A 72,089-nucleotide genomic window follows, 5' to 3' on the forward strand; every position below is an offset into this window, starting at 1 on the left:
TCTCTATCTATCTCTCTTTTTTCCCTCCAATCCTCTCTCTCTTTGCCCTCCAAGCCTCTCTCTCTCTCTCTCTATGTCACTATATCCCTCCCTCTCACCTTCTCTCTCCTTCTCTCCCCCCATTCTCTCCATCACTCTTTTTTTGTATCTTTATCTCACCCTAAACATACACCCTCTCTCTCTCAATCTCTCCCTTGCAACTCCCTCTCTCTCCACTTCTCAATCTCTATGTCTCTCTTCTTCCTTCCCTCTCTCCTCCTCTCTTTCAAGTACTCTCTCTCCCTTTCTCTCCTACCTTCCTCACTCTTCCCCATCTCTCTCTCTCTCTCTCTCTCTCTCTCTCTCTCTCTGCCTCTACCCTCCAATCCTCTCACTATCTCCCCCCTCCCTATTTGTGTCTCCCTCTCCCTCTCTTACCCTTCTCTACCTCTCACATTCATATCCCTCTCTCTCTCTTCATTCCTCCTCTCCCCTATCCTTAAGCTTATCTCCATTTCTCCCTTGTCACTCCCCCTATCTCTCCACCTCTCTCTATATATTTGTTCTTCCCTACCATATATATCTAGAGTTAATATATATCATGATATATTGTAATATAACAAATTTAATTTTCTATTAATTCAAAGTTATTAAATTTAATAATATTAATATTATAATATATTAATATGAATATTATATTTATTAATAATAATAATAATAATATTTTAATATTAATATTAGGGTTAATAATATCTTTTTGCATGGTATTAATAATAATTTGGCCTATAGGCTTCACCTAATTAAAATTTCTTTTTTGAGTGTTAGTAAGTATAAAGAGGTTTTATTTATTTACCATAACTTCTAGTTTATTTATATTTTTATTTATTTATCATATCTCTTTTATTCACCATGGTATTTGGCCCATAGGCTTGAGATATAATTAGATGTTGATTCTAATCCTATTTGATATATTTTTATTTATTTATCATACCTCTTTATACCTCTTTTATATTTATTTATTTACCATATCTCTTTTATAAGTATGGTATTTGGCCCATGGTATTATTAATTATTTGCTCATGGTATTTGGCCCATAGGCTTCACCTAAATAAAACATATTTTTTTATTTTTTTATAAATGTAAAAAGGTTTATGGAATAAATATAAGAGGTTTTATTTATTTACCATACCTTCAGTTTCTTTACATTTTTTTTATTTACCATATCTTGGAGTAAATATAAAAAAATGTTTTATTTATTTACCATAGCTCTAGTTTATCTGCACTTTTATTTATTTATCATACATCTTCTTTTAGTGTTCATAAACCGCCTTTTATTTTAAATTTATATTGTGTTTATAATAATAATTAGTTTGATTTTTAAATAGGGCCTACATTAGATTAAAAAAGTTAAATGTTAAGCATTATGTTTACATTTAAGTTTACATGTTTATGTTTTTATTTGAAATCTACCCCATACTGGGTTTTTTTCATTATTTACATGTTTATGTTTTTATGTGAGATCTACCCCCATATTGGATTTTTTACATTTACATTTACGTTTACATGTTTGCATTTTTATGTGAGATATACCCCCATACTGGGCTATAGAGGGCCTCTCGCGTAATAATCATGTGAGTTTAACAATATTTTGTTTTTAGAATATTAATTCATAGGCTTTATTAATCTCTTATGTTTGTAATATTAATCCTTGTGCTTCTTGATCCCTTAGGTTTTTAATATTTATCCCTTGGGTTCACTAATTCCTTAGCTTTATAATATTAAATGGTTAGGTTTATTAGTTCCTTGGGTTTATAATATTAATAATCCCTTTGGTTTATAAATCCCTTGAGTTTAAAATATTAATTCTTAGGGTTTATTAATCGCTATGGTTTTTAGATTAGTTTGTTGGGTTTATTGATTCTTATGGTTTATTAATCACTTGGATTTATTAATCCTTTATGTTTATAATATTATTTTTTTGGGTTTACTATTTCCCTTGGGTTTATTATTTCCCCGGGTTTATAATATTAAATGCTTAGGTTATTTGTTCTTTAAGTTTATAATATTTATAATTCCTTGGGTTTATCATTTAATCCCTTGGGGTTATTAATCCCTAATATAAAAGTTTAAATAATAGTCCTAAGGTTTAATATTAATTTCTTAGGTTTACAATGTTTATCCCTTGACTTTATTGACATGTTGGGTTTATAATATTAACAATCCCTAGGGTTTATTTATCTGTTGGGTTCATAATATTCATAGTCATGTGGGTTTATCTATCCTTTGGGTTTAAAATATTAATTCCTAGGCTTTATTTTCCTTTCTATTTTTAATATTAATCCCTTACAATTTTTGATCCCTCGGGTTTCTAATAATTTTCCTTTGGGTTTATTAATTCCTTGGGTTTATAATATTGAATTCTTGGGTTTTTTCATTCTTCAAGTTTATAGTATTAATATTTCCTTTGGTTTATCATTTAATCCCTTGCTTTTATTAACCCCCTCACCTTAAAATATTAATTCCCAAGGTTTATTAATCATTTGAGTTTTTAATATTAGTTCATTAGGTTTATTGATTCCCTCGATATATTGATTCCTTGCATTGATTAATTATTTGTTTTTATGATGTTAATGCCTTGGGTTTGTAATATTAATAATGCCTTGGGTTTATTGATCTCTTATATTTATAATATTAATAATCCCTTGGTTTTATAAAACCCCAATATTAAAGGTTAAATATTTGTCTAATTACTTATAATTATGTCAATATCACAATAGATTAATCTAGTATGGAAATCAAACATTGTCAACCATGTTTATTTTAGGGTTTATAATAGTCATGTTAGGGTTTATATACCTTGGATTTCTAATTTTTATCCCTTAGGCTTATTATTTCCTTGTGTTTATATAATCAATCCCTTGGGTTTATTGATCTAAGGGTTCATATTCCTAGGGTTTGATATTATTCAGCAATGGTCAACAATAAACAATCATGGTCAACCATAGTCCAACATCGTGTTGTGACAAGGATTGTCTCAATATGAAAATCAACAATGCTCAACCATGTTTATTTCAGTATTTTTAATATTTATCTATGGGATTTTATACCTTGGGTTTATAATATTACTCCCTTAGGTTTCATACTATTCTATTAGGTTCAAAATCCCTTGGGGTTTTAGTATTAATCCCTTTGTTTTATTATTCCTTTGGTTTTATAACATCAATCCCTTGGGTTTGTTATTCCCTTAGGTTTATAATATCAATCATGGTCAACCATTGTTAATCATAGCCAACCATGATCAACCATGGTTGAATGTCACATTGTGACAAGGATTGTCTCACCATGAAAATAAATCATGTTTATTTTAGTGTTTGTAATATTTATATTATGGTTTACCAATGTTGGGTTTATAATATTAGTCCCTCAGATTTATTATTTTTCCCTTTGGTTCATAATCCCTTGCAATTTTAGTGTTAATCCCTTGGGTTTGTGTTCCCCTTAGGTTCATAATATTAATCCCTTGGGTGTATTATTAATTTGGGTTTATAATATCAATCATGGTCAACCATGGTCAACCATAACCAAGCATGGTCAAACGTGGTCAATCATGGTCGGATCTCGCATTATGACAAATTTTGTCTCCATAAAAAAATCATGGACAATCATGGTCAACGATGGTCAGCCATGATTGATGATGGTCAAACATGTTTTATAGAATCAAACATGGTCAACCATGGTCAATCATGATAAAACATCTTTGAACATTGCATTATGACAAAAAATTTCTCGATATGAAAATCAACCATGATCAATCATGGTCTAATGTCGCATTGTGACAAAGATTGTCTGGATATGAAAATTCACCATGGTCAACTCTGGTCCAACATGGCATTGTGATAAGGATTGTATCAATATGAAAATCAACCATGGTCCAACATTGCATTGCAACAAAGATTTTCTGGATATGAAAATTAACCATGGTCAACCATGGTCCAACATGGCAATGTGATAAGGATTGTCTCAATATGAAAATCAACCATGGTCAATCATGCTTATTTTCACTACTACAACAAGGGCACTTTTAAGACATTTTTTTAAGACAAAAGAGATCTTTTGTCTTAGGAAATCATTTTTTATTTTAGTTATTTTACATTAAAATTTAATATCAATTGATTTGTCTTAAATATAAACTTAAAGACAAAAATAGGTTGAGACAAAAATATTTTAAGACAAAACTTTATATTTAAGACAAAAATAGCTTAAGACAAAAATGTTTTAAGACAAAAGTAGTTTGAGACAAAAATATTTTAAGACAAAACTTTATGTTTAAGACAAAAATAATTTAAGATGAAAATGTTTTGAGACAAAACTTTATATTTAAGACAAAAGTAGTTTGAGACAAAAATTTGAAGACAAAACTTTATATTTAAGACAAAAATAATTTAAGACAAAATTATTTTAAGACAAAAACAATTTAAGACAAAATTATTTTAAGATAAAACTTTATATTTAAGACAAAAGCATTTTGAGACAAAAATATTTTAAGACAAAACTTTATATTTAATACAATGACCACTTTAGATGAAGCCTATTTTTAATACAATTAACAATTAAGACACAAACATATCAATTTAAGATGATATTATCTAATTACAACTGAAAAATTGACTGTGATAATGTTCCCTAAGTCAGCCAGCTTGTAGACAACTGTTGTCTTGCGCCTATACCAAGGTTGTTATTTTACTTACCATTCATGTTATCTTATATAAAGAAAACGATTTGTTGGGCTCTTTATTTTGTGGGGGTAGTCGACTAAGAAGAACATGACAAGATTTACTGAGAAGATTTCTTGGACATCAATTCCTCTTCTGTCCCTTTCATATATGTTGATACGATTAGAGACAACTTGTCTATTATTGCATTCGGCACTACTACATGGAGGGGGGACTTTAAGACAATATTTTAAGAGAAAATAAATATTTTGTCTTCAAAATTTCAATATGAGGCGATAGTAAAACAAGGTAAAGGTAAAGGATTAGGGGTATGTCTACTAGCATTCACTGAGTGGTTGGTTTACCATGGTTGTGAAGTGATATTCAACAAAGGAAAAGCATTCCTGAGACACATAGCCATGGGGCAGGTGAAGCAGATCAGGGTTCATGTGAAGAACCTGTATAAGCTAGATGTGGAAGAATGTGCTACATTAAGCACTAAGGTGGAGAAAGTGAAGGTCGCGATGTCGATGAACTTTGGCACAAAATACTTGGTCATTTGTATCATGGTAGTTCGAATATTATAGAACAAATAACCACTCGCCTCTCTAAAGGAGCACTTAAGCAATAGGATATATGCAAACGATGTACATTACAAAAGTACATAAAATACACATTACATGATCAGGACAAAAAAGCACATGCAGTCCTAGAAAGGATCCACTATGATGTTTATGGACCTTTCTCGACAACCTACACTGTCAGACACAAATATTTTGTCACTTTTATTGATGACTTCTCACGGAAGTGTAGGATCTTCTTCATGTGGAATAAATATGGGACATTCTCTGAGTTCGTAGAATTCAAGGCACTAGTTGAAAACGAAGCTAGCAAGAAGGTGAAGGCTCTGTTGTAGAGGCTACAACACCCTCCAAAATTTTGGCCTGCACTTAAATTTCAGATCCTACTATGGATATTGTGATCAATCGTTCCTTAGTCACTTATTGGTAAGTTGATGATCTCAAGCTCCCCTTTTTGATCTTAAGAGTCGTTCATGCTTTTATCTTTACATAGAATGTGTCAACTTTGGGCATGGGGGTAATCGCTTGTCATGCAAAGGGAGGTTTGTTTTGGTTTGAGGGGAAATATTTATGAGAATGGGTTTTCCTCACCACATAGACATGTTTAACACTCATTTCACAAACTCTTACACAAGTGTCGCCTTTATCCTCCCAAATTTTATAATCGAAGCTGCACTTGTCGTAAGCTGCCACAAAGGTTGTTGCATTAAGTGAAGTATGTGTTATATGTTCTAGATGGTCTATGTTGTATAGATAAGTTTTCAAGTGTGTGAGCATAGTGAAGTTTTATCACTATTCACATAAGTTCAACTAATCCCACACTTAGCTAAATTTCAGAGTTTCCTTAGCAACATAGCCTCATCAAAATTTCCTGAACTACACACTTCACATATGTAACCGTCAAGCTTTTCCATTTCTTATTCGAACCATCAAATGCATAGAAATCCCAACCTCCCTTACCATTCAAAAAAGCACAGTGGTTTCCTCGAGTGTCCTTTCCTCAACCGGAACCCACTGTCTCCAAAAAACTATGTAGTTTTGTCCCTTAACTACCCAGTCTGCCTTGCATCCTGAAATTTCATAGATGTATCCTCCTAGGGCCTCATCCCATAGTAGTGCCTAACATCCTAAAACTGTGTAAATGTGTCCTCGCAAGGCCTCATCCCACAACGGTCACTGCCCGTTGAAACTACACAATTATGTCTCTCACGGACCACGAAGAAAGATGACATGATAGATGACTCTCAAGGAGCTAAGGAGAAAAATAAGTAGACCAAGAAACTCAAGGTATGATAGAATATTAGGACTGCATGAAGAGTCCATCTGAGGCATAACCCTTTGGAGGCTAGGTATGGAAAACAAAGCACATCTTTTGAAATACACCTCGTAATATTGCTTAAAAGTTTTCTTATCATTGTCGTATCATTCCATCTTCAATGGCATTCATCGTTGCAAGAATTGAAAGTCATTCCATGTGTTTGCTCTACGTGTCTTGTTCCCTTTCACTTTTTTATTACATAGCTTAGAAGATGAAGAGTATTACCACTTGTTTATTTAAGCTACTGAGGTTGTGACCAACATGATCTTATGACTAACCAGGCACGATGCAAGGCATCCTAAGTGGGATGAAAGATGTTTGATGATATGTATGTAGTCAGTACACTCCTCTGCATTACTCCTTTGCATTATTCCTTACTTTTTATCTTGCATGTACCCTCACCGCTTGTCAGATTTGGCTACCTGCTGCCAATAGTCTCTTAGCTCCTTCCTGACAAAGCAGGTGAAGGAATTTCCTTCAACCTGATTTATTCAAGGCTCTTCATAGAAATTATAGAGCTAAGAGAAGGAGATGTGGAATCTCACTATAAAAGTCTTGAAAATATTTTGCATGTTCGAAAATATCCAAATAATTGATCTACCACTCAACAACATTGTCAATCTTGGAAGACTCAAGAAAGATCACATCTCTAGCTATTACAAACTTCTTATTCACTTCATCATAGAGATGGTATGCTTTGGAGGTATGAGTACCGAAATAAGATACATTTGTGACTCCTTGCACTGATTTTTTTTATCTGTTCCTTAGGTATGAAGGCATAATATGAGGAACCAAAAACCCTGAGATGCCTCACTGAAGTAATGTGGCCATACCACATTTCACAGGGAGTCTTATTTCTAATAGCAAGAGTTGGACACCTATTATTTATATACACAACACATAGAACCACATCAGCCCAAAACCTTATGAACTTAACATGTGAACTATGTCAAGTTCGTAGTGAAAGTAATACATTGAAATGAACTATGTGTTGAAAAATGCAGCAAGAAATACTCAATTTGATTTTTCCTTGATTAAATTGAAAAAATTCAAATTTCCACATCAACAGACAACTTGCATGACGTTAACTTGTGTGACATGGCTTGTGTCACCTAGTTTACTCAATAAATTTGAGTTGGAGGAGTTAGAGTTCAGTTCTACATATGAGATTTCTAACTTGTAGCAGTGAAGGTCAATTATCTTAGGTTGTTGTCAGTTAAACTAGTTCTAACTTTTGGAGGAACTAGTGGAAGGTCATTTAAGCAGTGGGACTTCAGTCAAACTTGGTGATCATCTAGTTAACTGATCAATTAACCAAAAATAGTTGGGGCATGAAGAGAAGTCAAGTTCGCTAAGATTGGTGGAGATTCGTAGGTAGTTTTAATTTCTTGTAGCTCACGCAGTTGCAAGAACTTGCTATAACCATAGTGGAGGAGGTAGCTTGACTAGGAGCTTATTGTGAAATTAGAGAGCGAATGATTGTTGGTAGCATTAATAGCCTACCAACAATTTGTTTTGCACCACACTTCAATGTTTTGGGCATGGTTTTTGAGGGTGGATAATTTTTTTTTTATGCTTTTTGGTCATGCACATCATGAGTAAGTATCTTTGGAGGTCTGTAATACTTCCTTGCATGCACATCCTCACTAAATATCTTTTGGGATGTTTGTACTAAGTCCTTGTAAATTTCTGTTTGCCAAGGCTTAACTACTTATGATCTTAGGTGCTCACAACAATTCGACAGTTTATGGCACTTTCCAAATCACCATTCCTGAAAGGATCGAACAAAACGACATCAGAGGAAGATGAGAAGGGAAAACCCTTATTGGAACTAGCCTAGAACTAGTGGAATTGGTTGGTCCCAATGGTTTTAGAGTTGTACTAGTCTAGTTTGGTAGTTCAGATTGGCTAAGGTTGGTCTTGTATTGAACTGACCTTAAAACACCAAATTCACTAGTTGTCTAATAAATTGACCAATTATGAAGAATGTAGTGCAACATAGCTAATGACCACCAAATAATAATTTTATAATAAAAATACTGAAAAGGAAAAAAAATTATTAACTTGAGGGCCCTACAAAACCTAACCCTAGTAATTAATGGTGATATTTAATTTTTAAAGTTAAAATAAAAGTTGACATTCTCCTTATCTTTCATTTTTAAAAAGGAAAGGTAAGGATAATGTCAGATTTTACTTAGATTTTTAATATTAACATTAATTTTTTCGAGTTGTTTCAGAGTGACCTTCCAACTTCATTCAATTCTGAGAAAGTCAAATTTTAGATCCCATTCAAAACTTAGTGGTTATTGTTTGAACCACTTCATTATAATGAGTCCTAGACTTTGACTTCCAATTTTTCAGGTGCAGTTATTGCATAATCATATTCCTCTTGAGACTTTGCAGCAGAAGTTGATCTTTAATCCATTGCAAGAACTTGGCCTAGCTTAGGGAACCATCAGCTACCCATCCCATGTTGCTCTTCAACATTGAAATTTTCTTTTTCAGTAGACATTCATTTTATCCATTAGATCATTTCTTCCACTATGACAGTCCAACAACACCCCTTCCAGCATATGCTTGAAAATCCATCTCATATTTATTGCTACCTTATAAGCACTCTTAAATCTTGTGTCTCCAATATAAAAGAGGAAGAACCAGAAAGGACCTTCTTGGCCCTCTTCACAACCCACAATATATTTAGCTTCTCTCTTGATCTTACACTCTAGTCTTCTCGCAGCTTCAGAATGGTGGATCTTAAACATAGTCTCATGATCTCCATTCAGGGAAGCATAATTCACCTTTTCTTTGAATCAAATTAATCCCCTAGAATTCCCTTTACCTTTACATGTAGGCATATATTTTCCTTCTGGATGACTATTAAGCTTCCCATCTCTATCTTTCCTCCCTCTCCTACCCTCATGAACCTGATAAGCTGAATTTAACCAATCTCAATGTATCTAAGATAAACAATCCATCCAACTGGGTAGATTGATTTGAGACCCTTTTAGAAACTAAATCCATCCCTCCACAATGATATATCCCTCCCCAACAACATAATAATGTTGTGTTCGAGATCTATCAATCCCATGATCACTATAAATTTCTGAGCCCTTCACTTACATATTTGCTAGCATCATCATTCAGATCACTTATACTTTGTTATGTTTTTTCTTGTGTTATGATTTCCTTTAATGGAAATATCTCCCTAGTAGGCACAAGTAACTAAATTCAAGTTCTTTTGAACTCTTGCATTAACATACTTAATTTTCATTTTGACCTATTCGATTTCAAATTCTTGTGTGGTTGGTTTACTGGTTGACTACTAGCATTCACCAAGTGGTTATTAATGATCATAGTTAGTCTAGAGTGAACGATGGACTTTGCCTTGAAAACAAAGCCCCAAGAATAAGCAATTATCATGGAACATTTCAGAGCCCATACTAGTGGAAGGCCAATTGTGCAGTGGGACTTTAGTCAAACTCAGTGATCATCAACTTAATTGATCAATCAACCCAAAATATCTAATGCATGGAGAATTCGAGTTACCCAAATATGGTGGAGATTCCAAGGCAATGTAACAACAATTGTAGACTAGCCTTGAGTGTACAGGTGTTGCATATAGTCACATGATCAACCTTGGGAATTTCACAATCCATTTTGTAAAAATTCATAAATAATAGTGGCCTAATTTCTCAAGGAATTGCACAAGGAAATATGGGCTCAAATAGAGGTAGAAATTTACTAAGTTTGGGTTATAGCTTCTCAGTGAGACGAGAGACAGGTTATTCACTTGCAGGTTGTGCTCAATTAAGCAAATAAATTGCAATACATTTCTATTCATCATATTAATGCAAGCAGAGATTGGGATTTTTAGCATATTTCTTTCCTCGGGAAAAATTATGTGTGCATGTGTGTTATTTCTTATTGCATGTATGAAATTTTTGTTCTAAATTGTGAATTAACTTTGAGAGAGCAATAGATTAGGTTTGTGTCTTGTGATTTTGATTAAAACTTCATAAGTAGTTGGAACTCTACACCATAATTTCTACAAGGATGGTGGAGGCAAATTACAAAATATTTGTTAGTAGACAATATCCCTACTTAAAAGTATCTATGACAACTTTTGCGAGAAGAAGACGTTGAGGATAAAATATTGGATTGTGGAAGAATTAGTCACAAAATTCACAAGGGCGGTAATTTTGGTTGTAGGTGTGGAGGTAGATGGATTAAATGTAATTGTGTAGGTAGACAAGTCACAGCTACTCCTTTGATATTTGTCGATGATGTGTTACTATTTGGTAGATTGACCTCTTTTGATCAGTATTTGCACTCCTTATGAATAATAATAAATCTCATATGATTTCTTCTTACCGATATGATGCATTGGTACTGGATATTTATCATATTTTTGGTGTTATCTCCATTGCATTGGATGAAAATTTTGAAAATCTTAGATTTATGCTCCAACCTAATTGTTATGGAATTAAGGATTGGAGTTGACTTATAGAGAAAATCCACTATAAACTTCTATCATGGGCACAAAGGTGGCTCTCCCTAGGAGGTAAGTTGACTCTAGTTCGAGCATTCCTTCAGAGAATTTCTGTATATTGGCTTCATATTTTCGCTCTGCTTAAGAATATTAGTAAATGTATATTTTTGGTTTCATCTTGGCATGAGACAATGTGTCGTAAAGGACAAAGTGGGCCTGGTTGTTGTTTAATATGTATGGAGGCGATGGATAGCCTGACTCATATATTTCTTTGATTCTCCTCAGAAAAATAATTTTGGAATGGTGTATTTATTATGTTGCATTTACAGGAAGATTATAACTACTCTTTTGTGGTTTATTGTATTCGAGAGTGGATTATTGAATATAAAACATTTGGACCACTTCCAATATACATTGGGGTTTCGACCCAAGGAATGCATTATTGTCCTGAGCTCCTCTGTTGTGATACATCCACCTCCATCCTTGTCAAAAAAGCTAAAAGCCTCCCTGAACTTAGACATAACCTCCATCCCATATTCCTTTAGTAGATAAAACCCTTCTCTCATTTTTTGACCATGCCAATCTACCCTCCATCCCATATTCTCTCATGAGCCTTGCGTAAACCACCATTTCGTTCAAGGATGGGGAATTTGATGTGTACTATAACCATATTTGTTATATACTTTCCCCCTTTCCTTGCTTATGGTTTCTTGCTTATTCATTCATTGCCAAACACTATACCACTAGTTCTAGGAATCTTGTGGATACTATCACCACAATAAATGTATATTTTATTTTATAGGAGACAAGAATTGTATATTTACCTTTGGGACACTGCAAAAATATTTTGATGCACCTTTGTGACCTTTATGACTTTATGACCTTAATTCCCATTCGATGTTCATCCACGTGGACGCACTTTACGATGTTCTATGACAACCTAATTTCCTTGTCAACTTCCTCTCATCTTCCTTGTCATGTTTTCAGGACTTGTGTATCCAACAAGAGATTTGGGAGATGAATTCCATCAAGGTAGAAAATCAAGGGGGTTTCAAGTCATTTATTTAGGGTTCCCACTAGCATAGTCCCACCATATGATCCACCCAATCCCTAAATTGGGGTCTACTGCTATTTCAATTAATTATTAGATGATCATGGCGGGCCATAACTCCAAGTTAAATATTATGACTCTTCATATGATATTATTGGAGCTACTTGAGGAGACATCTTTTTGGATAAAGGGTTAAGGGAGGATTTTGACTTCAATATCGAACCATCAACCATATCCTCAACATATCTAACCAACAATCAAGAAGACAACTGAGGTAAAGCATGGGCATCCTCTCTCACCCACGTTGTTCAAGATATATATCAATCTATGAATGCCTCTACACTCCACCAACTGTGCATCAATGAAATTTTGGGTTTCCCCACTGTCCTCCAAGATGGATACATGTTGTCCCTGCATTGTGCCTTTGATTGTAGAGTGGCTAATAATCATAGTTTATTGTGGATGATTGTCATTGTACATAACATCCATGGTCCAATTCATTTGTTTGGTGCCCAATGTTGGTGAATCATTGGATTGCATCATGGTATCATATATTGCCTTTTTTAAAGAAAAAATATATTGAAAATAAATTAAGTTATGTCTCATGCAAATGTTCAATATTGTTGTGTTGTGAGTGCTTTGCATATTATATGTATCATATATCTATAATCACTTATTTCAAGCCTACTTTAAGAAATAAAGGAAGAGGTGCAAGCCCTTGCCATAAGGATTCCCACCAACTACTCTTCTCGTAGAAAATTTTCAAACATTAGCCCATAAATCAAACACATATCCTTGTTTCTCTAGTTTGGAAACCCTTGGATGTTTCTGACAATGAACTCCTCCCAACAACTAATTTAACCATCTATTGAATGCCTTTGATTGGTATGTGTAAATTGTTCTGATTGATTCCTGGAGAGGTGTGAAATCTAATTTTCATCACTACTCTATAATTGTACCAAAAATTAGCAGTGAAGACATGACAAGTAACTAGATGTATTCAACAAAATTTTAATGCTTATCATTGTGTCTTTGAATAATATTTATAGTGCTAGCTAAATTGGGTAGTGTTAACTTACTTTTACGATTCACATAGATATCATCATAACTCATTGGTTTTGATACTTGATTATTTGAAAATAAATACTCATTGGTTTTGATACTTGATTATTTGAAAATAAATGCTAGTTAAATTAGGTAGTATTGACTTAGTTTTCCAATATATATACATAAGAACATTACTCATTGGTTTGATACCTTAATTACTTTGTTTTTGCCAATTTGTATTCATAAGTATATATAGGAACATAGAGGGTTTCAAGGAACAAAGAGAGTTTCTGCAAGGAATAAAGGAACGAAAAAGATTGAGAAATGTTTGCAAATTCACGAAGATGGTGACATTGCCACACCAATGTCACTTTGTTTCTATTGTGCTAAGATATGGCTAGAGAATCGCCTCGATTTGTTCCAGAGGGGTTCTCCAGACGGCACGAGAAATTGGGCTTTTGGGAGTAATTGATGGAACGGAATCCAAAGGTGGGCTTGGAGGAAGTACTCCATTATATGACTGATTCCTACCACGACTTTCCATTACGAAACCACTAGAAAATGGTGTTGCATCTTCATCAACCAAACCTTCCTCCACACTGCAATGAACCAACACCTTTGCTTCTACAACCAAACATTCCTCCTCGTTTTCCCCATTGCAATGGAGGGTTTGTCGAGAAAATGGAGAGACAAACACCAATGTTTGAGAGCCACGATACTAGGGCTTCTGTGATGGGAATTAAGGGCATGATGCCCAACAGTAGCAGAACACATACTCATTTATTCGTGGGTGGTGGGAGAAAGATATTAAGACCCTCATTCTTAGGAAAAGTGGGAGACATGGGCGCCAACTAAGTGGGAAACAGTAGGAAATAGCGGGCTAGGCCATCTTAAAATGGAAACATGATGGCTTAAAATGGAAACAAGACAGCTGAAACCACTGAAACGTTTTTGTTGTAGAGGCCGAAAATCTTTTTGGTGCCAAAGGAACTCGAAGCTGAGCTAGAAGTTTCAAGGAAGACAGCAAAAGGTTTATTTTCCACAAGTATTTTCCTTTCAATTTGATTTATTTTCCTTGCAAAGATGTTGGGATTGGTATTATTTTCCTTGCATATCTATATTCATTGGTATAGTTGTAGGAATTGGGATTATTTTCATGGTATAGATGTAGGCATGGGGATTATTTTCATGGTATATCTGGGTTTGTGAGTATAATTTAACGTGTTTTCCAACTAGGGAAAGTACTTTTGAATTATACTAGTGCATGAACATGGAACCCCAACCTAATTTGAATTAATTTGTATCTAGCAGAGTCTATATATTGCATTCATGTTCATCAATAACATATTATTATATTTTATTGGAAATTTGAATTGTCTCTCTCGTTCATTAGTTAATTTCTTAGTGGTTTTATTCTCTCTTGTTTCTTGTTTTGCAAGTAACTATCTAATATTTTTTCACACTTATATCTTTCTATTATAGTTTTATCTTGGCTAAGAAACTCATCTTGGTACCATTTCCTATAGTCTGCATTCTTTTGATTTGAATCTATTCTCCTTCAAGGAAGTTTTGTTCAACAATGCTTATTTTTATTTTTCTTATGTAATTCACTCTTGGAACCATTTCCAAGAAGCTCATATGAATTGACAATCCCAACCTTAGATGAATCAAATGATGATTTGTTACTAGATGTATCTATCCTTTTAGCATGGTGTATTTTTATGGAGGTGATTTTCCTCATTTTTTTTGTAGATAATATGTGTTTTTTAACCTCTCAACGAATCTTTATCTTTGAAATTAATCATTGGTATCATTAGGTCTTTGTTGCAATTGCTTCTAAATTTTAGATAGATTTTCTAGCAACAATGCATTCAATTCTAACTATCTTTCTCTCTCTTGGATTATCCTTTCATTATCTATCATGTAGCTTTAGAGTATTTCTTTTAGGATCCGCACTATTTCTGCAAGATTTAGGAGTGTTAATACTTTAGTATCCTCATCATTTCTGCAAGATTTAGGGGTTTTTCTACATTCATCCTCTCTTGATATTCCTCACATTTGACATGGGTGGTTTCTTCAAGAGGACATCATATCATATTTGGTTTTTCTTGTGATGTTGGTTCCACTTTTTTCACTCAATTATATTTTCTTTTTAGTGTTGTAATGCAAAAAATTCAATAATTAGTTGTAAATTAGCATCACAATTTAAATTAATAATGGAGTATAACCTTTTATATGCAATTATGTCTTATAACATGATAGTGTTGCACCCTAACCCAACATACAACATTGTAACAATCCTAGTTCCTTTGGGTGTGTTTTGAGAAATGAGGTCATCCTTTTATGAAAATGCACTCCCCATTGGCTCATTGCTATATAATTCAACTTCTGTGCAATAAATGGCCACATTGTGTCACTTGATATCTACCATTCTAGGAGATGCACTGGGATGATGTTTTTCTTGGATATGTGATCATGTGTTTGGCACTAGAATCTAATTCTTTAGCATGAAATAGGTCCATATCACACACAACTTGCTTTTACCAGCAAGATAAAATCACATATAATATGGAAATTTTCTTTATCAACAATATAGGGAATGGTCCTTGTAAGTCTAATTGAAAATTTTGTAATTTATTGCTTAAAGTCAGTATCCTATCTACAAGTTTGGTTCTTCTTGAATCCCCTTTACTGGGAACATTCATATCATCCAAAATAGTATAACCCTCAGCTACTTCTCCAGATTCTACAGGATTTTATGTGAGGAGAATACTTTCAAAATGATCTGTCCCATCCAAAACCGTAGCATCCTTCTCCATGACACACACATGGTCTCCAAGTGGGACATGTAGTGACAAATATCCAGTCTCTGACGTCACATCAATTTCTATAAGCTCAATATTTTTCACTAGGGTATCATATTCTAGTCCCTCGGCATGTTCAAGCCTCTTCAATGGATTATCTAAGGAAAGTTGTTGATTGCACACATCCTTGTCTTCTAGAAGATATTCATTCATACTTAAACAAGGGGATATATTGTAACTTTTTCTAAGTTCCTGAACTTTTGGATGGAATACTGTAGTCCAGGCCAAATCAGGTGCTTAAACAAGGAGATATATTATATCCCTCCATAACCTCAGGGATCCTCAACGGAGTATCAAATTGGGAAGGTTCCTTCTTTCTCACCACAATCTATATATTTTCTCCAACTTTGAAATTTTGGGTCTCTCCAGCTTCCTGGCCATTCTTTCCCTCAATTTTTGCAGGGTCAATGAATCACTCATGTTTTTCGTTGTTGTCCATATCAAGCAATTGTTCTCTAATTGGACTTGCATCAGTTATGCCATCAACAATAAAAATGATTTCTTGGCATGCTCCATATTCAACTTCATTCTTTTCCATAGCTATATTATATCCCTTTGTAACCTCAAGGGTCTTCAAAGGATTATCCAATTAGTAAAGTTCCTACTTTCATGTAGCTTTTGTAACAATCTCTGAGATATTTTCTGTAAGAGAATCAACTATACCTTAACAAAATAATGCATCATTACTCTCCATAATATTGGGCATATCTAATGGATCACTAATGTCCAATCCAAACAATGAATTCAAGAAAGGAGATATATCAAGGCCTTTTGTAAGCATATGCATCTTCAATGGAGTATCCATGTTAGAAGGTTCCTGGTTGCTGGCCACTGTGTCTACTTTCACAAGTTTTATACTTTGTCCAACTTTGAATTCTTGTGTCTCTCTAGCTCCGTTCTGTATAGATTTTTCTTCCTGCTCATGCTCTTTTCCCTCAATTTTTTTAGGGGCAATGAATCCCTCATGTTTTCCATGGTTGTCCATATCAAACAATTTTTCTTTAATTTGACTTGCATCAGTTATGCCATCAACAATACTAATGCTTTCCTTATATGCTTCATCCTCAACTTCATTTTTCTCCATAGCTACATTGTAAGATCCATGTTCCACTTGATCACCATCTATTAAGGGAATGTGAACATTCTTGGTGATCTACTCAACTACATCTTCCTCCTTTTGAGGAGTTTAACCATACAAGTCATTAAGGTTATAAAACTCATTTCCATTGTCTGAAAAATTTCCTTGATGCACTTCATCCTCTAAAGCTTGAATGTTCTCATATGTTACTTGAAGTTCATTGGACATATCTACCTATTCAGGATTTTTCACTTTCATCCAAACTACATCAGGAGAGCCATCATTTTGCTTGTGAAAGATGGTTTCTTCAACATCCTAAGTTTCAGCCATTGAATCAAGTTCATAATACTCCTCTCTTTGATATATAGAGTCATGATATCCTTCTTTAGTTTTGGGATCACTCAATTTATCTTCTTGAGCTTCACCATTAGCTAGTGAGATGTGACTTTTCTAAACATCTTTTAGAACTAAAAGCTCCTCTTCACTGCATTCCCCAGGCTCTTGACCTTCACTATATGATTCCAGCTGTGACATATTTTCTAGAGACAAAGCCTTTGGCAGGAGTTCGAATTGGTGAGAACCATTCAAATTGTCTGCATCAAATTGAAGCTTATCTTTTAATTCTGGAGTGTTGCCACAATCCATTGCTTCACCTTCGTAAGCTTCATTCTCATAAACCTGTTGGTTTTCATCTTCCTCATTTTTAGGACCATTGAAATCATCAAGTCTAAACACACTTTGCTTTTGTTTGAAAAATAAGACTTGATTTCATGAGCTTCATCCTTCCCAGCATCTTGAGCTTCCTCATTGTAGTTCTTAGGAGATATAGTTTCTTGAGCATTCTGAGTTTCACTCTTGGAAAACTGTTCAATTTGCTCTTGTTTTTCAACTACAGAGACCTAATACCCTTCAGAGGTTTTTGAATCATTCAATTCATCCTCTAAACCTTCATCATTAACAAGTGATATGGGATTTTCCTGAAGATACTCTTTACTGCATTCTTCATCAGCTTGAGCTTCACAAAATCATACATACCTTGATGAGGGAACACATTGTTATAGTCTACAAAATCGATTGAAATGTTTCTTCTGTTTCAAGAATAGAATCAATTATACCTGAACAAGGGAACATGTCATTATTATCTGGAAGCTTCGCTCATTTAATTTGTTCTAGAATTATTACAACAGATCATTAGTGGTTGGGTTGTGTTTCATGGAGTAAAAGCACTTATAAATGTGGAGAAAACACATCATTACTATAAAATACAAAGGAAACCCATATTTTTTCTTGAATAATAATACCTAAACAACGGAACAAATTAGTATTGTCTTAAGAATTGATTTTATTTTGAACAATCTCCTTAGCCATGACTGGTTTTTCAAGAACAGATTCATCCATAGCTGAACAAGGAACACATCATTATTGTCAGTAAGGTTGGGCTTGTTTAATGAAGTATTGAAATCATTATAGCAAAGGTAAAACACCATTAATATTAAATTTTAATACTAGGGGAACTAGAACAGAGTCAAGGCATTCCTGAACTAGCGAACACATAAATACTACCTTCAAAACTATTTGAAGAATCAACAATTTCCTAAGCCGTGTCTGGTTCTGTTTCTTTCTAATTACATGAACAACTAAATTTCTGCTTTGAAGTATCACTCTCTATTTGTGTGTAGACATGAATCCAACCAACCTTGTAATGACATGACTCACCTACATGCTAGGAAACACTAGGCATTGGCTCATACATACTACAAACACTGTCCACTTTCAAACCATACAATTCATCAAGGCCATAAAACTTCTTGCCATTGTCTGACTCTGAATAATGAAATTTTTCTTCATGAACTTCATCCTCAATAGCTGAGTTTTGAGGTTGCAGACCAACATATCAAACTCGAATATTCTCATAAGCTTCTTGAGGTTCATCATATGATGAATGAATCAGTTGATGATCTCCAAATTTCAAAGAAACTACATTAGACAACATTGGACAACCATCATTTTGGCTACTGTTATAATTCTTATGTGATTTTCGTTCTTCATCATCATGAGTTTCACTTTTGTAAACCTGTTAAATATGCTCTTTTTTTTCAACTACATGATCTTGATATCTTTGAATTGCATCTGAATTCTTAAACCCATACTCGTGAGTTTCATTATTAACAAGTGATATGGGATTTTCCTTAACAGAAGTAGTTGAAATGTACCGTATGGTGGATTCTTCACCATCCCTAACTTCATTGGATGATGCCTCCTTTCTAAATAACAATTCTTTCGTGTCAATGAAAAACTGTTTCCTTTCTAATTAAGACAGGAAAAGGAATTTTCTTTATGTATCCCATGGAGAGTAAACTTTTATATGCAATTGTGTCCTATAACATGATAAATTTGCACCCTAACCCAACATACAACATTGTAACCATCCCCGTTCCTTTGGGTGTGTTTTGAGAAATGAGGTCATCCTTTTATGAAAATGCATGCCCCATTGGCTCATTATTATATATTTCAACTTCTGTTCAATAAATGGCCACATTATGTCACTTGATATCTATCATTCTAGGAGATGCACTGGGATGATATTTTGCCTGGATATGTGATCATGTGTTTCACACTATACTCTAATTCATTAGCATGAAATAGGTTCTAGAGGGGTGTTATGGAAATATGATTGATTCTCCTCTGAACATCTCAAATCTCCACAAATCTGCACATAGGTATAATAGCAAGCCATGATATTTGTAGCTTGGGTCTTTGAGAAGTATGAGGCATGAAATTGGCATTATTTGGTTTAATCCCACACCAACATTTACTCATGAATTGATGAAACTAGATCTCATGGGCATTCACTACATTGGAATTCATTTGAATTCACTTATTCCATCTGTGGTTAACTATATTGGAGGGTTAAACATAATTCTGGGTTTTTATACCCTCTCTGCCACCAGTACTCTACATTATTTTATGTCTTTTCATTTTCCAAGCATATTTCAAGGTTCTTTATTGCATATTGGTGCTCTTCTAAGGTAGCACACCTTTATGTATATGGAGACATAAAGGTAGTGGGTTTCCATGTGGTCTTAAATGGAGATTACCCATACTCTAACAATTAATCAATGCTCAAGCACAGATTTAGTGACTGGGTTGTGTTTCATGGAGTAAAAACACTTATAAATGTGGAGAAAACACATCATTACTATAAATATAGAGGAAACCGATATTTTTTCTTGAAGAATAATAGCTAAACAAGGGAACAAACCGGTACTGTCTTAAGAATTGATCTTATTTTGAACAGTCTCCTCAGCCATGACTGCTTTTTCAAGAACAGATTCATCCATAGCTGAACAAGGAACACATCATTACTGTCCGTAACGTCGGGCTTGTTTAATGGAGTATTGAAATCATTATAGCAAAAGGAAAACATCATTAATATTAATACTAGGGGAACTAGAACAGACTCAAGGCATTCTTGAACTAGCGGACACATCAATAATGCCTTCAAAACTATTTAAAGAATCAACAATTTCCTGAGCCGTGTCTAGTTAATTTTCTTTATAATTACATGAAAAACTTAGTTTCTGCTTTGAAGTATCACTCTCGATTTGTGTGTAGACATGAATCCAATCAACCTTATAATGAGATTACTCACCTGCATGCGAGGAAACACTAGGCATTGGCTCATACATACTAGAGACACTACCCACTTTCGAACCATACAATTCATCAAGGCCATAAAACTGTTTGTCATTGTGTGGACTCTGAATAATGAAATTTGTCTTCATGAACTTCATCCTCAATAGTTGAGTTATGAGGTTGCAGACCAACATCTGAAACTCAAATATTCTCATAAGCTTCTTGATTTTCACTGTATGATGAATGAAGCAGTTGATGATCTCCAAACTTCAAAGAAACTGCATTAGACAACATGGGACAACCATCATTTTAGCTACTGTTATAATTATTATGTGATTTCCATTCTTCATCATCGTGATTTTCACTTTTGTAAACCTGTTCAATTTGCTCTTCTTTTTCAACTACATGATCTTAATATCTTTCAATTGCATCTGAATTCTTAAACCCATACTCGTGAGTTTCATTATTAACAAGTGAGATGGGATTTTCTTGAATAGAAGTAGCTGAAATGTACTGAATGGTGCATTCTTCACCATATCGAACTTCATTGGATGATGCTTCCTTTCTAAATAAAAATTCTTTCTTGTCAATGAAAAATTGTCTCCTTTCTAAATAAGACAAGAAAAGGAATTTTCTTTGTGTATCCCATGGAGTATAACCTTTTATATGCAATTGTGTCTTATAACATGATAGTGTTTCACCCCAACCCAACATACAAAATTGTAAAAATCCTAGTTCCTTTGGGTGTGTTTTGAGAAATGAGGTCATCCTTTTATGAAAATGCATGCCCCATTGGCTCATTGTTATATATTTCAACTTTTGTGCAATAAATGGCCACGTTGAGTCACTCGATATCTACCATTCTAGGAGATGGACTGGGATGATCTTTTTCTTGGATATGTGATCATATGTTTGGCACTAGGCTCTAATTCGTTAGCATGAAATAGGTTCTAGAGGGGTGTTATGGAAATATGATTGATTCCCCTCTGAACATCTCAAATCTCCACAAATCTGCGCATAGGTATAATACCAAGCCATGATATTTGTAGCTTGGGTCTTTGAGAAGTATGAGGCATGAAATTGGCATTATTTGGTTTAATCCCACACCAACATTTACTCATGAATTGATAAAACAAGAGCTCATGGGCATTCACTGCATTGTCATTCATTTGAATTCACTTATTCCATGTGTGGTTAACTATATTGGAGGGTTAAACATAATTATGGGTTTTTATACCCTCTCTACCACCAGTACTCTACATTATTTTATGTCTTTTCATTTTCCAAGCATATTTCAAGGTTCTTTGTTGCATATTTGTGCTCTTCTAAAGCAACACGCCTTTATGTATATGGAGACATAAAGGTAGTGGTTCACAATGTGGTCTTAAGTGGAAATTACCCATACTCTAACAATTAATCAATGCTCAAGCATAGATTTAGTGGCTCGGTTGTGTTTCATGGAGTGAAAACACTTATAAATGTGGAGAAAACACATCATTACTATAAATACAAAGGAAACCCATATTTTTTCTTGAAGAATAATACCTGAACAAGGGAACAAATCAATATTGTCGTAAGTATTGATTTTATCTTAAACAGTCTCCTCAGCTGTGACTATTTTTTCAAGAATAGATTCATCCACACCTGAACAAGGAACACATCATTACTGTCGGTAAGGTTGGGCTTGTTTAATGGAGTATTGAAATCATTATAACAAATGGAACACATAATTAATATTAATACTAGGGGAACTAGAACAGAGTCAAGGCATTCCTGAACTAGTGAACACATCAATACTGCCTTCAAAACTATTTGAAGAATCAACAATTTCCTGAGTCGTGTCTGGTTTTGTTTCTTTATAATTACATGAACAACATAATTTCTGCTTTGAAGTATCACTCTCTATTTGTGTGTAGACATGAATCCAATCAACCTTGTAATGAGATGACTCACCTGCATGCTGGGAAACACTAGGCATTGGCTCATACATACTACAAACACTGTCCACTTTGAAACCATACGATTCATCAAGGCCATAGAACTGTTTGTCATTGTGTGGACTCTGAATAATGAAATTTGTCTTCATGAACTTCATCCTCTATAGCTGATTTATGAGTTTCTAAACCAACATCTGAAAGTCAAATATTCTCATAAGCTTCTTGAGGTTCATCATATGATGAATGACTCAGTTGATGATCTCCAAATTTCAAGGAAACTGCATTAGACAACATGGGACAACCATCATTTTGGCTATTGTTATAACTCTTATGTGATTTTTGTTCTTCATCATCGTGAGTTTCACTTTTGTAAGCCTGTTCAAGTTTCTCTTCTTTTTCAACTACATGACCTTGATATCTTTCAATTGCATCTGAATTCTTAAACCCATACTCATGAGTTTCATTATTAACAAGTGAGACAGGATTTTCCTGAACAAAAGTAGCTGAAATGTATTGTATGGTGCATTATTCACCATCTCAAGCTTCATTGGATGATGCCTCCTTTCTAAATAACAATTCTTTCTTGTCAATGAAAAACTGTCTCCTTTCTAATTAAGACAAGAAAAGGAATTTTCTTTATGTAACCCACGGAGTATAACCTTTTATATGCAATTGTGTCTTATAACATGATAGTGTTGCACCCTAACCCAACATACAACATTGTAACAATCCTAGTTCCTTTGGGTGTGTTTTGAGAAATGAGGTCATCCTTTTACGAAGATGCACGCCCCATTGGCTCATTGTTATATATTTCAACTTATGTGCAATAAATGGCCACATTGAGTCACTTGATATCTACCATTCTAGGAGATGCACTGAGATGATCTTTTGCTTGGATATGTGATCATGTGTTTGGCACTATACTCTAATTTGTTAGCATGAAATAGGTTCTAGAGGGGTGTTATGGAAATATGATTGATTCTCCTCTGAACATCTCAAATCTCCACAAATCTATGCATAGGTATAATAGAAAGCCATGATATTTGTAGCTTGGGTCTTTGAGAAGTATGAGGCATGAAATTGGCATTATTTGGTTTAATCTCACACCAACATTTACTCATGAATTGATCAAACCAGTGCTCATGGGCATTCACTGCATTGGAATTCATTTGAATTCACTTATTCCATATGTGGTTAACTATATTGGAGAGTTATACATTATTATGGGTTTTTATACCCTCTCTACCACCAGTACTCTACATTATTTTATGTCTTTTCATTTTCCAAGCATATTTCAGGGTTCCTTATTGCATATTGGTGCACTTCTAAGGCAGCACACCATATCGCTTCATCTACCATAATAATTCTTTGGGCTCCGATTAGTAGTTTCCATGCATGCTTAATATGCTTAATATGCATTGCTTTTCAAATGTTGATTTCACAGTTTAATATAAACTGGTGATAATTTATTTAAATATTTTATATACAAAACGATGCTTGCTTGTTAGGAACACTATTTATTTTTTGAGCACCATATATGGAACCTTGTTGGTTTCAATCCATAATCACAGAGAGTCAACCAACCAAACTTTCATTTAATTTTCTAAAATCTCTCACTTTAATCCAACTTCTAAATGTTGTTATATAAATGATCAAACATACACTAACTGTGGTAGCAAACTATCATGAGGCATTATCTGGGTAGCGAATCATCCCTGAGACATTATCTGAGGCATTGGCCTATCTCCAAGGCATTATCTATAGTAGCACATTAAATCTGATGCTTAATTGTGGCATCAATATGTCTATGAAGCAATTCTGAGATAGAAAGATACCTCTGAGGCACTATTGATGACAATAGATCATCCCTGAGGTATCAATTAGTAAGACTACATCATGTGAATTTAGTAGCTTGTAAAGTTTGAATTGGTCTACATTCACTACATGCATTTTAATCACAGAACTTCTTAATGAAATTAGTATGACATCCATAAAAGTTTAGACCAACATATTTTAGAATAATTTTATGGTTTTACACGTTGTCATATTTTTCAACATTTATTTACGTAATGATCCTAACTAGTGTCCACAAACTTTTCTTTGTAGATTTCTATTACATTTTTCTATACAAAATGGCGGACCAGGTATTTATGTTTCTTTTGGTATTTGTATTATTTATGTTGTTGATTTAGTTAGAGGTTGCTTTTGTTTTTAGAAATAACTTTAAAACGATACTTCAAAAGTTTGTTTGTGACTAGTTAAATGCTTGTTGGAATACTCTGATAAGCTTGCCTCAAAGTGTTGGACAGATCTTCAATGCTCACTCAACACATTGGTAAAGTTTTGTTCAGGGTTTTGAACATAGTTCTCAATTTCATATCAAATTCCTATAGAAGCACTAAACACTACCTTGAAACAACAAAAAAACAAAAGTACAAACAATCAAGTGATCAAAGAGCCAAAAAATACACAAAAAAACTACATATTCATAGATTCACTCCCTAGGTTTATTCATTGGTCATGTTCTCTTGAAAAATAAGTAATACCCAAGTTAAAAGTTGCAGTCTTATTGTTTAAAAAACATGGTGCATTCAGGGAAATAGCACATCATCATCTGAATATTCAAATGAATGGGAAACAAGACCTACTCCAGGTATAGATGAATACTTCAATGAAATGATATATTGTAGTTGCAAAATGTGCCAAAATAGGAAACTAAAGAAGCGAAGGCTTGTTGGTATCCATAGATTGGACCATGGAGTTTATATAGAAGAGGTACATTATAATTAACAAATTGTTATTCTTATAATAAATAAATATGCACATTATTTAATACATTATTATTGATCATTTCATTTGATTTTTTTATTTATGAAAAGCTGCTTCCAGTTCCCAATATTCATGAAGAACCAATGGATGATATTGATAATAGCAACTCTCAAGATGAAGGACGAGACACATTTATGGAAGAAGCCACTTTGCAGATAAAAGAGGATGGTGTCAATGAATTTATCCAAGACTTCTACACATATTTTGAAGAAGTTGTTGATTCACCCCTAGCTCATTTGGCTAGGACACCTCTTTATGCAAATGTTGAATCTTCTATATTGGCGACACTTATGTTGTTGTTGAACTTGAAGGTTACACATGGATTGACAAACATATGCTTTAATGATATATTAAGGTTGGATTGATATTCCTATAAATTAATTCTCTAGATTTCTTAAAAGTTTTGAATATTGTGTGTACTTATAAAAATCATTTGTTGCACTATGCAGACTTTTGGCAAACAAAATACTTCCAAAGGACAATAAGTTGCCTCATTTTCATAGAGAAGTATCTTCAATAATGAAAGACATTGGAATGGAGTACAGGACATATGATGCATGTCTAAATGACCATATATTGTACTATGGAAATAATGCAAATTTACAACAATGCCCAAAGTGTCACATAAATAGGTATCATCAAGATCAATTATCCAAGAAGGTTCCTTATAAAGTGTTACGACACATTCCACTAAAGCCAAGGTTTAAGAGAATGTTCAAATGCAAGGAGTTGGCAAAATATATGGATCATCATGCACAAGGGAGGAGCCAAGATGGTGTCATGTGTATGGTTGTGGATAGTAAATATTGGAAAGATATTGAGGTAAAATGGCTACATTTAAGAAATGAGCCAAGGAATGCAAGAATTTCTCTAGAAATGGATGGCATAAATCCTTTTGGAGATCTTAGAACAACATATTCTGTTTGGCCAGTGTTAATTATAAACAACAATCTCCCCCCTTGGATGGCAATGAAAAAGGAACAACAATGTTAACTCTTATCATACCAGGTACTAGAACATGTGAATGCAATGTTTTCTTGAAGATTATATAAAAATATTTCAATTCAGTTAATCCTAATAAATAACTCTTTGTTCACTTAGGGAAATATCAAGTAAAGGATATGGATGTATACATGGAGCCCCTCATTGATGAGCTTCATGAATTATGGGATGGTGTAAATATGTTTGATGTATCAAGACCTATCAATGATAGAAACTTCCTATTTCAAGTGATTATTATCTGGACAATTAATGATGCCCCAGGGCTCTCTATTTGTTGTGGTAATATAATATAAATTACATTTATAATTATTACGTTCATTTTAGCATTTATGGGTTCCAATCTTATTTTAGGACTACAAACAAAGGGGAAACATGGTTGTCCATCATGTGGGCCAAAATTGCTGCATAGGCAGTCAAGGGATCTCAATAAAACTGTCTATGATGAGTATCAACAATTCTTACCACAAAATCATCGCTATCGAGTGCATGATAAACATATGTTCAGTGGAAAGGAAGTGGAAAGGAGGAAGTCAATAAAGATGAACCTTGCTAGGTGGAAACCGATGTATGACAAAAAAGAAGGGATAGGCTTTCCCCTAGGAATGAAAAGACTCTCTATTTTCTACAAATTAGAATATTATGTGAGATTGCCAATAGCCCACCTATTTGATACTATGCACATCAAGACAAATGTGGCAGAGTACTTGTAGAAACATCTAAATGGAAATAAAATTGAAGCACAAATAAAGTTAAGAAAGGACCTTCGAGTTGCCAATATCATGCCGAACATGTGGTTGCACGAAGACAACTCATATGTTCATGCTCCATGGACATTTACATCAAATGAGAAAGAAAACATCATTTCTACTATGAAAAGCATAATATTTCCTTCTGGCTTTGGTGCAACATTGAAAAACTAATTCACAAGAGATGGATCAGAGTTCTTAGGCCTAAAAACACATGATTGGCACAATTGGATAAAGGTAATGTTGTCACATGTTATATTTGTTGAAACTTAATTATAAAATTGTATATCCTAGTGATAATATTAGTTCATGCATATTTGAACATGGTTATTTGTTAATAGACATGCTAGTATAGTGATGAAATTAGTTCATGCATATTTGAACATGGTTATTTGTGAATGGTCATGCAGTATGTGTTGCCTGTAGCAATACTAAGTACTTTTGACCAAAATGTCACTTTGACTATTTACAAATTATGTAAATATCTGAGGTATTTTTCAATCCATCATGCATACTCTTCCATTACTCTTATCATTTGAAGTGCAACATTGGTTATGCCTTTATATGAGTTTCTACTTTTAGTTTACAAGAAATAACAAGTCTTTATTGTAATACTTGTAGGTCGGTCTCATCTAAAGAGATACATCAGGATGACTTGAAGTATTGGAAGAGGAATGTTTCACTTTTTATGTGTGATATTGAAATGTGCTTCTCTCCAAGCTTCTTTAATTCTCAAGAGCACTACCTTGTACACCTAGTAGAAGAGATTGAACAATGTGGTCCTATTCATATTCGAAAAATGTGGCTCGTGGAGAGATATATGAAGGTCTTGAAACAATTTGTGAGGAAAAAGGCTCGACCAGAAGGGTCCATAGTTGAGGGGTACATGGTTCTCCAGGCCATGGTTCATTAAAGTGAGTACTTACCTCAATTGCATCTTGAAGCTCTGCGATTATGGAATTATAACCAATCTCAATCATTTGAAGGAGAAAAATTAGAGGGAGAAGGGACTTCAAATAGGATATAAGGTATAAAAAAATGTTAGGAGTTATTTGTATCTTAAGTTTTATATTACATGGCTTTAAATAATTATTAATTCATTGAATGAAAAAAAAAATCATTGTAGGTGCGAAGGAGTGGGAGGCATTACATTTGTATGTTGCATACAATTCTGACTTTATGTTGGAATGGATGGAGAAGTACACTGAAAAGAAGAAATTGGAAGATGAAAATGCACGGGCCGATATATATAATAGACATGGTGAAAACACTACTCGAGGATTGCCTACAAGCCATAAAAGAAAGTGGCCAGAGAGATGTTCGTGGAATTGGCTAAAGGCCAATATTGAACATGAGGCAACAAAAGGGAATAATAGAGTAACACAACAACAATTGAATTTCATTAAAGGATCCATAAATGGGGAGGTGATATATATTAATATATTGCATATATTTAATAAATTTTTTGTTATATTTCATATCCTTGAATCTAATTAGTTGACATTTATATGAATTTAGGTAAGATATTACAAAGGAATGTGGAATTTTGGTCATCATTTTCGCATCAAGAAAGTTGATGAAAAGAGAAAAACTTATGATTGTGGAGTTTCAACATCATTTGAGGTGGAATTTCGTTCACATGCAAATGATAGACAACCAATCACAAGAACACTTTGCCACTATGGAGTGTTGGAGGATATTATTGAGCTTGATTTTATGTCTTTCAAGAAAGTTATTTTTCGTGTTGAATGGTACAAGCTTATTGAAGTGGGAGAAGAAAAAACTATCTTGCTCCATAATAATGGATTCCACATGATCAATACATCTAGGTTTGAAGCCACTTCTGAACCTTATGTGTTTCCAAGTCAATGTGACAAAAATTTTCTCATTCCAAATTTAGAACAACCTGGTTGGTCATTTGTGATTGATTATGATCCAAGAGGAAGAAGAGTAACATTTGTTCAAGATGTAGAGGACCATGATTCACTTGAAGATAAGTTCCCCTTGAAGACATAGATGGCCAAGATGCAAATGATGAAGAATTTATTGTCAATGATGCATATCACCAAGATTAAGACCAAGACGAGTTTATTGAAGTTTCTGAAGGACATAAGCAACCACATGGGCATCAAATCCATGAAGATGATGAATTCATTGATTTTAATTTACCTGTAGTTGACGGTGATGAAGACTATGAAAATGATGGTATTAATTTATTTGTGGATTTAGGGTCTCTTAATGATGGGGTATATATGCCATCAGATGAGGAGATTTCATGCGAGGATGACATTTTATGATCACTATGTATACTTTAAGATAGTTTTAAGGATTCACTACAATATAATTTTTCTTTACAAGTTAGACATATGAGTTTTTAATTGTAATGAACATTAAGTAATTTGAATGTTTAATGTTTTACTTCTGAGGATGACATTTTTCAATCACTATGTTTACTTTAAGATGGTTGTAAGGATTCACTGCAATATAATTTTTCTTTACAAGTTAAGTATTGAGTTTTTAATTGTAATGAACATCAAGTAATTTGAATGTTTAAAGTTTTACTTGAAAGACATATATATTTGGTGTTACCGATTCTATTTTCTTATCAGCTTTTTTATCAAGTTTTTCTTATTTTTATGTTCTTATGCGTTTTTTTAAGAATGTACACATGGGTGTTACTGATGCTACTATGGGGGATTCAATGATATTCACTACTTTTATGGAAATGTTAACAAATGCACGAGGGCAAGACGCTACTATGATGATGCATGAGGTAAGCTTGAATATTGTCTTTTATATTATGCTAATTTATGTTTGTGGAATGCTAGCAATCGCTAAAGTCATTCCAACCCATATAACACCTTATAATACATCTAAGGTAATGATAGTGGTAAAACTTGATCAATATTTTTGTGCATTTAGTTAACTTATTTCACAATATATATTTATTAATATTTTTGTTTTTACTAAGCGTGCATTTTGTTGGCATGTAGGATTCATTTATGCCCCTAAATACAACCAATGTTGGCATGCAGGGATCATTAATGCCCCCATATACATCTAATGTTATGCAAAATGTAAGATTCAACCATTTATTTGTGGGAGTTTGATTATGCTATTTGTTGAGAAATATAGGGCATATATTTAATAAATTTTTTGCACAATGACTCCATGACTTATGAGGTTACGAAGAGCTACATCATGCCTTTAAATGGATCACCCCATCCATTTTTTTCTTCTTGTACATACAATATTAGTTTAACAAGTAACCCAAGCAATATATTATTCCAAAACATGATGTCAAGTTACTTTTCTAGGGTTTTTATGTAATCAAGAGGCCTTTTTAGGGTTTCTTAAATTCAAACCTTAGATCATACTCTTTTCCCTTTATGTCATTCTAGAGTTTATCCCATGCCCTAAAAATAAAATAATAGGGCACAAATACCTTAAGATTAAGGTTTCTAAATACTAGGTTATTTCTTAAAATATAAACCCGTAAATTCAACCCTACTACATCTTATGATGGACCCTTTAAAAGAAAATTATTATACATACCTCATGGACACCTATATGTACTGAGTAGTATTTTGGTTGCCATAATTATTTGCAACTTTACTATACATTTCATTGATCATTTTCCACCTTCATGACCTTATTTTAATGAGTCTTCCGAGATATTGTCGTTCTATAATGGGACTTGCTTCTTCATGTGTTCATGAAACCCATGCCTCAGTCATAACAAAAATAATCTTCTTTTTCCTTGTTTTAAATAAATTACATAGAATTGTGATTAGATATGTCATTATGAAGACCGAACCTAGTTACATATTTCAACATTATTCATCTGTTATTCCATCTTATTATTTATATTTGTGCGTTGTAGGATGTTTCTAGGGTGACTCCAACAAGTATACAATCTGTTGGTATAGAGGGTCAGTTATGCCATCTACACCTAGAACAAAACCCCATAACATGCTCTTTACACAATTTGTTGGTATAGAGGGTCATGTTATGCCATCTACACCTAGAACAGAACCCCATAACATGCCCTTTACATCAAATGTGGGTCCAGTTAGCATTCTACCACTAGGACCAGAACAAGTTTCTTTGAGGAGTCTTATATACTCACAAACAAGAATGTTAAGGCTCTTACCAGATATGCCTACAAATGTTCAAATCAGACAAGAAATAATTGAACAAATTCAGTTATGGGAAATTCCATTGTTGGAGAGTGTAGCTCCTGCAAGAGATCAACAAGTAAATTTTTTTATTTTATTTTTTTATAATTTCATTTGTTATGTTTATGATCACTATTTTAGAAATGAAAAATAGTTTCATATTTTGGTTGGGTTCTTAATAGTTCCACAATTTCATTGTAGATGCAGGAAGTAAGTGACACAGTGCCTAATGTATCTATAATGGAACCTTCCTTAATCCCCAAGACTACAACAATATCATCGGTGACCACAAAAGGAATGCAAGAAGTTACAATATTGCTCACTACAGAAGGAAATGTCTTGAAGGATGAAACAGGGCTGAAATTTTATCACTTTATTTTTCGTCGTGCAGAACAATTATTTGGAAATACCATCGAAATGGATTGGAGGAAACAATATAATGCCAAAAAAGAGGAACTATTTAAAGATGTAGTAATAGCATTTGGTAATCCTGGATTTGATAAGGAACTTATTTTACATATTGCAAGTAAATACATGCACTCAAAGAGGTCCAATTTAAGGGCAAAGTTGACAAAAAACTTGATGTATCCACGTCCAGCTTCTATCACAGACCACATGATGTGTGATGAACTTATGAAAGATGCCAAGTTTAAGAGGAAAGTCCTAAAAAATCTAAACTACATGCCATCTGCACAAGGAGGAGCTAAGAGATGCCTACGAGATACAAGAAAAGAAACCCAAGCTAGGGTGTCAAAAATTGGATCTCATAAATTAGGCTCTGGTGGATATAATAGTATTCATGGTGGTATGGTAAGTGATATTTCCATCTATTATATTTTCTATTTTAGGCAAGTAACCATGGTCACGTTGAGTTAATTGTATGTTATTAGTTATTTTACCTTATAGATATGATTATCTTTGTTAATGTAGGTTGACCAGTTTCAAAAGGAAGCTTCAGAGGAAGACCTAAAATATGCTTTATTACATGGTTCCCAAGGTGTTCGCCAATACATGATAAATCGAGGCGAAAAATTAGTTACTGGTTATTCATCCGAGGTTAGTTGTTTATAATATTATATGAATAATGCAATAAATCAATTGGAGGTTTTAATTTTATTATAACAAGTTAAAGTGTGTTTTGTATAGGAATCAGGTGAAACATCTGGGAGTGAGCATGGGGAGGAGATACAAGCACATGATGATTTTCTTGTTGCAAAAAATCATCCAATAGTCATTCCTAAACCTTGGCAGGAAACCATTGTTGAATTTCAGCGAATGGGAAACAAAAATAATGAGGAAGGTGTTCAATGTGATGAGCATTCCACACCCACAATTAATGTAGCGCCTCCCAAAAAGAGGACAAAATGGATTGATATGTGTTAAATTTTAATAACTTGAATGTGCATCGCTCTAGCTTCTAAGGAGCACACTAGGTTGTGAGGGTCCAAACATAAAATAATTATTTGTGCAACAAAACAAATTTTGAAGATACTTTGTTTTTTTTATGAGTACTTACATATTATGGGCATCACTAAGACTGTTGCAGGTCCTAACTTCTATTATTTGTTTGTTTACGATCAATTTGATATGCTTATATTTGTGTTGTTTGTATATGACCTGGTCCTAAAAGTTAGTTAAAAAAAATCTATCCCATGGTGCAAGAAGAAACTGGCAAGTGAAGTTGACATGAAGGACATACACCTCATGTGTTATTTCTGGGTCTTGGAGGTTTGGCTGAGTTTTGGTGAGGTGGTCCTCAAATAGGGGTAAGTAAGAAATTGAGATTTTGAAGAAGTTTCGGATAATGGACAATAAACCATAGGCTACTTTTATGATGCATAATTTGAAGTTATCAGTATATTAAGATTCATATTTGGTTGATTTTTCAGCGTACAAAAAGTATATAGGTTCCCTAACATGTCGGGTAGAATTTAGCAGTCAAATTGTTGTGTGCATGAGATCCCTTGTCTCACAAACAAGGGGGGCTCAGACACCAATTTAGTGTCTAGCTTGGCTGCTAATATATGGTTGAGTTGAGGTTGTTGCAAATATGCTCCATGGTCAGAGGTATGTGACGTACTTAAAGGGCACACTGACACAGTGCTTTGAGTTGTTGCATGCTTTAGTGGATTTTGACAGGTCTAGAGATGTAGGTGGCAGGAAGAGTGATTTATGGTTTTGTTTCAGCTTGGGTTCAAATATAATATCTTTGTTAGGATGGGATACCCATGTGTGCAAGTTGAAGAAGTCCCTTTCTGGGCTAAATTAGCCTCTTGTGCTTGGTACTTATGGATTTATGAGTACTTACAGATTATGGGCATCACTAAAACCGTTGCAGGTCCTAAATTTTATTATTTGTTTGATTATGATAAATTTGATATGCTTATATTTGTGTTGTATGTAGATTACCTAGTCCTAACAGTTAGTTTAAAAAACTCTATCCCATGGTGCAATAAGAAACTGGCCAGTGAAGTTGACACGAAGGACATCAACCTCATGTGTTATTTCTTGGTCTTGGAGGTTTGGCTGAGTTGAGGTGAGCTGGTCCTCGAACATGGGTAAGTAAGCAATTGAGATTTTGAGGAAGTTTTAGATAATGGACAATAAACCCTAGGCTACTTTTATGATACATATTTTGAAGTTTTCAGTAGATTCAGATTCAGATGGTTGATTCGTCAATGTACAAAAATTAGATAGGTTCCCTAACATGTATGGTAGACTTTAGCAGTCAAACTGTTATGTGGATGAGATCCCTTGTCTCACAAACAAGGGGGGATTAGGCACCAATTTAGTGTACCACTTGGCTGTTAATATATGGTTGAGCTGAGGTTGCTACAAATCTGCTGAAAAATGCATGTGCCATCCTTAGATGTGTTTTTTCTATCCAATTCAGTTCAAAAATTAGAATGCCATGTGGATCAGACTTAGGTAGGGCACACTATTCCACAGGTGAGGATATCTATTATAAGCTTCTGCTACATGTAGCCTATGTACACTTCCCTAGAGTAGAATGATCGTTTGATTAGGATGCACTAGCTAAGGTGTCCTAGCTGCTTCTGTTATTCATTTAGTTTACCAGAGTTCTAAAATTAGAATTCCACGTGGATCCCACTTAGCTAGGGCACACTATTTCAGAGTTGAGGTGATATATTATAAGCATCTGGTGCATGTAGCCTAGGTACACTTCCCTAGAGTAGAATTAGGGTTTGATTAGGATGCACTAGTTAAGGTGTCCATGTTGTTTTTGTTATCCATTTAGTTTACCAGAGAGTGTGTGCACTGTTTTTCCTTTCCCAAGCTAATAAAGACAAATAGAGATGATTTTTTGAATGTTGTAAATTGTTTTGTTTTGTTGTCAGTTTTTAGTTAGCATTTGAGATTTCAGATCTAGCACACAGAAATAGTTTTGATAGTTCCTTAAGTTTGCAGGTTTGTTTTCCATGTAGTGAATTTTTAACATATTATTCTAAACATCCAAAAATTGTATGCTTCAAGTAAAGTCTGGTCAAGGTTTCCTAGCCTTTTGTATGCACTAGGGATGAGTTTAGACAACTTGTCTTCATCTGAATATTTTGGGGAATTGGTTTAAGCATGTAAGAGGACATAGATATTCAGTACTTTCTAGCTCTTTTATTTCTTTCTGGTTGGAGAGCATACTACATATCAATTGCTGCTTTAAACATGTATTTCAAGCAATTTCGTTAAGCATATTTATCGCTTCAGGTATGAGCACATGGGTATTACTTGTGGTATAAGAATAATTTCTTGCATTCAAAATTTATAAATAATGAAGACACTATAAGCCTCTCTTGTTTAACATAATTGTTTTTCCTTCTTTATACCATTTCTCTAACCATTCATGAATTTATTTTTAGTGTATCAAAAGGTTTGTGATTTGTACATGGAGATGTTCTGGACATGTACAAGTTTGACATGGAAACGGTAATATTCTCAAGTAAGAGTAGCAAATATACTTTAACCATAATGATTTTTTTGTAGGAATAAATTGTTACATTCCTTGCAATTCAAATAGGAAGAGGTATTCATTCTATTGATCTATCATTAAATGGGTTTGTGCTGACAATCTTAGCCTTTTTGCTAATAGTATTTCTTTTGTTTTGTATTTTCAGAGTCCAGATGGGTACAATGTTGCATTGGCTATAGGAGATGAGACTCTTAGGTTTTGGCAAGTCTTTGGAGCTCCTGATACCTTAAAGAGGACAAAGCGTAAAGATGTGGCTGGTGCTTTTAACATGTATCTCACGCATATCCACTAAGCAGATTGTCCTCCTTCAGGAATGAGCATAAGGGTATTATCTGCTCACATTGATTTAGCCAAAACCAGCTGACCTTATGGAAATATCCATATATGGTTAAGATAAGATAGCTTTACAGGTCACACGTCTAGAGTGATGCATCTGGCAGAGGTATTCATTGTATTGATCTAATGCTAAATGGATTTTGTGTTGAAAGTCTTTGTTTTTTTGCTGACAGTCTTTCCTTTGTTTTTGTGTTGACACAATGACACCATTTCCTTTGTATTTGGTAAGTATTTGGAGCTCTTGATACCTTAAAGAGTACCAAGAGTAAAGATGTGGATGGCGCATTAAACATGTATTTCAAGCAGATTCGTTAAGAAGATTTACCGCTTCAGGTATGAGCACATGGGTATTATCTGCGGTATAAGAATAATTTCTTGCATTCAAATATTATAAATAAAGAAGACACTGTAAGCCTCTCTTGTTTAACATAACTTTTTTTCCTTTTTATACCATTTCTCTAACCATTCATGAATTCATTTTTAGTGTATCAAGAGGTTTGTGATTTGTACATGGAGATGTTGTTCTAGACATGTACAAGTCTGACATGGAAAGGGTAATCTTCTCAGGTAAGAGTAGTGAATATACTTTGTACCATAATGATTTTGTTATAGGAATAAATTGTTACATCCCTTGCAATTCAAATAGGCAGAGGTATTCATTCTATTGATCTATCGCTAAATGGGTTTGTGCTGACAGTCTTAGCCTTTTTGCTGACAGTCTTTCTTTTGTTTTGTATTTTTAGAGTCCAGATGGGTACACCATTGCATTGGTTGCAGGAGATGAGACTCTTAGGTTTTGGCAAGTCTTTGGAGCTCCTGATACCTTAAAGAGGAAAAAGCGTAAAGATGCGGTGGGTTCTTTTAACATGTATCTCATGCATATCCATTAAGCAGATTTTCCTCCTTCAGGAATGAACACAGGGGTATTATCTTCTCACATTGATTTAGCCAAAACCAGCTGACCTTATGTAAATATCCATATATGGTTAAGATAAGATAGCTTTATAGTTCATACGCCTAGAGTGCTGCATCTGGCAGAGGTATTCATTATATTGATCTAACACTAAATGGGATTTGTGTTGAAAGTATTTATTTTTGTGCTGACAGTCTTTCCTTTGTTTTGTGTTGACACAATGACAACCTTTCCTTTGTATTTGGTAAGTCTTTGTAACTCTTGATACCTGAAAGAGTACTAAGTGTAAAGATGTGGATAGTGCTTTAAACATGTATTTCAAGAAGATTTGTTAAGCAAACTTTCCGCTTCAGGTATGAGCACATGGGTATTATCTGTCGTATAAGAATAATTTCTTGCATTCAAAATTTTATAAATAAAGAAGACACTGTAAGCCTCTCTTGTTTAACATAATTGTTTTTCCTTCTTTATACCATTTCTCTAACCATTCATGAATTCATTTCTAGTGTATTGAGAGGTTTGTTATTTGTACATGGAGATGCCTAACATAAGGAAAACATAATAAACATTGACGATGTTTCCATTCAACCACCCTTTTCTAGGAGTCCAATCACAAAGATAGCTATCACAAAGAAAACACCTTATCGATGTACTCCCAATGTTTCATGTGAAATAGGTGAGCACGAGGTTTATAGTGACACTATGAGCACCACTGGTATGTGAATCAATGGGTCCACATAAAAATTGATATATGCATGACCGACTGGTAGGCACGGAATTTTATCACTTTGTTGGATTACATAACACTAGAATGATCTAGTAGTGCCCCCCTATAACGTGAAAAATGATATGATTACATGAAAAGTTTGGACGATGTCTCACTCAAGTTACTAGTGTCATTGTGTTGTCATAACAGTGACAGGCGTCTCCCCACTTATGTGAGATTAAAGTGGACTTTGATATTAAATTAAACCTCTAGTCAATGTCACCCATGTTTGTATAGCCTTATAAGACACTGACAAAATGCCAAAAAGAGAAGAGTGCAGGACATTCCTATATGTTTTTTATTACAGTGACAGATCCATTACCATAGTGGTCACTCTGTTTGAAAGGAAATGGATGTTTGATTGGCGTGTTATTGTTTTCCTGTAGGGAGGAGACTATAGTAGTGCATAGCGAAAAAAAACTGATTTGGTACTTTCAACAAAGAGGCATGTGCCAGTAAAGTAGAGTTGACAACCTTCAATACGTGTTTGACAACTCTTAACCGTAAAATTTTTAATGTCCATTTTATGTGGATGAAACTTCCCCACAAGTTTAATAATGTCTAACCCTAGCTGTGATCAAACAGTTTTAGCCTCCATTACCATGTGTGCATCGTTTTCGAATTTTTTTATTTTGAAGTGGGTTACCTGCTTGCTCGGTACCACACTAGCGATGAACCAATCAAGCTGGCTCAGGACTTCTTCTTTGCAAATTTCCCATTATCAATTCCTCTATCATTACTTCATTCCTTCACTATTAAATATAAGCTAGAGGCATTCCATGCCCTTTCATCAGCTCACCTTCTGAGGTTTCACATCTCGCAGGCATTGCAAGCCTTTGTATTATTCAATCCTCCTCTTGGTTTTTTAATAGAATTTGATCAGATTGGTTTTTTTTTTTTTTTGTGAGTATCAGACCTTTTGAGGTTTGATCAGAAATTGCAAGAAATGGAGAATATCCATTCTGGTTTAAATCATGTTTCATCAAAGGGTCTTTGGAGATTTGTGTGGATAGCTTTCTTCATGATTAGAAAAGGCCTCACCTCCAAGCGCAAGATGCTCATGGACATGCATCTGATGATGGAGAGAGGAAAAGTCTATGGCAAAAGCTTGAGGAATTTGGTGTTCCACCATTCCAAAGACAGTAGCAACTAGAGTGGATTTGGGCTTCAAGAATATGAATTCTCCTGCAGCAACAGCCCCACCATCTTCAACATGGCCAGGAGAAAACATCACTACTTTCCCACACATATGCTTCACTTTCCATGCATTCATCCACATCAATTTGAATAAAAGAAAGAGCCTAACACTATTGTTCATCCCAATTTGGATCACAACAATGAATGCTTCAGCAAGGATTGCCTTGATCATAACCAGTTGCATGCTCTTCAGAGGTTGAGACCTTCAATGACTTTTCCATTCAAACACCCTTTCCTAGGAGTCCAATCACAAAGATAGCTATCACAAGGAAAACACCTTATTGACATACTCCCAATGTTTCATGTGAAATAGGTGAGCACGAGGTTTACAGTGACACTATGAGCACCATTGGTATGTGAATCAATGGGTCCACATAAAAATTGATATATGCATGACCGACTAGTAGGCATGGAATTTTATCACTTTGCTAGATTACATAACGCTAGAATGATCTAGTAGTGCCCCCCTATAATGTGCAAAATGATATGATTACACGAAAAGTTTGGACGATGTCTCACTTAAGTTACTAGTGTCATTGTGTTGTCATAACAGCAACAGGTGTCTCCCCACTTATGTGAGATTAAAGTGGACTTTCATATTAAATTAAACCTCTAGTCAATGTCACCCATGTTTGTATAGCCTTATAAGACACTGAAAAAACGCTAAAAAGAGAAGAGTGCAGGACATTCCTATATGTTTTTCATTACAGTGACAGATTGATTACCATAGTGGTCACTCTTTTTGAAAGGAAATGGATTTTTGATTGACATGTTATTGTTTTCCTGTAGGGAGTAGACTATAGTAGTGCATAGTGAAAAAAAATTGATTTGGTACTTTCAACAAAGAGGCATGTGCCAGTAAAGTAGAGTTGACAGCCTTCAATATTGTTTGACAACTCTTAACGGTAAAAATTTTAATGTCCATTTTATGTGGATGAAACTTCCCCACAAGTTTAATAATGTCTAACCCTAGTTGTGATCAAACAGTTTTAGCCTCCATTACCATGTGTGCATCATTTTCAAATTTTTTTATTTTGAAGTGGGTTACCTACTTGCTCGGTACCACACTAGTGACGAACCAATCAAGCCGACTCAAGATTTCTTCTTTGCAAATTTCCCATTATCAATTCCTCTGTCATTACTTCATTCCTTCACTATTAAATATAAGCTAGAGGCATTCCATGCCCTTTCATTGGCTCACCTTCTGAGGTTTCACATCTCGCAGGCATTGCAAGCCTTTGTATTGTTCAAACCTCCTCCTGGTCTTTTAATAGAATTTGATCAAATTGGTTTTTTTTGTGTGAGTATCATACCTTGTGAGGTTTGATCAGAAATTGCAAGAAATGGAGAATATCCATTCTGGTGTAAATCATGTTTCATCAAAGGGTCTTTAGAGATTTGTGTGGATAACTTTCTTCATGATCAGAGAAGGCCTCACCTCCAAGCGCAAGATGCTCATGGACATTCATCTGATGATGGAGAGAGGCAAAGTCTATGGAAAAAGATTGAGGAATTTTGTGTTCCACCATTCCAAAGATAGTAGCAACCAGAGTCACTTTGGGCTTCAAGAATATGAATTCTCCTGCAGCAACAGCCCTGCCATCTTCAACATGGCCAAGAGAAAACATCACTACTTTCCCACACATATGCTTCACTTTACATGCATTCATCCACATCAATTTGAAGAAAAGGAAGAGCCTAAAACTATTGTTCTTCCCAAATTGGATCACAACAATGAATACTTCAGCAAGGATTACCTTGATCATAACAAGTTGCCTGCTCTTCAGAGGTTGAGCACTTTGTTGTCTCTGATGTGTCGAAGGATCTCGAACTCGTTCAGTGAAGATAATGACCATAAGGTTGACATGCATGCTGAGGAATTCATTGCTTATTTCTATGAGCAACTGAAGATGCAGAACAGGATGTCTTTGCTGAAATACTAGGAGATGCTTGATAGAGGCACAAGTTAATTACTTTATTAATGAAATTCTTCAATACAAGGAATATAGAAACGAATAATTAGTTTTTCTTTTTCATTAACCTGTGCTGGATTTACGTACCACTACTTAATTATAATGATGGCTTTGGTTATATCCTATGCATCAACAATTGTCAACACTTTTACCCTCCTCCATTCAATCAAGTGAGACACTTTCAACCGTTGATTTGAAGTGTGACTGCTTTTTCCAAATATCTGTTGAGTTGCCTTCTTTTCACTTCTGAGTTCTGCTGTGCACTCTGTGGCATGGCAAGATATTTTTAACCCCACACCCTACCCTCCGTCCCCACTCACACACGCAAATTGAACTGGACGGACGTCGAGAATCACAGAATGATACCCTTGTCGATCCCTTTATCCGCACCCTCCATTCATTCCCATTGCTTAAATCGGATGCCTTCCCTCCTATAAACGTACAGGCGTGGGAAGTGGCCAAGCACAGCACAACATCACTACTCTCAGAGGCTCTATACCTGGTTCCAAGCTTCGAGAATTTGGGGCTTTAGTGGCTAATACACCAGGTAAGTGCATGCCCTATTTTCATTTTGCTATTCTTCTTCATTTAATGCTAGTTGATTTTTCTTCGGCTGAGGAATTTAAATCTCATGACTGTTGCGGGGGCGCTTGCTGTGGGATCCTGTGTTAAGATATTTGTCCGGGATCAGTTTTTTAGCCGAGATTTATCTTAACATTGCACGGATGGCCTGTGTTGGAAACCCTAGGCTGTTAAAGTTTTGAAGTTTGATCTATTTTGTTTCGAATGGGTGGATCTTACATGGAAGGAATGCTATCTTAGGATTCTGTAATGATCTTTGCAAGTTATATTTTTTGTCATTGTTTCAGAGCTTTCTGTCGAGAGGGCTCTTTAATGTTTTTTTTCTGTTGTAATGAAGTCAGTTTACTCTTGCGGGATAGGTTGTATTGTAAATCTTATGAGGTCTTTGTATTGGGAATTTGAGTACATATTTAGTCTAAGATTTTGTCTATTTGAGAATATCGCAATTTTTTTGTCTGATTCGATGGGTTTGTGTAAGGAGTTCAGAGAAACAAGGTGCAGACATTCTTTATATTGGGATTTGGTGTATAAACAGTGTGTATATGTCCATCCATTTTATGTGGCGTAGAGGAATGGATGTATGTGCATCATTTAATGTTGTTGTCTGATTCGATGAAGTTGTGTGAAAAGTTTGTGGAAACAAGGTGCACACGTCTTTTATCACGATTTGGCATATACTCAATGTGTATACTTCCATCCATTTTATCTTGCGCTAAATGGATGTATGCCCAGGGTTTATTTATATCCTATTTTATTGTTTCACTGGAATTCCTGTATACATGTTGTACATCCACCATTGTTTACTCCAACATGGAACACGGCTGCTGGTCATCCCTTTTGTTCAGGAGTTGGAGTATACAGAACACACACATATATTTTCAGTTAGTCTTTAGCGAATGTCAGAGTCTCTTCATACAAATGCCCTCGCCATTGCTTTATTGAGGCTCGCAAGTGATGATGGTCAACGTTTTTTTCTATTAATCCTAGACTGCCAGCATTTCCAAACATTTTTGAGGTGCCACAAGTCTAATTCATGAAATTGTATATATTCGTATCATTGATTTTGCTAGAAATTTAAGGTTGCGAGCATTTCCATGCATTTTTTATTCTGCTACAATTCAATTCATGTATATGCTCTATATATACACCATTTTTCACATCCAACTGGGTAATAGGTATATACAATTGTTACACATTCATTCTGTTTATGAGATGGAGCGTGCACAACACATGCACTCATCTATTTCTTGTCAGTCTTTTTCTAATGCTCGAGTCTCTTCATACAAATGCCTGTGCTATTGTTTTATCAAGATTCATAAGGGAGGATGATCGATGTCTCGCTATAAATGTAAGGCTACCAGCATTTACAAACATTGTGACCAGAGGATGCGTTCTAAGCCTTGTCTTGGCCATTTAAGCTCATTATCTTTAGATAGTAGAACATTGAATATCTAAAAACTCTCTGGACTTACTAGGCAGCAAGGTATGACACTGATACAGACCATATATTCACTTTTTCCAAATATGCAACACCTCCCATCTTGCAAGGAAGTACTACTACAATTTGATTATCTTCTTAAAAGAATTTTCTGGAGTTAATATCAGTTTTTCCTGCTCCTGACATTATCTAAAATAAGTTGTCAGGTTTCTATTTACCATGGATCATGTGTTTAATTTCCATTGGTTTCATTCCATGCATATGCAATGCAGGCCTTTAAAGTAATGCCTATGTTGGTTTTTCTCTTGGGATTATGTGTAAAATAAGTTTCTAGATGCACCTGTTTGTTCTAAACTGTTTGTTGCTCCTTTTTTTGTGAAAACCTGGTTGTTCAGAACTAAGTGCACATGAAAGTTTTTTGTGTGCTTAATTTACCCAAATTTTCACATCAAAATCCTTAAATTACCCTTGAAGACCTAATTTTTTGGTCTTGCAAATGCTACAAAAATCAGACTTCGCAGTTGGCAGGGGTAAAAATTTATACAATGTTTTGCATTATACGTTTGCACCTGTGGTACTGCTAAAAAAGGCTTCACAAGTTATATGATGCCAACTTTTTCTCATAGCAATTTTGCAAATGGTTTTTATTATTCTGGATTGAAATGAAAAAGTAAACCTCTGGCTCATGTACCTAATTTTTATTTGGCTTTGCTTTTATAGATCAATGTCTTACAATGTTTCCAGTTAGCCTTCTTTGTTTCCATTTATCAATTTCTTATGCTTTGTCCGGTTATTATTTGGTTGCTTACCTATATGTCCTTGAAATATGCTTGGATTTTTATCTCATATACAAACATAAGTTTTTGGTTTTGATCGTTTATGTAATTCACCCAATTGCAAGTCCAGTCAACTGTAATCTGCCAAGATCAACTAGTAGGCCTATTACAAATTTAGTTGAAGTGAAGATAGTTGTTTCATTGTATTCAAACATGACTCCACCTAGTGTTGATGGTCCAGCAAAAATACCTATTCCACCTAGTGCTGAAGGTCCAAGAAACAGAGGAGAATCACACTTTCCTCATCCACCTCTGAATGAAAGGATTCTTTCATCTCTATCACATAGATCTATTGCTACACATCCTTGGCATGATCTTGAGATTGGTAAGTGCTAAGAACCTCTTTTTCCTCATTGTTTATTTTGTTGATAATGGCCATGATCTAGTGTCATTTGTAACTTTATAATGATCACTCTGGATATAGTTGATTTATGTAACATTCAACTATAAGGGGTACTTGCACACATAACAAAAATACATTGATTATACATTATATTGATCATCTGGAGGTTTCTTCAAAAGTTAAGTGGTTTACAGAAAATCTAGCACACCTATCCTTGCATGCAATCTGTCAGTAATTATTATTTGGTTCTGAAAAGAAATTTATCCATAAATGCCTTTATCTTGTTATTTATTGACTCTTTACCGGTGCAGCGATAGATTACACTATACTAATGTCTCTGCTGCCCATGCAATGTAGTAATAATTAGTCTCCTAGATTTTCTCTTTGGTTTTTATTTGGGTTGGTTGATATAAATGTGAAATTCAATGTTTGGCTGCAGGACCTGGAGCTCCTTCGGTGTTCAATTGTGTAAGTACCTAGTATCCCTCTTTGATTTTTATAGAATGTGTTCCTTGCTTTGAAGGATAACATAAAGCATAAGGTGTGATCACATCAATCATGTTGCCTTTTTTCTAGTTCCCTTTTCTAACTAGAGCTTGCTTCTAGGATCTAACACCTTTGTGCCTTTGAAAAACATGATTGTCTCATGTTTGTCATATTCACACTCTCAAGCGTGAGTTGGGAATATTTTTATAAACATGGTGGAACAAGTAATCGACTCCTTACTAAACCCATAGTGAAATGTTGTCTATATAGGAAAAACCCAGTGGGCAGCTTGAAACACATATCGCATTCAAATAGTAGAAACGTGTGATCACATCAATCATGCTGTTTTTTTTTTGTTCCCTTTTTAAACTAGAGCTTGCTTATAGGATCTAACGCCTCCACGTCTTTGAAAATATGATTATCTCCTATCTGTCATATTCACACTCTCAAGCATGAGCTGGGAATGTTTTTATAAACATGGTGGAACAAGTAATTGGCTCCTTACTAAACTCGTAGTAAAATGTTGTCTATATAGGAAAAACCCAGTGGGCCGCTTGAAAGGCATATCACATTCAAATAGTAGAAACATGTTATCAATTTACCACATTTGAATAAGCTCATACCTCTTATCTGATTTACCTATTTTAACATCTTTGTTTCGTCATTTCACCTATAATCATGCACTTGGCAGAGTTATTATCTATTATCTGATTTACCTATTTTAACATCTTTGTTTGGTCAGTTCACCTATAGTCATGCACTTAGCAGAGTTTTTATCTGCTTGTAAGATGATATCAAATATTATTTTGTAGCTCATCCACAACTTCGTTTACTCCCAAGCGCTTAGTTAGGAGCCATTACTAATAATGATGCTGCTACACCTACTATTTTAGTGCTTTCTTAATTACAATTAGGGAAGCTTGTCTATTTCCCTGTTATCGCAGTAGGCTATCATTGTTTTATATTTTCATGTAGAAATTATAAAATATATTAGATCTTCATCTTACATAGATAAAAGATGGTTGGGCATTACATTGATTGGCCTCCTTGGATATGCAGCTTTTTTTTTTATTCAAATTGTATCTGGGACGAGCATTTTTTTATCTCATTATTTTTTCGCTCTTGATAGTGTGCCCAAAAGTATGCCCTTCATATCTATGTCCCTGATACTTTGCTTTTGTGCTTACTATTGTTGGCCTTTCCTCACAGAGCCCTTAGATTAACCCTTTGCACAGTGTTTCAACTTTTCATTGCTAAGCTTGATAGAATATGGTTTCTGATGTTCTAGACAATGAGTCTCTTACAGATATGGATAATTATCTCTGTTATCTCATACAAAATCGAGATTAGGAATTATATTTTATAAGGATTCCAAGGACTACAATCAGGCATGATCATACATGCTATTATCCAATCCATGATTTCATTTCACTTATCATTTTTTGTTATTTTTCGATACTCAGGTTGTGGAAATTGGCAAGGGGAGTAAGGTGAAATATGAGCTAGACAAAAAAATCGGTCTGATCAAGGTAAGCTTTATTTATTTTGAGCCTTTGAAATAAGTGTTGTTTTTGTAAGTAGTTTTATTGGGTACCATATTTTAGGTTAATCTTTAATTATGTTTTTATTCTGTAATCTATAAATGCAGGTAGATCGAATTTTGTACTCATTACTTTATCGCAATGTGTAGTAGAGAGTTCTAGAATCTTGAATTGTCAAAGGGAGAACTTAGAAGTTGGAAATTAAATGACCACAGCCATTCCGAAAGACCATGTGAAAACAAGGTTTTCCACAAACCAATTAACTCTTCTAGAAAAATTCAACAATTCCAATTTAATAATCCTATCGGCCTCTCTTTGTACCTTTTGGGACAATTTCTAGTTACAATGTTGATTTTGATTATTGTGATACACTCGGTTTGGTTATTCTCTAATTATAAATTTGGCTTTGATTTTTGTGATGTGCATCTTATTGCAGGTTTTAATTTTTATTTTTGTGATGTACAGCTTAGTGTAGGGAGTTGTTATACTAATTTCTTATATGAGTTTTATAATATAATAATTATAATTCTTTAAATTTTATATTTAAATTTAAATTAATAAATATATAATTATAAAAGCCTCATTTAGGGAAAATCCCATATGATTGTTGAGTATTAATGTTGATTGAGATTCTGCAAGTTTTAGTCTGAGATTTTGTTCACTCTTCTAATAAGAGTTTTAAAATACTTCCCATCCCACTGCAGATAAAAATAGGTGATGCACTTTCATTTTGAAAGGGTTTGAAACTTACCTAGTATTTTCACTAGCATTCACGACATTTTTGGGCTTTGATTTGGAACAAACAGTGCTACCAACCAAAAATAGAGATGGTATCATCATTAAAATTTATGCTTATATTAAAGAGTATATTGGTTTTGTTTTTGATCCATTTTTATACTGAGAGTTTAATAAGTTTGCATAATATTATTTTTATTTCAATTATTAATTATTATAAAGATGGTAGCGGTTTTTATTATAAAAAAATGAAATGACTCTACTATTGCATTTGCAGGTGCTCCCGGGAATCATGCAAGGCAAGGCAAGTGATAATGAAGAAATACTAAGAGTACACACATTTCTATTTCAAGTATGCACTACATTTATTTTATTTTATTTCAGTAAGTAGTTGTCTTGGAAATGGTTGAGCAATGGTATAAAACTTGCCTTATAGGAATTTATTATTTTATTCTTAACAGGAAAAAGGATGGGTAGTTTGGTGTGCCTCCAAGAAACGATTAAGTGCTGAGAAAACATCTAGTGATAGAGAATTTTCTACAGCTTTAGCTTGTTATGAAGTTGATCATAATAGTTCATTACTCGAATTAGATTCATTGGATATGAAGCTTCCTCGGGAACTATATCACCACCAATTTGGATACCAATTGCTGCAATTCTTGGGCTGCAATAGGAGATGGAGCCAACTCAAATTGTGAAAGCCAATAGTGGAGAAGATAATTATGCAGGTCAACAATAGATTGAGAATTGGCCTATATCATGTTGCCAGGACTTGTGTCAATTTTTCATCTTTTGTAAAACCTTCATGAAGAAAGAATTTCCAATCAATTGTAAATTCAAATTCATATACATTATGACAATTCTTTTTTATCAAGGAAGCCAATCCAATTATACAAGGGTATTGAAATTTTGGTTTAACAACTGGATATGAATTTAATTTCCACCATTTAATGTGATTGAAGCTTTGAATTTCTATGTTAGAGAGTATACCCTCTTGTAGGATGGAGAAATCTAGAACATTTCTTTTTTGACTCATACTATGTCTTGAAATGAAGTTCCAACTGAGGATCCTGCATTTCAAATGACGTGAATTCATTTTCAGAAAATATAAGTGTGTTGCCTTATTATTTTCAATGTTGCTTTCTAGAATTGTTTTTCATTTAGATTTAAAATTACTTTGTTGCTAGTGTTGAAAATAATGGATTTATCTATTTTTTATTCTGTTGGTATCTATAAGCAACAAAGATTTAAGGTAATTAAAATCACTATTTGTGAACTTTGAATGTGAAACTACTTTGAAAGAACATTCAAAATTATTTTTATTTTTTTTAATATTTTTTATATTGTCTCTAGAGAGACAATAGTTTGAATTATGGACATATAGTCTCTATAGAGACAATATGTTTTTAATCTCAGCTATTGTCTCTAAAAAGACAAAAATGTAATTGTCTCTAAAGAAACACAAATGAAGTTGTCTCTAGAGAGACAAATGAAATTGTCTCTAGAGAGACAAATCAAATTGTCTCTTAATAGACAATAATTCTTGTCTTTATAGAGACAATAATAATATGTGTTCTATATTGTCTTTATAGAGACAAATTTTTGAGACATTATATTTGAGACACCCGCTTAAAGACAATATTTAAGACAATACACAAGTTTCTTTTTGTCTTAAGTTAAGACAATTGACTCAAATATTGTCTTAAATATTGTCTTAAAACCCCCTACATATTGTAGTAGTGTTTAGTGTTTATAATATTTATTTGGGTGTTTATATACGTTGAGTTTATAATATTAGTCCCTTGGTTTTAATATTATTCCCTTGGGTTCATAATCCGTTGGGATTTTAGTATTAATCCCTTTGGTTTTCTATTCACTTGGGTTTATAATATCAATCCGCTGGCTTTATAAATATTACTTATGGTAAACCATGGTTAATCATAACCAACCATGTTCAACCATGGTCAAACCATATGGATATGGAAATCAACCATGGTCAACCATGGTCCAACGTTGTGTTCTGATAAAGATTGTCTCGAAAATCAATCATGGTCAATTATGGTTAACCATGGTCCAACGTTGCAATCCCTTGGGTTTATTATTAACTTGGTTTTATAATATCAATCATCATCAACCATGGTCAAGCATAACCAACAATGGTCAACAATGGTGGGATGTCACATTGTGACAAAAATTGTCTCCATATAAAAATCGTGGATAATCATGGTCAACCATGGTGGGGCATGGTTGACCATGGCCAACCATGTTTTATAGAATCAAACATGGTCAACCATGGTCAATCTTGGGCTTTTAGTATTAATACCAATGGTTTGTTATTCCTTTGGGTCAAACATGGTGAATCATAGTCAACCATGCGCAACCGTGCTCAAATGTCGCTTTGTGACAAAGATCGTCTTAATATGAAATTTAACCATGGTCAACCATGATCCAACGTCACATTGTGACAAAAAAAATTATTATTATTAATTATTAACATCATTAATTATTATTATGTAAAAATGAATTAATTATTATTATTTTTATTCAATTAATTAATATGTATATTATTATTATTTACCAATATTTAATTAAAAAATATTATTATTGTTTAACGATAATTAACTATTTAACTATTATTTATTCATTTTTATTAGTAAATTGTTATCATTATTATTATATCTTATAAAATAAAATAAAATACAAATATTTATATTTATATTTTTTCTAAAAACAATATTAATTTTATTTCATAAAATAAGTAATTATTTATCTACATTTTATAAAAAATAATAATAAATGAGTAGTAAATTATTATTGTTATTATTATTATTAATAATATAATAATTTTTATATTATTATTATAATAATAAAATAATAACTATATTAATATAATAATCATAAATATATAAGAATATAGTTGTTATTATTTATATAGTTATTAATAATTATAAACAATCCATTTTTAAGAAAATATATAAAATAATTATTAATGTGGTTGATATATGTTTATTGGCCTATATTAATCACATTAGAAAATGTGATTGTATATATATTTAAAGATTGATAAATGTAGTTGTGCTAGCAGTAATAAAGTTGACTTGTAATAGCAATGTAAATGATTACGCTTATTTAATTATTTATTTATTTAAAAGAATTACTTAAGTTACACTATAAATGTAAAATAACATAAATAATTCACACACAAATTTCATAATTATAATCAACAGAGAAGAAATAATTAAACTTTTTCTGACTAAAATTTACCTAAAATAACTTGATATGCAAAGGCACACTAAATTCAACTTTATTTAATTCTACTTTCCTAACTTTCTAAATTTAACCACAAAAATAATTAACTATTTTACCAATTATAACCTCATTTAAATAATCTTCTCACATAATTTCATTTTCTATATACTGTTAAACGCATTTGCACAATACAAGTCTATATGGATAACTACCTATTCTGTACACTGTCCCCACTGGTCTTTTTATTTTTAATGAAATATGAATGAGTAGTTGTAACGAAGGTCCAGAGTTAGTTAGATTAACCGAAGTCTAGTAATGTTGCTTCCGCTGTCGCCTGAATCTGAAGCCCCTCAGATCTTTTCCACACATTCAACCGTTTGCTACGCAGCAGTGAACTGCAAAACTCATCCCTTCACGGATTCCAGGAGGCGATATGGCGTGCTAAGGGTTGGCCACCTTCGAGTATCAGAGTCAAGGGATGGTGGAAACAATGCCAACCAAAATTCAGTGACATTTAACGAAAAAGCGATGTTTCCAGGAACAGTCTAACTAGTGAAGTCCCTAGCTTCCAGGAACAAATAATTTGCAAGGAGCTCTACTCCCTCAGTTGGAACAGTTGAAGAAGATCCAGGTTCATTTTAGTGGATTTTGGTCAGTTATCTTCTCTTGTTTTGATAAATTTTTATATGTTTATGCATTATATGTTTGTAATATATGTCTTTTCCTGATTATAAAACATTGTAATCCCAACTACCAAATTAATAAACCTGATCACACGTCATACTTAGAGAGTATAGATAAATCAACTTTCAAAATTTGCTTTCTGGCGGCGAAAAGAACAAAGTAAATAGATTTATGACCAACGTACAAGTTTCCCATCTGCGCAACGCATACATCAATCAAAACCACTGGAAACATCTTTCACAGTTTGTATGCTCATTGAATACATGGTTATACTGTGGGACAAGAGTTTCTACCGAGCTGTGACGGCAAATTAATTTGCTTATGCCTACAATGTTTTATTAATAGTTTAATACTCGTCTCGTCTTAAAAAAAAATATGTAGATCAATGTATGTTTAAGTTATGTTATGAAGTTTTCTATATGGGAAAGAGCCATGAAATAATTCTGTAGACCTTGGTTTACTATGGGTGAAAGTAGTTGAAGTCTCTATTTGCTTGTAAAATTTTATTTGCTTTCATAAGATTATAATCCAAGTATATTTTCCCTGCTCACTTCATTCATTCTGGGATTTAAATTTTATTGGTTCAGCGCGATACTTTGTTCTTCTCTGTCTTACTGTCACGTGATATCACAAGAAGTTTTTAGTGCAACGATTATTAGAGATTTCGTTTATGAACATGAGTTTATCAGAGCAGTTTATCAGAGCAGCTCGTTATAGTAGGATAAAGAGATAAAGGTTTGTTACAGCTAGACAAGGAGAAAGGTTTTTTTATTAGTGACCAATGGCAGTTTCAAGCAAAAGCTTGGAAAATATATAGATTCCTCAATTTAATGGTAACAACTATGATTATTGGGCATCAAGAATGAAGACATGATTTTGTTCTCAATTTATATGAAATTCAGTAGCGACATGCAATGCATTGGCATAAGCAGAAAGAGAAATGTTGAGAGATAATAGGAAGGACTTTAAAATCTTCTTCTACATATTTTAAATAGTGAATGTCTCTAGAAAATATCTCAAGAAATGGCAAAGACGAAGATAGGAAAATTGCAAATGTTGAGAAGAGGTTTTAAAACAATATGTATGAAGGAGTGTGAAACAATAGAATCATTTTCTACACAAGTTATTGGAGTGGTAACTCAAATCAGATCTCATGCTTAGACACTTGAATAAATGAGAGCCCTTCAAATGATTTTAAAGATTTTACCAACATGGTTTGATTCTATTGTTGGGGCTATATTGGAGACAAAGAATCTATCACAACTTTCAATGGGTGACCTCCAAGCCTCACTCATTTCTCATGAACATAGGTTGAGTAGAAAAACAAAATATTCATTGGAACATGTTTTAAAGGCACAAGTTTAAGTTGGTCATGGTGGTCAAGGTAAAGGCACAGGAAAGTAAAATTCCAAAGGAGAGGATGAAGTGAGTGTTATAGATCTAACCTTCCAATATATGAAATGATAGGAATATACCCAATAATAATAAATAATCACCAAGAAATACAAGATCTGAATATAGAGAAATGCTTCACTTTATTAATATCAATCCATAGTTACCAAGTTCGAAGATAAGATATGATAAAAATTCTACTGGAAAAATTTCAATTCAGAAAAAATTAGAAAGTATATATCTTAAACATTTAAATATACATACTCTTTTTCTTGTAACAACAATGCCTTACCAATTTCTTCCCATTCATTTTGAAATTTAAATAATTTTTAATAATTTTAATCAATATAAACAATTTTAAAATTAGAGTTTACTTATCAAAATTATAACCACATTTGTCTTAGCTCTAAGATCTCTTTTCTTTTCAAAATTCAAAACTTCCCTCTTACTTTCAAATCTTATTTAAAAATATTTTATGATTAATATTTATTTAAAAATTAAATATTCTAAACTTAGAACTACTTTTCTTTAATTTCAAATTTTATCTAAAATATTTTATAATTAATACATATTTATAATTAAACATTCAAAAATATGTTTATAAGATTTCTCTAAATATAAATATATTATATTTAAAAAATCAATTAATTATTATAAAATTTACTCTTCGAGATTTTACTTTTTTAATTATTATCTCAGCTTTTTAAACCCTTTAAAACAATACTGAAATTAAAAATAACAAATTTTCTCCGCTCAAAATTTATTTCCATTTCCTACCTACAATTCAGTGGCCTTTCCATTTCCTACCTGCCATAAGGTAGCTATCTATTTTATGCTTAAGGATTACTACTTTACGATTCTCAAAAACGTAAATTAAAAAATCCCTGCAATAAACTATAAACAATACTTAGGTATCACTGAACTTACTATTATCTGACGCACAAATTAACAAATCCCTACAATAAACTATAATAAATTACAAATGGTGAATTTTCTGTCATCCAAACGAAGCTACCATGAACCAAATCGAATTTTCATCGAGTTATTCAATGTTCGAATCGAATTGTTAAATTTCCGTATTTATTTCTCCGATACGGGCATATTTGGTAGCTATGTATTGAACCCTTAAGGTAGGGCAGCACCATACATTCACTCCTTAAGGAAAGAGAACACTCCACAAGCCATATGCTTGTTCATACAATAATCCTTGACATCTCTCAATCAGGAATCTCTAGCCTCTATATAGGCCTTATACAGACAACGCCATGGGTCATCACCATGGTTACCTCAATACCATCTATCTAATACCATGGGCTTATTACATTATTGCTAACTACTTGTGGTCCCTTACATGATACAAGTTAACCACCTTATTTATTACTATGGCCCATCCCATTATTACATTATTTCCTTGGGTACCTCGCTTTGTACCGCATATTATCCCCCCTAGGTATACTACATCGAGACATACTTGGATGAAGAAGATATTCAAGTTCAAGTGAACTAGAAATCACTAAAAATCCAATTCAAATTCCAAGCTAGAATCAAACACAGGTCAAAGATATGATAACTCCCAAGTCTAATGTAATCATTGCACAAACTATGGGCATTATGCAATTGAATGTAGAAACAAACACTATGATCTTATTAAACCAAATGCAAATTTCACAAAAGAAAACTAGAAACAATACAATATGTTCTTAGCATGCAATGTAGCACAAGAGAATCAAAAATATATATAGTTTTTAGACTCATGTTGCAGCAATCACATGACAAGGAACATAGAAATGTTTTTAAAGTTGGTTGAAAGTGTAAAATCAAAAGCCACACTAAGGATTGATAACAAATTGTCTATCATGGGTAAAGTAAATGTCAATATTTTAGCCAAGAAGAGGGAGAAGAAGCATATTTGAAATGTGTATTTTGTTCCACTTTTAAAACACAATCTGATAAGTATTGGACACCTTATTCAAAAGGGGCATAAATTTTTGTTTAGAAATGGAGAATGAAAAAACTTAATAAATTTTCAAGTAAAAAGTTGATAGAAAAAGCCTAAATAAGAAGCAACATAATGTTTCCACTAAAGATAATGCTAGATTTGAAGGGACAGGGTGTTCAAGCACAACTCTCATTGAACTCATAAGATGATGAAAGAAAGTTTGAAACAGACAGGCAACCTTTCAAGGAGTGATCAAATATGAATTTGGCTATGGAATCTAAGATGTAGGCATCTTAACTTTGGAGGTCTAAAATTTCTACATAAGAATTACATGGTAAAGGGTTTTCCACTTATAGAAAAACCATATAGCTTATGTGAAGGATGCATTTTGGTAAAAAAATCATAGATAATCATTTCCAATAGGAAAGTCAATAAGGGAAAAGGCACCCTTAGAAATTGTCCAATGCATACACCATCAATTGGTGGAAGTTATTACTTGTTGATGTTCTCAGATGACTACATAAGAAATCCATGGGTCTACTCTTTGAGACATAAAAATGAATTATTTGAGCACTTTCATCAATTCAAGGCTCTTGTTCAAAAACAAAATGGGCACCACATCAAAGCTTTCAAAAATGATGGAGGTGGCGAATACATTTCAAATGACTTCATACGTTTTTACACGAAGTATGGAATTCATAAACAATTTACAAAAATGTATAAACCTCAACAAAATGTTGTTGCAAAAAGGAAATATAGAACAATTATGGAAATGGAAAGGAGTATGTTAAAGAAAAAGAATTTTCCATATGAATATTGGGTTGAAGTTGTAGCTTATGCAACCTACATTATAAATAGATGTCCAACAAAAAGGGTAGAGAACATGGTTCATGAAGAAACGTATAGTGAAATAAAACATAGTGTTACTTAGACGAAAGTGTTTGGATGTGTGGCCTATCCGTATGTCCCAAATGAATTAAGAAAGATGATGGAAAAAAATGGTGGGGAATGTATATTTGCTGGTTATAGTGATGAATCAAAGGCATATAAAATCTACAATCCAATAACCGAAAGGGTCATAATAAACAAATATGTACAGTTCATAGAAGAGGAAGCATGGGATGGAAGTTTAGAGAAGACAATTATTATGGCAACAATTCTACCACATGAATACAATGAGGAACTAGAAAAAACAAGTAATTCTTCGATGGTGACTCCTCCTACACCTCTTAAAGCTCAACAAAGTAGTCCTCAAGTGGCATCTTAAACAATTAATATGGAAGTCCCTCACATTCAATCAAATACTCCTCCAAGTGCACAACAAAGGTTAAAAACTCCATATTCTCCACATTCAACTTTAAGTGACACATGAAATCCAACTTTGGCAAGCTTGAGAAGACAAAAATTTAAAAATTTGAGTGACATTTATGAGAAAAATGAAGGTGAAAGTATGCCATTATGAATTATGTTTTTCTCTGTTTTCTCATGTAAATGATACAATTAATTTTTAAGATGAAATTAAGGAGGAAAAATGGGTAACAACAACGGATGAAGAAATAGAGGCATTGGAAAATAATGATACATGGGAGTTAGTTAATCTTGCACAAGGAAAATAAGTCATTATTGTGAAGTGGTTCTATAGGAGAAAAAACAATGCGAAAGGAAATATAGAAAGACATAAAGCAAGGTTTTCTGTTACAGGATATAAACAACAATGTGAATAGATTATGATAAAACATTCGCATTGGTCCTAAGAATGGAAATTGTGTGGAAAATTTTGGGAATAACAACACAACGTAAATGGATGGTATACAAAATGGAAATGAAATCAGCCTTCTTGAGTGGATTGTTGAAAGAGGAAGTGTAATTGGAGCAACCACTTGATTATGAGGTTCAAGGGAAAGAAGAAAAGGTGTATAGGTTAGATAAATCCCTTTATGGGTTGCAGCAAGAACCACACACGTGGCATAATAGGATAGGCTCATACTTCTTAGATAATGGCTTTAGCAAAAGTGATGATGAGTCTACTCTCTAAATCGAGTAAATTGATGGTAATATTATAATTGTGGTTTTATATAGATGATCTAATTTTCATAGGTAGTGAAGATATCGTTATTGTTGATTTTAAAGAGGTCATGAAACATGAGTTTGAAATGATAGGTTTCATATTGTTAAGGTACTTTAGAGGAATAGAAGTGAAACAAATGGAAGATAGCATTTTTATTTCTCAATCAAAGTATGTAATAGTATTTTTCAAGAGGTTTAAAATAAAAAAACTATAAACCTCCACCAGCTCCAATACCCATGGGTTTAATATTGAGCAAAGAAGATTGTAGCGACAATGTAAATCCAACATTATACAAAGGTACGGTTGGTACTTTCACATATATGACTGCAGCTAGTCCTGAATTAATGTATGCAATGAGTTTGGTTTCAAGATTCATGGAGACACCAAAGGAGACACATTGGAAAGTATCTATAAGAATTTTAAGGTATGTTAATGGAACCAAAGGATATAGAATTTTGTATACTACGTCAAATGATTTTACGCTAGTTGGATATACTGACAACGATTATCCAGGAAGTGTAGATGATAGAAATAACACATTAAGCTATGTTTTTCATTTAAGTTCATGGGTCATTTCATGGGCTTCCAAAAAACACCCGATAGTTTCTCTTTCTACACATGAAGTTAGAATTTTTGTGACAACATGGAAAACATGTCAAGCAATTTGGATGACAAGAATGATGAAATATTTATGGCATGAACAAGAAGAAACAACAAAGATTGATTGTGATATCAATTCTACATATTTCCTATCTAAAAGATCTATTTTTCACAAAATAATCAGACACATTGACACAAGGTATTGCTTCATCAGGGAGTTGATTAATGGTGGATAAATGATTTTGGAGGATTGTAGGTCTATAGATCAATATGTTGATCTTTTCACCAAACCATTAGCAAAATATTTTTTTGTCATTTAGTAGACTATTAAGGCATTATTAATATCAATATTTATGATTAAGGGGGAGTGTTGGAAATTAATTCCAACTCTCAAATTAATGAACCTCATGGTGTGCCATACCTAGAGACTATAGATAAATCAACTTACATAGTTTTCTTTCTAATTAAAAGAATGCAGAAGTAAATAGATATTTCACTAACCAACAATTTTCTCGTCCCTGAAACACATTTTTCTATCAAAACTATGATAATATTTACACATAGTTGTTGTAGCTGTAAATGCCTAATTAGATTATGCACTAACATAGTATACTACACATTACATATGTGAACTAGTCAAGTATTTATTAAATTATTTTTAATGTGTTTCCTTCATGCCATACATGAAAGTGAATGGTTAGAAACAATGGAAACGATGACACTACTGCAAGGGAGGGCTGAATCAATAATGTGGCAAATTTATAAGATTCTTCACAAATTACACTTTTCAATCACCTTAACAATTATTCATAACATCATAGACATCAAGCACATGAGAAAGATATACACAAGATACCAATCATATTTTTATTACAAGTCTTCAATTCGATTACATAATTTCCCTACATGATACTACTTGTAGGTTTATCAACTTCTACTGAAAGGAACTTCTATCTCTGATCGTTTATAAACTAGCATTAAAAGGGATTTATTCCCCTATTCATTTACTAGTAACCATTGGAGGGGACTCTTGCCCCTGCTCATTTATGAGTCTCTGTTGAAAGTGATTGTTTCCCCTAAACATTTACTAGCACCCACTAGAAGGAGCTTCAACCCATGATCTACAAGATTTCACTTACCAGCCATATTTTTCAAACTCAAAACAATAGGCCACTTATCTCACAATCAAATAAATATTTCTCACTGCTACTACTCACCAAAGCCACCATAGAATCACCTTCAATAATTTCACATTACTGATGCAAACACCTTCAAAAGTATCTAATTACTAATGCAAAACACCAATAATATCACCTTCAATAATTTCTAATTACTGAACAAAACAGACACGAGACTCACCAATACCAATCACTATTGCACTTCTTTTCATATTTAAACCCACCTTTCAGATACCAAGATTGGTCTCTGATACACCTTTAATGCATACCATTATTATGCATCATGTTGCACCAAAAATTCTTACCCACACACTCACTCATTCACCACAAAATTTAGCTACTTGAATTTCACCTTTAAAGAATTTTTACTGCTTTTTTTTGGATTTATCTTTAGTTAACTTATCTTTTGATATGCTACATGGATTTCTTTATTTTATGCCTTTTTCATGTTCAATTTAGTCTTGTAATTCCTTTCTTAACTTCTCAATCTCTAATCTACATTTCTAGGCTCAATTTCTTAGTTAAACTATTGATTTGAGCAATTCTAGCTTTGTTACAAGATTTAATTGGAACTATCTAATTTTGGTGAATCTCTAGTTTTATCTAAACTGCTAAATCTTCCTCTTAACTATCTTTATTTTTATTCATGCACTTGATGCTCTGCTTTGCTTTGTTGATATGTTTGGCTTAACTACCCAATAATGCCAGTAAACCATCACTTACCAAAGCGTCTAACTCAACTGTCCAAGTTGTTGACTCATTCATGCCAAAGCCTAAAGGCTTTTTTAATCATATAGTTTCTGACTCATTCATCCACACATGTGCACCATTCTCTTAATCATAGGTTCAAATAATTTTTAAGATGTTTCCAACTACGCGGCCAAGTAAAACTCTCTGTCCTTTTTTATTTTATTAAAAAACGCTACAAATTCCACCAAATTTACCTCAGCTCCTTTTTCGTTGGCACCTTTCTTCTTTTCTTCCATAGGATTAGGTCTTTGTGACCATTGATTCAAGGCTTCAAGTGCTTAACCTATTTAAGCCCTTAGTGGGCCAAATTTCTTTGTTCATGACTCCACGCCATTGGCCTTGTTTCTACATGAAATGACCAAGAGTTGGCACTTACCCGCTCCAAGAGCCTTTACGGCTCTTTATAACCTCCACACCCTAGGTTCTTACCTATTGTGTAGAACACTGTGTAGGTGCTTAGCCCATACACTTCTCCATCCCAACACTTGTTTGTGCACCCCTTTATTCACCCACCAGGGTCATGTTGTCGAGTCATGGGGGCTTCACTAAGGGACAAATATCATACCACTTGCATTCATATTTGGGGATATATATTCAGGAAAAAATGAGAGAATATATTGAGTATATAATAGGGGGTAAATGGTTTTTATATTGGAACGTATAAAAAATCCAGCTCAAAGTTAATGAGAAAATGTAAAGGGGTATACAAAATGTTAATGAAAACATGAATAACTACATTATCTAGTGAAGTAGGATATTTTTAAGTTGGGAATGTGTATTAGGTTCTTATTGATAGGGGATTAAATAATGTGATTTTTAGAGGTATTTTCCAATATGTAGTCAAATTAAGGGTACTGTTAAGTATGTCACGAGCACACATGGTATGTGAAATGTTAATTGAGTGAAGCCCCTATGTTTCGAGTCGACATGTCTCGTGGGAACTGCCCAACCTCATCCTCATTCATTGTTAGTTTTTTGCTAGTGTTAATGTGTCCTAGTGCTTGATTCCTGACTCTTTTGCTTTTGCACCACTAACAACCTGTCAGGATCTTATTTACAACATGAATTTTCCCATGGGGTCAAATGTTGAAACCAAGAGCCAATGAAAAAACTCTTTGGATTGATACAACTCATCATCATCCCGATGTTTAGTCATCCTACTAATTCTCTATTTTGATCTGCAAAAACCTTCTTGTCTCCTACTAATGGGATGATGTCACGTTGACTTCAAACCTACCACATGTCACCTAGAAATGGGCCATTTAGGTGCCCAAAACCAACAAATACGAATGCCACGTGTCTACCTCTTATTGGCATATGCTAACATCATTAGTTGCATCATCCCAGCCAATTGCATGTTTCCACCTATCCTTTGTCAGAGAGGAGAGAAAATGCATCCCAAGGTCCATTCTCAAACAAATTCTATGTTAATTAAAAAACCATTGGGTTCTTCAGCAATCAACTATGGTTTGTGATTTTAGGACGAGTGATCCTAGGGTGGTTGTCCACCATTGATTTGCATGATTGGCGGTATGGGAAACCACTTCACATGGTTTCCAAGAATTTTGTCTCAGGTATTGTCAGAATGCTACTACGTGGCCCAACACTTACCTCCGAGTCCTTAGCCCTTGTATTCTTTTGTCGGGATGGCTCTTTGTTATGTGTGGCTTTATAATTCCTCCAAGCTAGCCCTTAGTGGGGTGACCTATCAGAGTGGCGACCTCTGCACGCTTCCCAATGTACGATGCTTTGTTGCCATGTATTAACTTCCACCGCCCAATGCATTCATTGTGTGTACACAAAATAAGCATCGGGATCATACTGCTGGGCTTTCTCTGTCGAGCCAAGATGTCAAGTGGGCTCTGCCTTGACCAATAAAAATATTTCCCATTGTTAGTGTTTCATCCACGTATTCCCACACTATTACATCCTGACACTTAACTTTTGCACCTCCTTTGAATCCTCTGGGGTCCACCCACTGTGGTACTACAGTCAAGTGGTCTCTGCTTGTCGGTCAATAGAAAATGTTCCCTCTACTTCCTTTTTGTTCACATCTATCCAGAGTTTCACATAGAGGATCTTCCAACCTTTCCTCCGGATTTAGCACTTGTGCCAACTTTGGCTGCGTGCCAAATCTCATCTAACCACCTCCAACTCTTCTAAGTTTCACTTGGGATCATAAAACTTTGACTTTCTATCTCTCTATATTTCAATCTAAGAGGCCATTTTTAGACTTCCACAAACCATTGGAAATCTCTTTCAGATTTCTATCCATTTGAGTGGGTTTCACCTACATTTGAGATGATATGTTTCTCCAAAACTAGCTCCAAATCCTCTGCACATTTCCAACTACCTTTGCCACTCTTTGTTATTTCCTTTACTAGTTTTAATGATATTTCCTTTTCCTTTTCTTTGCATGTTCTACCTTTTCCATTTCCTTCTCCTTTTCCTGTGCCACCTTTACCATTTCCCTTGATTTTACCTATTCCATCTATGTTATAGTCTTTTCCATCAATCTTTACCTTGGCCACCAATGAAAACATATTTACCAATGCAGTTACTTTGCTATTCTATTTTCCTTTGCATTTTCTTTTCCATTATCACATGTGCCATTTCATTTTTCTTTGTATTTTCCTTTACATTTTATTTACCATTATCACGTTTTCCATTTCCTTTGCCATCAATTAGTACATATTTCAACATTATCCCCCTTTGGTATTGATGGAAACACCAAGATCAAACAACACATCATTATCAATGACCATTACTTTTATTTGATACTTCACCTTGTGCTTTGCCAATGATTGTTTACCATCTCATTTTTTTTATCAACAATACTTATACCCCTTTGAAATCAATGGAAAAGATACTAATATAATCCCCATATCAAAAACCACCCTTTGTCTTTTGATCCTTTCGACATGTCAAATGATTTTTCTTATGCTGAAAACCTCAGGTACCTCTGATTTGATCCAAGAAACTTCCTCTTTGTCATGTGAAGAAGATTGAGTTGAAGGGAAATTAATATTTACTCTCAATCTTTGCCTCAAGCACAAAAGACATATCTCTTGATGAAACAACACATGCTTCTGAAACTGAGTCATAATAAAATAATTCCTACTAGTGTGAGTCTCATCTATGATTACATTCATAGTAGTGTCTACCTAGACACATACACCTGACCTCTAGAAATAAGAACAACGTTTTCTATGCATGGCACCATCAAAGTACAACCGTTAAAAGTGCATAGAGAGACTCTTATCAATGCATGCCTAGACCAATAACTTAGCTTGTATCTCTCCTTGTAGACTTCTAATGACAAAAAATTCACCATGATTCTTTTGAATCATAATCATATTAATCAGTACTTGCCTACCATTATTTTAACTTACAGATAACAAAACCCCATACCCTTTGAAAAAATCTAATGACTATAAATACCAATTGATAGTACCTTTGATACCAATTTAAAATGATTCCAATTGTTGAATCAATGCTACATTTAGGATTATTGAGAACTTAATAATTAGGAATTGGGTTATGGTTTCTACATTTAGCATTTAACATTTAGTATTTAGCATTTGTTCATCTGGTAGAGTTATGGTTGCTCTAGTCAACATGGAAAAGTAGTGTGGATTAGAAGTCGTTAGCATATTTTCTTTATGGAAATGAAAATTGAAGTGGTTTTTGAGAAGGGTCACGACTCTAATAATTTACAATTACATCAAGTTTTTTAGTTATAAGAAATGATTGCATAGAATAAAAGAAAAGAAACCACCCAGGAAGGAAAAAAAGTGTAGATAAACCAATAACACCATGGAAAAGTTGTAAATAGGGACAAGTAGTTAAAGTAGAGTGTAGTGATCAGTGAAAATACACCTTTCAAAAGTGTGAGTGAGGGAAGAACACATGCAAGAGTGGTATTAAAATGGCTAGGTGAATGAGCAATTTGTGTGAAGTGATAGGATATTTGTAGAGATCTAATCCTATAAGAGATGAAAATAAAGGAAAAATATAGTGTAGTAGTAGATCTAAGTTAAAATATGTGAACAAAGTGTGTGAAGTTGAGGAGTGTGAGATCAAAGTACATAAGGAGTTTGTAGAATATAGTGTTCTACGATGTATCATGAGAGAAGACTACTACTGAATTATAGATAAAATATTGTTGTTGTGAAAAATTAATACAAAGGAGATCAAAATTGAAGAGTTTGTTAGATTTAAAGCATTCGTCTCTAGATCGAATATGAAAATGTGATGAAATGGATATATATATAATAGGATAAAAGAAATGGAATCAACATATCTATAAGGGATTTGTGTGTCTAGTATGTTTCTAGTTGTAAATTCGATGAATGGTGTATCTAGCAAGTTGGTACTTACAAAAAAGATGAGGTTGGTGCCTAAAAATATGAGAGATGGGTGGATCTTGTAGGTTGGTTCTTAAGAATATTTTAATAGTAGTTTGGTTCCTCTTTAAACATATAAATCAATTAATTTTTGTGGTTTTCTCCTATATGGGTTTCGAATTATATCTTGCGTTCAACCCTTTGATGCATTTAGTGTATTTCTTTGTGATTAAATGCTTTAAGTAGTTGTTAAATTGTACTATATTGACTCGCATGCCATCTCATAAACCAAAAATAAGTAGTTATAGTTATGTAATATATAAACATGAAATACATCATGAATATGTTCTAATGGTCAAAGTAATGCAAGTTGATAAGCTATCATTCCCTTCCTTTCGATAATTTAAAATGGTCCAACAAACCATGGAGACAAATTTTCTCCCTCTTCAAACTTCATTGAACTCTTTTGAGGATTGATTCTTATGAATACTTTACTTATAATATCATAACTATTATCATTTTAATTAGCATCAACATAACTCTTTTTCTTTCCTAAGCTTCCTTCAATCTTGATTTAATTATTATTCATCAATTTATTCTATTATGTGCAGTGCTATTAGAACTCTATCTTTGAGTATATTTCAAATAAAATGTGTCCTACATTTCCTCTAATACAAAAAATCAAAAGGTGCCATTTTGATAGTTTTTTTGTAGATGTTTTCATACGGAAATTCAATGAGTGGTAAAAACCCTTCCATCTATTTTGTTTATCCATGAAATAAATAACAATATATCTTCTATTATTAGGTTGGTCTAGTTAGCCTATCTATTAGACTCTAGATGATAAGTCATATTATAATTCACTTGAGTTCACATAGGTTCTTGGAAACTCATCCACAATCTACCAATAAACAATACTCCCTTATTAGAGATGATTTTCTTTGGGACTCTATGCAACATTAATATTTCATAAATGAAAACTTGAACTATCTTGGTATCTCTATTAGTAGTTAGAAATGGTATAAAGTGAGATCTCTTGGTCAAGATACCACTACCACAAATATAGAATATGTATTCTTCTCATAAATATTGGCAATCTTGCTATAAATTCCATCAAAATGACTTCACATTTCAATTTTGGTATTTCATGAGGATGCAAATATATTTTAGGATGTCAATTTTATTCCTTCACTTGCTATAAATCAAGGAAATTCACCATTAAATTTACTATACTTTCTTTTTCCATTTCTAAAAGAGAAATAATTTCAACTATGAGTTAATCTTTTTTACACTAGGATATGCGTGTATACAACTTTATGATATCCACTTAGAATTAATTGGCATACTTATTCATTCGATGGTATGCAAATTATTTTGTAAAATCATAATAGGACATCACTATCCTTGAAATTTTATAATTCTCAATAATTATTTTTCTAATTCCTTCCTTATTAGTCCTTGTCGCCTGCGGTAGTGGGCTATAGTAATCGAAATGAAGCTGTAGCATTATTACTCTTTACCATTAACCTAAAGTTTTTAAATTTGTTTTATGAAACAAATGTTGTTCAGCCTATGAAATTGACCAAACGATTTCCAGGACCAATCAAGACCAATCAAATATTTGATCATCTTATTTAGCCTCTTCCATGTTTGTCCATATAAATTATGTTTATATCATGTATTAGTTTTAAATAAAAACTAATGCTAACATTAGTTCGCAAGAATTAAATGTTTGGGGTAATATTTCGGGTAACGTTTTGGGGTATTTGCTAATGTATATATAGAAGGACGAGGACACGATAGTGTGCATGTAGTGGTGTGTTGTCAAGTCACAGGCGAAGGGTATTAGCCAGTAGTCTGTCAAGTCACAGACGAAGGGTATTAGCCAGTAGTCTATCAAGTCACAGGCAAAGCGTATCAGCCAGCAGTCGTCTCCCATGTATGCCTGCTTTGGTGTGCTATCAAGTCAGTGTGTTGTCAAGTCATAGGCAAAGGGTATTAGCCACAACCGCTCCCAGCCACTCCCATGTATGTATGCTTTGCTCGCTCATTCACTTTCTCAACCTGAGCTTGCGACCATTACCTAAGCGTTCTTGACTTCAGCGTGCGATCATTACCTAAACATTACCTAAACTTTTCTTCGTGGACGCTATGCATGGAACTAGAAGTTCTTACTGTTCTATGTTGTCTTTCAAAAGTGCTCGGGAGTTCTCAATGTTGCGTGGAACAAGATCATACATTGGGCTGGTGATACTTCAGTTGCTCTTAGTCCTTAAGCTGGCTTCCTTGGCTTCTTTATGCACGTATGTTCTTACACGTACCTCAGTCGCTCTTATTCCTTAAGTCGGCTTCCCTGGTTTCTTTCTGCTTCCCTGCTTTCTTTTTGCACGTAGATTCTTAATCACACAGAGAGTAAGTATGTCAGTGTGCATTGAATGAATGATGAAAGTAAACAAGTCAATGTGTATTAGTAGGTATTTATTAATGAAAACCTATGGATGAATATGAACAGGAAAGATTACTTAGTGCTCACATGCTTTTATATATATAAAGAGTGCAGAAATAATCACTTCATTTATATATCAATAATTTCAGTTGATTTGTAAACTCAGAGAAATAGGAAACACTGCAATTATATATCAATAATTTGGGTTGATTTGTAAACCCAGAGAAATAGGCAACACTGGAAATATATATCAATGATTTGGGTTGATTTTTAAACTCAGATAAGTAGGCAACATTGATACAAATGCACTTAACCATCGATAATTTGGGCTGATTTGTAAACTCAGAGAAATAAGCAATACTGATACAAATGTACTTAACAATAGACTTTGGACATAAACATCTATATGATAAATTGTCAATTAATACACAGTGAGTGAACAAGAAGTTAAGAGGACCTGGTGAAATCCATAGCCACATAAATCTATTTGAGAATTCCAATCAGCTTCAGCAAGCTTCCTCCAACAGATTAACAAACATTCAAGTTTCATATATAAATATATGCCCAGAAATGTAAAATAGATTGTTCTAGGTAATAAACAAATGCCCCATGTCCTTTATAACTTCAGGAACAATGGTACAGGTTGCCCCTTCTGTTCAACTTTATGCACAATAAATAATTACAAGGAAACTGATCTCTCCTCAAATCAAATCTGTTACAACCCCAATTAGCCCTCAAACATTGATATGTCCTCATAGCACATTAAATGTAGAAAGAGAGATGGATCAGCTCCAGTGCACACCCAGAGAGTGAGCAACCATTCTATGAACGTTTACCAATTCCAGAAAGGGAATATGTCTCCACTTGATTAGGAATATCCTATCAAACATAGACCCTTTTAAAATATGCTTAGCTATTTTGTTCACCCTCTCCTACTGATTTTGAAATATTTTCAATTCCACATTTAAAACAAGCAAACTAAATGATTGTAGTTCTGGAATCTTTCCACCTTTAAACCAGGAATATTAAATGATTGTAGTAATTGGCTTATCCTTCAAGAAAGATGCCAAAAACTTATAGAATTTTTTCTGCTATTTATAATGCCTTGAAATGAGATTTTCTATGTGGATTTGGATAGCACACATTGTAAATAATAGTTTTTCCTAAGAAAGAAACTTTGAAACTCTTCCAAAGATATACTAAGCAGAGAAATCATCAGATATTAAACTTCACATTAAAACCAAAATTCATTTCCATGGAAAACGCTCTTTCTAGTCATTGAAAAATTCAATATAGGGGACAAAGATTATGGTTGGGAAATTAAAACCCCCACCGAGAAAATTTGCAGAGAAACACTCACATAGCTACGAATCAATTGAATTAACATCTAACAATCAACTGAATGAAAGGAAGGACACCAATAGAGATCAATTTCCTTCAGATGAGGTCGGTCACATTCCCAAATCAAATTGGTAATAAAGAAACTTCGTCATTTAGCATACCATATACCAAGCCATTGGTTGCCCACTCTTTATCTCTATCTAGAACAACGCAGGCTCTCCATGCCCTTTCCTGTGGTGCTAAGTCGTGCCTTGCCCTTTCTTTGACTTGGTGCTTTGTTTTCTCAACGCGTGCCTCCAAGAGCAAAGCGACATCCTCCCTTGTTACAGAGAGCCTAAGAAGGGGGAGGTTTTGAAATGATGTTTCCACCAACTCATTCAACAACCAATGTAGCCATGTCACTGTAAGATTTCTGCAATATCAAATATAGGAACAGGTAAGCCTCAAACTTCCCGTAAGAAAACTGAAGAATCACTTGTTGAAAGTAACACCATCGTTCAGAAAGAAACCACAAGTGGCGACCATGCATTGTGTCCGACTGCCTTTTCTGGATGGCGAGGAAGAAAGGAATGTTAAGTGGTGACCATGAATCTTGTCCAAATATCTATTTTGGATTGCAACGAGGAAACGAATGTCAATCACTACCTGCTAAAGTTTGGGACAACCTTCTATGGCCGAAAGTCAGAACTTTTCTTTGGCTTCTAATGCAAAAGAAAACCCTAACGTGGGAAAACTTATTGAAAAAAGGATTTACAGGACCCTCTAGATGCCCCATGTGTCTGAAGGAAGAGGAAACCATGAATCATCTTTTTAACTCCTGTGATTGGGCATCACAGCTATGGCAATGGATGGAGGATATGCTGGAAACGTCTGATAGGAACAGGGACTCGATTCAGGAAACCATCAGTAACTGGCGAAGGAACTTCTCTAGAATTCAGAGGGTGGAAAGTATTTGGAAATGCGTCCCGGGCTTTATAACCTGGACAACCTGGAAAGAGAGAAATCGTCGAATCTTCATGGAGGAAGTAAGAAGCATTGACTTGGCAAAAGAATCCATAATAAGTAACATCAAGCAGCTAATACAAGTTAAGGGCAAAACAAACACAAATGAAAAACCAACTGCTCAAGACCTGCGCATTTTAAAAAGGTTTCAACTGGAAGCCTCTAGTAATCCACCTTTGGGGGTCAACAGAGCTCAACCTACTACACAGAGTCAACGATGGCTTCGTCCTCCTGAAGGTAGCCTAAAATTAAATTTCGATGGAGCTTCAAGGGGCAACCCAGGCGCTGCTGGCATCGGAGGCGTCATTCGGAACCAAGACGGAGACATCATCCATATCTACTGCAGGGCGTTAGGGGTTTGCACGAATAATGAAGCAGAATTCGCAGCACTTGAGCAAGGATTGAAGATTATAAGGACCATGAGACGGGGGAATTTCATTGTGGAGGGTGACTCTGCTTTGACCATCTCAGTGGCTAGACGATTGCAAGCAGGAACGAAAGCCAACAAAGCCACCAAGCACTGGAGACTGGCCAAGGCAACGGAAAGCATAGAGGAAGTGATTGCCAATTTGAGAGGTATTGTCTTTCAATCGGTGAGAAGAAAGGCTAATGGGCTGGCTGACTTCCTGGCAAACCACGGGGCGGACAAGCCGAATACAATCACAAACAGCTGTTGGCCCGATATTACATGCCCAATCCTCAAGGATACATGTGCCCGGCTAGCAGCAATCGACTCAAATCAATCTTAGCCGATAATGGCTTAGATATACGGCACCGGATGGAAATTTACGGCGGATTAGCGAGCACTTACGACAGGTTTCAAATTATGATGGAACGCAACGGAAGAAGGGTTAAATGGCGGCGACAAACCAGCCATCTCAACGATCATCACAGATCGTGCCACAAGTTTCACAATACCGAGAGCATTTATCGCAGATCATCTGGCAACCCACCGTATCACAAGGAATCAGTAGCATTTATGGTAGTGGGAATGCAGTCAGGGAAGACAAGCACTCACAGTATGGGAAAGCGGAAGAAGGGTAAACAGAGCCTGTCCGAATCCATCAGTGTTCATAACGATCCTTCGGAGGTACAGCATACTTGGCAATTTAATCAATGGTTCTCGCGCTACCACAGTCATTTTATGTCATTCGGCTTCAGCTCCGCGTGTGCGAACCGCCATCAAATTGACGGCAACAGTACCCTCATCTGCAGCAAAATCAAGCCCGAACTCGGTTGCATCAACATCCGCGATGGCTATATAACCATGGGTCTTCGCTCTGCTCTCATTACTGTTTCATTTCAGAGGGCAGACTCACCTTTAGAAAGCAAGAGGATTTCTGGTTGGAGGAAAAAGAGCATGGCCAGGATGGATGCCAGCGGGTGCCGGAATGATGCTGCTAACCAGGACCTGTTGGAAGCAAGGCAGGGCTATGAGACCCGGGCGGCCGCAAGGAATAAACGCAAGGTGGAGGAGCTGGAAGCGCAGGTAAAGCAAGTGGAGGATGGGCGTACCGTTGAGGAGATTGCCGCGGAGGTGGACTGGTTAAGGGACCCCGGCACGCCGTCGAAGAGGGCTACGCAGTTTGTAAGAACGAAGGCGGAAAGCTGGAGGACTAAGATGCTGATTGCCAAAGCCCTGGAGACTGTGGAGAAAGAGAAGCAGAATATAGTTACCGAGGTGATTGTCACAGACGAGCAGATGGGGAAGATTATAAACTACAACAATACTCTGGAAGGGCGGATTAACACAGTCCATGAAGCTGTTCAAGTTGTTAACAGGAAGCTCACCCTCCTTATTCAGATCCTGAGAGACACGGTTAATGCTGCCCCAGGAGCCTCTCAACCTGCCAAAACAGGGGCAGAGGAAAATGAAACTCTGGAAGCAATGCAAGCCCGAATGAACACCCATATGCGGCAGATGGGGCTGGATACCATCAGCCAGATGGGCAAATTCATCTAATTTCAGTCCCGGTGTGGCTCTCTTTAGCTCTTTCTGTGCCTCTGTTACAGTTTGTCATGTCTTTGTTCCAGTTTGTCATGTCTTTGTTCCAGTCTATCTATGTGTTTGCCATACTTTGTTATGTGTTGTTTATGTCGGCTGTTAGGAAAAAGTTAAGGTCAAGCTGCCCTGCGAGGTATGCTGTTCATAGTCATGTTTTGGAGAAAACTTTGAGCAGAGGTGTAGCTATGGTTCACTGTTATTTCCTGCTCTCGATCCGCCATCGCGGATTTTTTGTACTATATTTGGTTATATAATATAATCTCCTGACTTACAAAAAAAAAAAAAAAAAAGAATGTCAATCACTACCATCTTCTAGGAATTTAAGAAAAACTTGTCACATTTAAAAGCCCAAGCAAATTAATTCATGGGCGTATGGATTCTTCCTAGGTCTTCAATCTTGCCGCAAGAGAATACATCTTGATTTTGCAACCAATAAGTGGGACTGTGGTACGCAAGATCCTCTACTAGGGAAGGTCTTTCTTATTACGAAGAATGGGGTCCAAATTTAGGTAGGTTACAGTAGCAGGGTAGAAACTAGTCAACTAGGATTTGTTTGGTTTCTAGATTAAAACAAAAACAAAAAAAGGTATATTCAGACATGCATCCTTGAAATAGTCACTTGGTTCAAGATCCTAAGCCAAAAATTCAACGTTCAACCTTCAATTAGTGCTGAGTTATTGGTGCAAGTTGCATGAAGGCTTCATGATGTATTCCCAATTTGGCAGGGACTTGCTGCTTAGCAGCACTCCTTGTTTCTCTTTACCATTCATCACCAATTTGTAATTCTTGCAATTTCTCTCTCAATTATTTCTTTAAAGGGGTAATTGAAAGCATTCTCATTCCTTGAATCAATTTGTTTTCTACTTTGTTTACTATCCCTTTTATGTAGGTTATGTAAAATTCATACTATTTAATTACTTCAAACCATCTTCTTTTCCCGACGTTCAAATTCTCTTGTGTGAAAATTTGTCGTAATCCACAATTATTCTTCTTCAATTCAAATTTTCTATCTGGCAAGTAGTGTATCCAAATCCTTAAGACTACACAATTTCCTCCATTTCCAAATCATGTTTCACATAATACTCTTCATTTTATTGAATCTTCTTGGATGCATAGGTTATTACCTAGTCTTCTTCCATAAGTACCCATCATATTCCTTCTTTTGATGAATCAATACATCGAAAAGGTTCTTGTTTCATGTTACGTACTTTTAGTGTAAATTTTCTCATTAACAATTCCTTTATTATGTTAAAATCATCTTCACACATTTCATTCAAATTAAACATCTTGTTCTTCTTTTGGAAACTTGCTATGGGTTTTTCTACATTTGAAAATATTTCTATGAATCTATGATTATAACTTGATAACCCCACAAAAATATGAACTTAATGTACATTAGTTAGGTTGGAAAATCAATAATGGCCTCAACCTTAATTGGATATTTTTTGATACCTTCTCCTCGAATAATGTGTCTTCGATAATGCATTTGGGACATATAAGATAAACACTTTCACAACATAACATATAATTAGTTTTCTCTTACACATTATAAAATGATCCTCAAAGGTCCATTGTTATCTTATATGACTCCAGAATAAATTAAGATATAATTAATAAATACTTTCACAAACTTTTTAAATATTCTCCAAATACTCCATTCATTAGACACATGAAAACTTCTATGGAATTATTTAATTCAGAAGGTAATACTATGAACTCACAATTATCTATACCTAATCTTCATGATCCATCTTTCTTTTAAATGAAAATTACTAGCACTCTCCATGGTGAACACTACGTCATATAAGTCCAAATCTATCAACTCATTTAATTGAATCTACAATTCTTTTAATTTTGGAGTTGACATACAAAAGGGTGTCTTAGCAATAGTTTATGTGCCAAGTTTTAGTTTAATGCTAAAATATATATCTCTTTTCAGATGTATTCCATGTAATTCCTCTACAAATAAATTCTTTTATTTATCTAATATTGGATAGTTATCCAACTCTTCAAAATCCTTCTTATTCTTCAAATATGTAATAGTTTGCCATTGAAATCCTTCACGTAAGATTCCTATTAACTACATTGATGAGATTAATCTTGATGAAACTCATTTTAGCAATTGACAACTTCTTTAAACATCATCATTAGTAAATTATTATACCTTATCCTTGTAGTCTAATATTGTATCATGATGTTATAACTAATCCTTCCTAATAAAAACATCATAAGGCCCTATTACAATTACATGTGAATGAAATATTAGCCTTACAGACACTCAGATAAGTCTTAGGTTCATCACTAACTTACCCACATTATGCTTCATCTCCAAATCCATTTATATGTGTCTAAAATTGTGACATTCTATTGCTTCTCTTTTAATTTTAGGTAATGCATTATTAAAATTAAAATACTGGGTGGAACTTGGGTATATTAAAATTTTAAAAAATAATCATGAATTTTACATGTAACCTTCATAATGGTGGACTGATGCTCAACTTGGTGGTTGAT

At 34.2% G+C, this 72,089-nt stretch overlaps 1 pseudogene; it reads left to right on the forward strand.

Annotated features, from left to right (window-relative positions):
• The first annotated feature begins 39,987 nt into the window (after positions 1 to 39,987).
• On the forward strand, positions 39,988 to 40,614 carry LOC149237602 (uncharacterized; annotated as a pseudogene).
• The last annotated feature ends 31,475 nt before the right edge of the window (positions 40,615 to 72,089 follow it).

Source organism: Pinus tabuliformis, chromosome 8, assembly GCF_031772625.1.
Source record: "Pinus tabuliformis cultivar Carrire ecotype Pingquan chromosome 8, CPIR1, whole genome shotgun sequence".
In the NCBI taxonomy this organism is placed as follows: domain Eukaryota; kingdom Viridiplantae; phylum Streptophyta; class Pinopsida; order Pinales; family Pinaceae; genus Pinus; species Pinus tabuliformis.